Source organism: Neomonachus schauinslandi, chromosome 1, assembly GCF_002201575.2.
Source record: "Neomonachus schauinslandi chromosome 1, ASM220157v2, whole genome shotgun sequence".
Classification (NCBI taxonomy): Eukaryota; Metazoa; Chordata; class Mammalia; order Carnivora; family Phocidae; genus Neomonachus; species Neomonachus schauinslandi.
In genome coordinates, this window is record NC_058403.1 from 11,962,677 (window position 1) to 12,023,624 (window position 60,948).

The 60,948-nt window shown below is 39.4% G+C and overlaps 2 protein-coding genes across 3 annotated transcripts; both read left to right on the forward strand.

Moving 5' to 3' along the window:
• The first annotated feature begins 7,725 nt into the window (after positions 1–7,725).
• C1H21orf62 (chromosome 1 C21orf62 homolog) lies at positions 7,726–8,797 on the forward strand. Its single transcript, XM_021677999.2, has one exon. It carries the CDS (start codon positions 7,726–7,728, stop codon positions 8,383–8,385), a length of 660 nt encoding a protein of 219 aa, XP_021533674.1. The 3' UTR covers positions 8,386–8,797.
• Positions 8,798–26,718: 17,921 nt separating this feature from the next.
• On the forward strand, positions 26,719–59,559 carry PAXBP1 (PAX3 and PAX7 binding protein 1). Of its 2 annotated transcripts, none has more exons than XM_021678080.1 (18): positions 26,719–27,186; positions 28,667–28,795; positions 32,830–33,006; positions 34,159–34,380; positions 35,154–35,257; positions 36,267–36,484; positions 37,008–37,197; positions 40,841–40,964; positions 44,331–44,430; positions 44,518–44,633; positions 46,422–46,621; positions 47,625–47,769; positions 48,454–48,575; positions 49,759–49,835; positions 50,215–50,281; positions 54,420–54,566; positions 56,334–56,488; positions 58,379–59,559. In XM_021678080.1, exons 1-18 carry the CDS (start codon positions 26,841–26,843, stop codon positions 58,494–58,496), a joined length of 2,757 nt encoding a protein of 918 aa, XP_021533755.1. In that variant the 5' UTR covers positions 26,719–26,840; the 3' UTR covers positions 58,497–59,559. The 2 variants fall into 2 exon arrangements, with proteins under 2 accessions (XP_021533755.1, XP_021533757.1); XM_021678082.1 differs by having other exon boundaries at positions 54,525–54,566.
• The last annotated feature ends 1,389 nt before the right edge of the window (positions 59,560–60,948 follow it).

A 60,948-nucleotide genomic window follows, 5' to 3' on the forward strand; every position in this document is an offset into this window, starting at 1 on the left:
TGGGGGTGTGCTCTTGTGGAATGTGAAGAAGAAAGAAAAGACAACACTTATCACAGTTAAGAAAACATGGAGGAGAGACCCAAATCAGCGTAACTTTCAACATTGTAAGCTTTGAAATATTAAACAGCAAAGCTATCACTCCTCTTTTACATATCATCTTCCGTAGTGTTTTATCTGTAACCTGCCTCCCGTGGTGCGTTTGTGGGACAGAGCCAAAGAAAAGAAAAATGCCCAAGATCCTTTTTCTCAAAGAGCTTCTCAAGGTCCTGCACCTAACGGGTCCCCATGAGCATCTCATCCACATAATACAGGGTAGCCAGGACTTCCTCCTGGGCCTGCCTGGGAAGGGTGATTGCACAGCCACGGACCAGGGGGAACCGGCCCTGAGAACAGGAGATCTCTAGGTTCTGGTGTCCTCAAGAGGAGTCCCCATCCCACACTTTTCCCCTACTTCTTATTTAATCCTTGCCTTCCCTCTAACAAGGGGCACGTAGGGATAAGGCTTAAAATGCAAATACCCTTGGGCAAGAATGTGTTTATTTAAATCCATATGAAGGCTTACCGAAGTGCCATTAGAGCCCTCTGTGAGAGTGGGTTTTTAGCACCAGGCACCTGGATGAGCCCTGACCAAGGACTTAAGAGGAAGGCACAGCAAGGGGACCCTGGGGACAGGAAAGCTACCGTACCCACTTCATAATCTTGCCTATCACTTGTCTTGCCAGCAGCCGGTCTCACTGCCAGCCTAACGAAACCACCACGAGGCTCCTGACTCAGACAATGAATTCTGCCTTTCTCTGGGCAGTCAGGGACCAAGTGGGTGTCTTCAGGAGCGGAGTCCCAGGTAAGCCAGGATGGGATGCTAAGAACAAAACCGAATGCTTTTCCAGGGCAACCCACTCGGGATCCCCTGCTTGCTACACCACCTGTTCCTCCCGAGGAGTTCAGGCAGGTGTCCAGGAGCTTTGTCCTCATCCCTGCCTCTCGAATCCTCCTCTCTTGGTCCACACTCCACCCACCCCCAGATTCCAGATACTGAAACAGATTTATCTGGAAAGCCTGGAGTGAGAAGGAGTCAGCAAACGGAGAGAGGTAAACCTTCAAAGAAAATACAAAAGAAATGTGTTCTCTTACGGGTGCCTGGGTGGCTCAGTCGGTTAAGCGACTGCCTTCAGCTCAGGTCATGATCCTGGAGTTCCGGGATCAAGTCCCGCATCGGGCTCCCTGCTCAGTGGGGAGTCTGCTTCTCCCTCTGACCCTCCTCCCTCTTATGCTCTCTGTCTCTCATTCTCTCTCTCACAAATAAATAAATAAAATCTTTTTTTAAAAAAAAGTGTTCTCTTACTTAGAACTCATGTTGCTCTCTCTGTCTCTACTCCAATTTCATCTCTGCCCGGTGCCTAAATGACCTTCCTTACGCCCGGAACTAAACGGGTTTGTCCTGCTTACTAACCTTCAGTGCCTCCTTTTTGCCTCTTTCAGGGGCCTCCTAAGGGGGTGTTTGCATCCAAGGGAGTGCACAAGCCAGGCCAGTGGGGTAGAGCTGAAGGTCCTCCAATTTTCATTATTTTTCACCTCAAATTTTAAAAAAATCTACTGTGTATTGTTTACGATGTAAATGATATATAAATATGGTATTTATAGTGGGTTTTTTTTTTTTATAAATAAAAGGTTACATCTATTAGGGAGGGTTTTTTAGTTTTTCTTGATGGGGTGAGGATCAGAAGGGTTTGAAGAGGGGTGCCTGGGTGGCTCAGTCTGCCTTTGGCTCAGGTGCCTGAGCATCTGCCTTTGGCTCAGGTCATGATCCCAGGGTCCTGGGATCGAGCCCAGCATCGGGCTCCCTGCTGGGCGGGGAGTCTGCTTCTCCCTCTGCCCCTCACCCCGCTCTTATGCTCTCTCTCTCTCTCTCAAATAAATAAATAAAATGAAAAGAAAGCTCTCCTCATTCTAAAAGAAGAAGAAGGAGGAGGAGGAAGTGGAGGAGGAGGTTTGGACACTAAACGCCTGAGCTTGGCTGGCAAGGTCCTGTCTACCCCTGCCCTGCCTGCACTCCAGGTCATGGGCTCCCAAATGCGCCAAGCACTCTAGTCTCTGGGATTTTGCTCAAGTGACCCTTCTATCTGCAGCCCTTCCCCTTCCCTCTCCCCAGCCCCTTCTCTGCATGGCCCTAACAACACCCCCTTTGGGAGTTTTTCCCAGTCCTTCTGCCCAACACTTGCTCTGTGTCTTTAATAAGCACTCACCAATCACATTGCCCCATTGCCCTATAATTAGTTGCCTACTTGTTTGTTCCCAGAGTACTACTGAGTTCCTGGGGCAACCCATTAGACCCCTGGGGTGAGCGAGGCCATCCTCCTGCTCTCAGGGTTAGCAACACTGGGCACCTTTTTGATAAAATACCCCTCAAGAGTAAGGCATAGCTCTCTCTTTGTGGGATCCACCCCAAATTCCAAATTGTCTCCTTTTCTGGGATTTCTCTCACTGTCACCCCCTCAGAATCCTCAAGGAGTTTTGCAGAAACACACTTTGAGAACTGCATTTGTGAGAGACAGCCTAGCCCAGCTTCCCAAGTCCTGGCTTCAACGTGGGTTTCGTGGGGTGCCCAGACCCTGGCTGTCTTCTGCCTTTCTTCTCGTGACTACAATTCAGATTTCTCTTTCAGACCATCTGCTTCTTGCTGGAGCATCTTCTTTGTTTCTGGTCGTATTTCCCCAGCTTCTTCAACTGAATCTTTTCCCTAAGTGCCTTTCCACCTTTAACGTTTAAAAATCCCTTCTAGGGCGCCTGGGTGGCTCAGTTGGTTAAGCGACTGCCTTCGGCTCAGGTCATGATCCCAGGGTCCTGGGATCGAGTCCCACATCGGGCTCCCGGCTCAGTGGGGAGCCTGCTTCTCCCTCTGACCCTCTCCTCTCTCATGCTGTTTCTCTCTTGCTCGCTCTCCAATAAATAAATAAATAAAATCTTTAAAAAAAAATAAAAATCCCTTCTAATTTCAATTAAACTCACTTCTGAATTAAAAATTTGAAATCACTCTTAGTTTTTAATTGTTGTTAGAATTAGGGGAATACCACTATGTTGTTCCACAATCATATTTTTTTCTCTTTTGTGTTGAGACTACAGAGTTCAAAACATCATTATTCAAGACATTTCAAATCTGTTTTGGGCAAATGGTCCAAATGGCATCCTCCCACCGACCAACACACTGTCTCCTTACTAGTAGTATCTTCTTGTAAACAGAACTAGTGCATTTGAAACATTCCTTTTGGAGCCAAGTATAAACATTATCTAAACGTTGCATGTAATCCTAGATTGAGAAGGAATCTGTGTGGAATTTGTTTTGAAGTCACTGATGTCTATATCTGCTCAATTCAGAAATCTTTGCTTTCATGCAGCTAATTGCTAGTATTAATTGCTGTTGAGATTTCTTCGGAGGCAATACAAAACTAATATTGGAACTGATTCTGAATCATTGCTCTGGTTTATCAACATGTTCAGTGACTTAAAGGCTCAAAGATTTAATGATCATACAGGGTTTTCTGCATCTTGCCAGAGAAATTTGGGTGGATTGACACCACCTGACTGTTTATCATGGTTGCATAAAGCCATTTATTATGTCTTACCACCTAGGCATGTCAGAAATCTCTAGTACCCACCAATACCCAGGTCATCCGCTCCTCCCTTGGCATGGTGCTGGACTTCATTTCTAAGCTGCTTGCAGAGAGGGGGTGCCAAGTGCTTGAGTTCTGGCCGATGAATTGTGAATGGAAAATCCTGCAGAGGATCCAAAGGCCCAGGAAATGACAGAGCTAGGGAGGAAAGCTTGAGTCCCTGCATGACCACGTGGAGCAGAGCACACCCTCCCCACCCCACGGCTCCTTAATGGCATTACGCTGCAACATAAGGGAGGAATCAACCTTTGCCCTAGCTTCACTATGTAGTTTTTCATTTGTGGGCAGATTCCAGCACAACATCCACAGAACAGCACAGACCTGTCACATTGCTAGGCCCCTGCCCATCAGAGGGGTGGGGTGGGGGGCTCCTCTTAGGACATAGGAGGCAAATCCTAATGATAGAGCACACAAAATCTGGGATGCTGAGAAAATGATGTGTCAGGGCAAGTCAGAAGGTTCCACACTACAGGACCCCTCAGTTCCTCTCTCCTACTACCATCCCCATGGCCCATCAATCTCTCGTCCTACTTCTGGGTTTTTCCCAAATTCTGATCACCCTATGCTAATTACATAGATAACTTTTTCTCTTCTTTTTCTCACTCAAGAACTACTGCCTTCCTCAGATACTACCTTTTCCATGAAGCTTATCATGATATCTTCCATTTCCAGGGAAAGTTACATGTAGACATAACACCCTATACAAAATGTTATTATAGTGATTATCACAGCATACTGTGATTATTGATTCAAGTGTCTCTTTCCCTGGGGTATAACCCCTTGAGGGAGCTCTTATTGGCTTTATTCTGTTTCCAACACAGTGCCTAGCACATAGCAAGGACTCAACAGAGGTTTATTGAATGAATGAAAAAAAGATAGTTTACCAAATGTCAGTGTACTCTTTTCACTGCTTGTTATAGAAATCCAATTCAGACTGGTTTGAGTAGGAAAAATAAAAAAACTTCGTTCATGTATTTCAAAAATCAAGGAAGGATGTCAGGCATGGCTTGATCCCAGTGCTCAAAAAAAGGTTGTTAAGAATATCTCTCCATTTCGTGTCTGTTCTTCTCTGTGTTAGCTTCATTGTCTGGTGAGCTCACCCCTTCTGGAGACAAGATGGTCACCAGTAGATCGTGATTTCCCTTCTAACAAGATGAGCAACCCCCAGAGGAAAAACAGTTTCTTTCCTCACGATGGTCAGGGGCATAGCTAGGAGCAGGGACCGTGTGATGTATCTGTGCCCATTCTCCTTATGCCAGGCTGGAATCTGCCCACAAATGAATAAATACATAGTGAAACTCAGGTATTCACAATCCATGTTCAACAAATCTAAAGAAAGAAGTCTAGGGTAAAACCGAAGGAGAAGATGTCCAATTAGCTTCTTTTTTGAAAACCGCATAAGCTTGTTACCAGGAATATTTGTCCCACTCTGTACCTCATCATGAGGCGTCATGCATCTGGCCTCCTTGTTCCAGCCTTCAAGCTCCCTAATATCCAGAAGGCAGGGAGGGGCCACCCTGAGGTCCAGCCAGGGCCTTGACTGCAGGGGGTCGGGGATTTGCTCACAAATCCTTTTTATGATCTCCAGACCCACTTGTTTCAGGAAATCAATTTCTGTTTCCCTTTCTACCTCTTTTGCCTCTGAATGGTACCAGCATCTGGAAGAACGAAATGGACACTTTTCACACCAGGTTCCAGGCTGATGGATAGATCCTTTTCTGCCTCCCTTTTCCCCTCCAGGCTGGGATCAGAGCAAGCCAGTGGCATTGATGACAGTTTTCCTGGTTCTGGGATGAAAGGGTTACTGGGGCATGAAGACCTAGAAACCTCCAGTGGAATCTAGGACAACTGATCATCTAAAATTATCCTGTAATTAATAAGTTAGTCACTGCTCCTTACTAAGTGGGGTAGTCACCACCACATTTTAAACTTATTTAAAACTGTTAAATCTCATGTTCAGGAAGAATTCTGGCTCTATGCATTTCTCAAAGCCCTTTTTTTTTTATTACAAAATGAACCAACGAATACATCCTTTCAGAAAACCCTGTGCCAACTTCAAAATAAACACAAAACACTATAAAGCACCTTATTCAATCCCCCAAATGGACTTTAATCCATCTCTCTGCCATGTCCCTATAACTATACATTCAATAGGGCCTTTCTCAGTTCAGCCTTATTTGTCCTCCTCTTCTGCTTATAAGCCCTTGGAAGGCAGGGGTACACGTCTTGTTCATCTTTGTTTCTTCTGCTTGGCCTTGGCACATGGCCTGTGCTGAACCCTACCTGACTCCTGCCTTTTTTCCCTCCCCCTCTGCTGCAGGCCCTTGGTCCTCACATGTAGGCCTGGAAGCAGAATCAAGTCCCTTAGAACACAAGTTCCAGAAGCTCGTTGTCTTCGGGGCTACGTCCACAGGGCTAGCAAAGTGCCTGCCGCCTAGTGAACGCCCAGTAAACATTTGCTGAATGAATGAGGTTATGATGGCCATGAACCAATGTCTCACCTTCTGTTCAAGTTTACTTGGTTGAGCTTCAGGTTAGTTTCCCTGCACTCCAGTCACCTGCTGATGAACTTGTGCTCTCCACCTGTCCACCGGACCCCGGCATTTTTAGCTTTGCCTCCCTTGGTCTTCTCTTTGCCTTGCTTTGCCACCTCATAGCCTCACCTTGCACGCTAAGTGGTGCATGTCTGCCTCACTTCTTTCCTGCTGTCACTGTCCTCTTCGGACACAGATCCATCTATCCCTGCCCAGCACTTCCTGTGGGGGTCCTGTCACTAGCCCCAGACTCTCCAAGTCAGAGGTCTTATTCCGAGTATTTTGCCATACCCATGGTGCTTTGTACATCCGGATGGACTGAATTGTCTCTTTGGTCAATTCAGAAGAACTGAATGGTATCTTTGGTCCTGTATCTTTTGGTCAGTCATCGGCTTACTCAGGGGAAATGTAATTATTTTTGCAAGACTGAAACCTGGCACCCTACTTCATAACGTGTGTCTCATTCCAAGCTCACCATAAAAGGAGGCCATGCATCTATTATATGCCAGGTACTCGGGGCATTTTCCTTCAGATAAGATACTGGCGTTGCTCCTTAAACTATGCGTACACTCCTACCTTATTTAGATCATTGATCGCTGCTGATATATTGCTTAGTTTTGGAGCCCTCCACTAAGCTATTTGATAACATCTATTTATAACATTTGGTCTGGGGAAGGAGCAGATAAGCAAGTTCGTTGTGATTAATTGGTGTGTGATTAGCATTTTCAGTGTCTCTGAACCCAGTTAAAATCTACTCTAATACTTACATTTGTAGGAGAGCAGGAATGTATCAATGGACCTATAAACAGATTAATATGATGGGGGGCATGTTTGTCTAGTTAGAAATTAAAGTTTATCATTAACTAAATGTTTCACTAGTATTCATGCTATGTTGTTTAACAGGTAGCGCTTGGGGAGCTGAATCCAACACGGAACTGTTTGTCTCCCGAATTCCAGGAAGTCAGCTATTGAGGGGGAGGAGCGAATGTGCGTGGTTCAGGGGCTGCCAAGCACTCAGTACAAGGAAGACGATGTTTGGAGAATGTGCACATTCAAAGCCCCACAAATCCCTGCCCACAGACAGCAGGGTGCCCCGGGTCTCATCTCAGGCACCCCGTGCTGCTTGCCGTTGGTGTGTTAGTCTGTCAGCCGACATCACAGGGAATCTTATGCCTCAGAGGCTGCCTTTCCAGAGGCTCTTAGACCGTGCATTGCCTGCCTTTGATAGAACTACGAGAGAGCGGAGGGTACCAAACCCAACCGTGGGTTATTTCGGGGGCTCCTTTTCTATCAGCTGCGTATTTCTTAAGTAATCTCGACACCCGATGTGTGGCTCAAACTCAGGAGCCCGAGATCAAGAGTCACGGGCTCTCCCGACTGAGCCGGCCAGGCGCCCCATAAGCTGTATTATTTTTAACAGAGTGCCTGCGATCACCAAGCTGCACATTTTTCTTTCAGGTGAGTTCCAATGAACTGGCTCACAAAGGGGAAATGCAAACGTGGCGGCACACGCTGAGGGTAGAATGGCACCACCTTTGGGGCACAGCCTCCTTCTGGCCAGCACGCTGGGCATCTTTGTACTCCACGGCTTCTCGAGTGGGCAGAAGAACAGCACGCTGATTTTCATGAAGGAAAACACCATTCGGAACTGTAGCTGCTCTGCGGACGCCCAGGACTGTGACTACAGTTTGGCCAACCTGAGGTGCAGCTGCAACACCGTGCTACCTTTGGCCCTCGAGCAAGCCAGCCACATCGACCATCTGACCATCTGGTTCACTGATGCATCTGCCCTGGGCCTCCTGTTGAACTTCACGCTGGTCCAGGACCTGAAGCTTTCTCTGTGCAGTACCAGCACTCTCCCCGCTGAGCACCTGGCCATCTGTGGTCTGAAGAGGCTTCGCGTCAACACCGAGGCCAGGCGCCCATCACCAGAGCAGAGCCTACTCATCTACAAAGGCGGGGAAAGTGAACCCAGACAGAAGCCTGTGTGGTTTCAAAGAGGCTGGCAAACATGTATGTACATCTCATTCTTAGATATGGCACTTTTCAAGAGGAGATCATCCTTAAAAGCCTACAGTATTGAAGACGTTGCCCGCATTGCCAACCATTTTCCTTACTTGTCTTACTTCGAAACCTTCCCGATTTTAAGCAATAGGAGCTATGTCATCACGTTCATTTACTAACGTTGTAAAAGAGGCCAACCGCCAGGAACTTTGGCACACTATGGATAACTTGAACAAGGAATCTGGGAACGAGGCCATGGGTAGCCTTACCTACAACTTCACCTGTCTGCCCAGCCCCCATTCACCACAGAGCCACACGTACAACCAGCCCTCTCTGCTCTCCTCTCTGCCCAACCACGGGAGCTGTTTCGAGAAACAAAAGAAAAAGAAACACACAAATAAACAAAAAAAAACACCCCCCCAAAACCAACCAAACAAACAGAACGACTTGAGTCCAGAAGGTCTTGAGAGCAGCCAGAGGTTGGGTCTGTGGAGAAATATCAGATCAGAAATGGAGAAAGCGCACACCAAGGACTGCCTAGAGGAACTCAGCACAGGGGATGACCCCCAAGGAAGGTATCTTCCTTCAAAATACTGCCTTCATTTCTTTTCTGCTTCCTTTTGTTGCTTTGACTGGAATTCCCCTAAGAAGAGGATAGATTTCAGAGGCTTCAGGACTGTGAGTCCCACAAAATGATTAGGTTCTCTTAGACTGGTATTTCCCAAATATCTCTTAGACTGATACTCGCTAAGAATATACGCACTGAGGAAGGGGAGTTTCAAGAGTGGCACAGGTCAGGTTAGGGTGGGACCTTAGGACCAAGTGAGAGCATTAGGGTTCGAGGAGTGTGATACAGAAATGAAAACCAGAGCACACAAAAACCAATGGCATATATCTCAAATTTTGCTTAGAGCAAGGCCTAAACCCAGGGAGTTTCTCTCTTGTATCCCTTTTCTTTCATTCTTTCTTTCTTTGCCTTCTTCTATCTTTGTCCCCACTGTACCACTTCGCCTTTCTCCTCCCATTTTCCTCATCCCCCCTTCCTCCTTCTGCTCCAGAAATAAGAACTTAGATTAGTACCATTAGAACTGCATTTAACACCACCAGGGGCTAGCCTGGGAATCTAATAATCATGTATAACGTTATGGACAAAAATGCTCATATGACTAAAAGATAATTAACAAAAGAAATTTTAGGGCTCAGTCCACTCGGATGTTTAATTCTGGAAAGTTAAGACACTTTGTATGACATGGTTGACACAAAATGGTCTTAGGTGTGATGACAAAAGGAACCAAGGTAACATATTAAAAAAAAAAAAAAAAAAAAAAAAACCCCAGTGTACAAAAATTTTCCTCACAGACTCAATTTACCACTGAGATACAATGTAAAGAATCCATGGCAATTATGATACAAATGACCAAACTTAGAGTGCAAGGAACTAGAAACATAATTGCATTTATAATGTCATAATGGTAAGAAAGAGTCTTATTATAAAGTAACAGGATGTCTTGGGGCTGATGATTGCAGATCACATTCACCACATTTTCTCTTACCCTTAACATAGGGTAACTGAAATAACCTGAAATATCTTACATTCGCTTAATTGGTGGGGGATTTGGCCATTCAGGCTAATTAGCATGAGTCCATAATGTCAGTGTTTAAATTAGGCCAAAACTAAGACCAAAGTATGAATTTTAATAGAATAATGCAATGACCTCATTATTGACATTGTATTTGGGAGGTAAGTTTAAAGTGAGAGAAAAAGACAAGGAAAAAAAGGATTTGGAAAAGGGAAGGCAAGAAGAATATAAGTGAAAGGATGAATAAGAAATATATTTACTATCAGGAGTTACTGAAAATGTAAAAAACTGAATTTTAATGGATTTTTATTAATAAAGTACAAAATTAAATGATTTAGAAATTATGAGCATCTTAATATGCATTCTCTTCCATTTGGTGGCTTTGAATAGTTTCAAAGCCCTTCCACAGATGTTGTAAGTGATTCTTGTAAGAAATAATTGTAGATCAATGGGACTTAAAGCAATAGAAAATGAAAGTTAATTTAGTAATAAATCAAGCTTGCCTGATTTATTTCTGACCTGAAAATGTGGTTCAGGTTGCACTGATAGAGGATAAATAAGGAGCAGAGAAAATCCACAGCACATACGTGGGAGAAAATGGCACTTGGTGCTCAGTGGACAGTGAGGGTTGGGGGGGGGACAGCAGGGAGCCGTGGGGATAGTGGAAAACTGAGAGTATTTGCCCCACCTGAAGGGTCCACAGCAGCTCAGCTCTAGCTCTGAGTGTCACTGTGGGAGAATACAATGGGGCCAGATCTTATCCTTCAAGAAAATTAGGAATTCCAGGTTTTTGTGTGAAATCTCATAATTTGTAAATGTTGGCACACTATTTTGCTTTTTTGTTTGTTTGTTGCTTTCAGTAACACTGTGTGGTCAAACAAACCACGTCAGTGGTCCCCTTAAGCTTGGGTCTGGCCATTTGTCACCTCTGATCAGCGGTGTGCCGGTAAAAGTTTAACCCCCAGCCCTCCAAAAAAAAAAAAAAAAAGTACATAGATACATATGTACATAAGTTTATTATAAATTTTGCTGATATAAAGGATGTATATCACACAATTTACAAAATGATAATAAAATATACTATATTCTTTATTATAAACTCTATGTATATAATTAATTCCCAAAGAATGCTTTAGGTGGTTTTTGGCAAATTCTTATATCCAAAGCGAACCTAGGGTTGTGATTGATGCATGAGTATAGTTCTGGCATGAATGTTGGCTGATATTTTTACTTACATTAGGAATAAGAGAAAAATTAACAAAGATTTTTGTGGGAATGTCATTTGCTAGTCAATGATGTAAGCAAATTCTTTGTTGAATCAAATATTTTTCAAATACTGGAGGAATATTTCCTTAACTTGGAGGACTATTCAGAATGTTAAAGCTATTGAAATGATACACGTTTAAATTTAATCTGCATTGTTAACATTTTCTCCAGCACACTCAACAAAACAACAAATCAAACCCTGATATGTAGTGTTTTCCAATGTTAGTGGTGTAAATACTGACATCATAACCAATTTCAAGCTACCAAGAGAAGCCACTGAACACAGAGTTGGGCAAAGATGCACAGTAGGACATGATTAGATAGTATTTCTACCTACAGATGCAATAGGCACAAATAATGCCAAGAGCATAAATAATAGTAAAATGCAGTAGAATTAAGAAGTGGTGAGTTTTGAGGATTATCTTTGTTTTTTTATACAATTAATCGTAAGTTTCTTTTTTTTTAAGATTTTATTTATTTATTTGAGAGAGAGAGAATGAGAGAGCACATGAGAGGGGAGAGGGTCAGAGGGAGAAGCAGACCCCCCGCCGAGCAGGGAGCCCGATGCGGGACTCGATCCCGGGACTCCAGGATCATGACCTGAGCCGAAGGCAGTCGCTTAACCAACTGAGCCACCCAGGCGCCCTAATCGTAAGTTTCTATAATTTAATTTTTAATAATGACTAACAACCAGCTTGCAAAATTCCTGAAAAGTTAACAGTCAGCTCTGGTGAGCCAATGCAAGAGAGCCCCAGTGCCCCACTGACTGGTAGAAAGAGACGCAGAAGGAATGGAGTGAAGACAATGACCTCAGGGTTGTGGAAGATCACTTTCAGTGCTTTTTTTTTTTTAAGATTTATTTATTATTTTAGAGAGAGAGAATGTGTGTGTGTGTGTGCGCATGGGCACATGCGCTCATGGGGGTGGGGGTGGGCAGAGGGAGAGACAGAGAATCTCAAGCAGACTCCCTGCTGGGCATGGAGCCTGCCACTGTGCTCAATCTCAGGACCCTGAGGATCATGACCTGAGCTGAAATCAAGAGTCAGACGCCCAACTGACTGAGCCACCCAGGCACCCCCGCTTGCAATATTGATATGCCTCATTTCCTCATTTTTCAGAGCTACCAGTGGGAATTTTAGGAAATTTTCCCTCCCCTCCCATGCAGTAGCTCACTCTTCAACATCTAGAGTCAGGATCCTAAAAGCCCTTAGATGGGAGATTGGGGGTTAGGGGAGTAAGGAATCTAAGGCCTTATGAGAAAAAAAGAATTAGGGGTTAAAACTCTTGAGTTAAGCTATGAAGGGCTCCTGAAAAGAAGAACAAAAGAATCCAGAAAAGCTATTAACAGCATTTTTTAAATTTAAATTCAATTAGCCAACATATAGTACATCATTAGTTTTGATATAATGTTCAATAATTCATCAGTTGCGCATAACCCTTGCGCTCATCACATCACGTGCCCTCCTTAATGCCCATCACTCAGTTACCCATCCCCCCCACCTCCCTTTCCACAACCCTCAGTTTGTTTCCCGGATATTAACAGCATTTTACACACATTAAATTAAAAATGAGAGAAGGGCAATCAATTTCCATTTCCCAGAGTTGCTTACTAATAACTTCAGGATCTCTTTCTCCAGAATGTACAGGAATACGTTTGTAAATCTGATTTGTTACAGGAAAAATGATGTGAAAACAAAAAGTTGTTTTATGCTGAGCCCTTTTCCTGTTCAAATTTTTAATGCATTTCAAATTTAGCAGAGTCCGTAGTCACAACTCACAACTCAGAATGACACACAAGTGTCATCAGGCCACCTGATGTAGCCTCCAGAAAAGCACTGAGGGGGAGGGGCTGGCTCTGCACAGAGCCCAGTGCATCATAACGCTTCGCCAATTTAAATGATACAGGTACATCACCACACAGACGAATAAGTAAAGTGGTAATAACAGCTCAAAAACAGATACCCCATTTTATTTTATTTTAAAGATTTTATCTATTTATTTGACAGAGAGAGACAGCGAGCGACAGAACACAAGCAGGGGGAGTGGGAGAGGGAGAAGCAGGCCTCCCGCAGATCAGGGAGCCCGATGCGGGGTTCGATCCCAGGCCCCTGGGATCATGACCTGCGCTAAAGGCAGACACTCAACGACTGAGCCACCCAGGTGCCCCCAGATCCCCCATTTTAAAAAATCAGCACATGTTAAGAATAAAATCACAAATCCATGGGAAAGGAAATTTAATAAATGGTGTGCAGAGGGGGGAAAAAAGATCAGAAGGATACACACTAAAATATCAATGGTACTGTATCTGGGTGATACTATTAAAAGTGAGTTTCATTTTCTCCTTCCTGAGCATCTTGATTTCCTAAACTTTTTTGAATAAACATACAATCACTTTTGTAATAGGGAAAACCCAGTAAGAGTATTTTTATATAAACAAATGCTGGAACAAGTGCTTACTCCTTAAAGCTACAGCCTGACCTCCTACCTAACATCATAATGTTAAGTTGGATAATAGTAAAATGAAACTACAAACAACTCTAAAATATGGGGAAGAAAAAGATCAACAATCCATTTAAAAACAGGGAAGTAGGGACGCCTGGGTGGCTCAGTCGTTAAGCGTCTGCCTTTGGCTCAGGTCATGATAAAATAAAAAAATAAAAACAGGGAAGTAAATAAACAGGCAATTCACATGAGATGACACTCAAATAGCCAATAATCGAAGAAAAAAATTGCCTCTACTAAGGGAACTAAGAGCAATGCAATGGGACACTGCTATTTCATCTATTCAACTGGCAAAAAAAGGCTATTTAATGAAAAGTTTTGTCTTACTTGTAGGCAAATAGATATTCTCATACAATGTTGGTGGGATAATAAACTGGTACAGCCACTTTTAAGTACAATTTAGGAATGTATCTTAAAACACATAAAAGCTAGAAGCCAATTCTCCTTCTTTGTATCTACCATAAGCACCTTCCCCTACAAATACACATATGTCAACTTGTAGAAACTCATCTAGCCATTCTCCTAGAAGAAATGCACTTTTTAAAAATCACATTGTACTGCAATAAAAAGTTTTAAAAAGAAAAGAATTAATAATATAACTAAGACCCATGTAATTGTCATCCAGAATTGACAAATGTAAACATTTTGTCACGTTTATTTAAAACATTTTAAACACGTTTATTTTAAACATTTTGAAACAAAAGATATAAAACAATATTAGTTTTAAAAACTGCAAATAAATTATGAATTTTACTTAGGCTTGTTAGGAGTATAGGCACAATTCTGAAACTATTTTGTGTGTATTATAGGATTGTGCAAAAGAGTAAATACATGGAAGGTTTTGGGGGACCCAGAGTTCTAACAGGAAGAATATGAACTGAAGGAAGGAATGGCAGGTTCCTGGGTCTGGAACTAAAAGGTATCACAAACTCATGATTTTTAACACATACATTACTGAGCTTTATCCAGAGAGAGGCCCAAGAAGCATGACATCCCTAGGGCAAGAACACACCAATACCTAAATTTTGGTTTCTCAAAACCATTCCCCATTAAAACAAACAAACAACAGGAACAACAACAAAATAGGTCCTTGAAGAAATGGCTGATTCCAGGGTATCAGGGTAGCAAAAGTATAAGGTGAGCCTGGAATATCTTATTGTGAGAGAAAGAAAGAAAAGCTCAATAAATTGATGGGAATGTATCCAAAAAAATACAGGAGCCAGCCTAAAGGATTCCACTGGCCATAAGAGGGACCATCTGAGCATCAGTATGATCAATTACAGGAATGGTTTACAGCATATTGATTCGCAAAGATTTCATGAGTCTGTACTATCACAAGAAAGAATACAGGGAGCAGGCACAACATTACCTATGTAGTATTCTTGTTAAAACTGTTAAGCCTACATCTAATTCAAATCCAAATTAAGGCACAGTCTGCAAAAATAAAAATGGGGAAAAAAAACTCAAAAAGCTGGACTGGACTCTAAAAATACCAATGTCATGAAAACTAAAAAAAAAAAAAAAAAGCTAGAGAGTGATGGGGGACTTTTCTAGAATAAAGGAGACTAGCTATGCCAACTGAATGTAAAACACAATCTTTACTGGATTCTGGATTGGGGAAAAATTAGCAGCTATAAAAGGCAGGAGAAAATGGATGTCCCAGCTCAAGCAGAGAGAGTGCATCATCTTTTCCCCTTCTTTTTGTCCTATTCAGGCCCTCAACGGATTGGATGATGCCCACCCACATTGTCAAGGGTGATCTTATCTCTATGGGAGACACCCTCACAGACATACCCAGAAATAACGTTTTACCAGCAATCTGGGCATCCCTTAGCCTAGTCAAGCTGACACATAAAATCAACCATCATAGACAGGGGGAAAAAATTCACAGAATAAGCATCTCGTTTCTCCGGTGAGGACAAATTGCTTTCCCTTAATGATGGGAAGGGTCTAGTATAATGAAAATGGCTGGTCCTCCCAAGGAATGTTTCATATTGGGGGATCAACATTGGTCTCTGCTGTTGACAGGTTGGGCACTAAACAGATCAGTTTTGGTGAGAGGAAGTCCACATTGATGAATCCATGCAAAACCTTCATCCTTGACCCCGTGGCTATTTTGTTCAGAGGGCCACTCTGTAATAAGCACTGGAGTAGCTAGAGAAAGAGGTAGACTGGAATCCATAGAATGAGTCATCTGATCCACCTGATTATCGAGAGCATCCTTTTTGGTGGGGGGACTCTGCAGTATTTACATAGACACAAGTATCTCCCTACTTGTGCTTATTCTGAGTCTATTCATATCACTCATGCCCACATCACCTTGTCTAATTCCTTCCAAGTTCCTGAGCATTCACCCCAACCTTTCTTACTCTGGCCTCTGCAAGATAATTAAACTATATAGAAAAATGATTTCTTAATTCTCCTAAGATGGAACATACCTAGATGCATACAAGATAAGTTAATTCTAGATGTGTAAGAACAACAAAATAAAGGATAAGCTAATTTATTACATAAAATGGATGCCTTTAGGACATCAAGGCTAATCCTCTTGAGGAACCCCAGCTGAAAAGCCAAACCATTAGTGACTATATAATAAGTCAGAATAGATCTGTTCTTCTAGCCATGCTTTTCCCCAGCAAAGCAGGCACCCGGATGAACTGGGAGGATCCCCTTTCATGGCTTCCTTCATGTCCACTCCTGACTGGTGCTAATGCTACAAAGCCCACTGTAGGCAGCGTCAGCACATCATGTAGAACCATATGTAAATTAGAGTTGAATTTTTTCTTCCTTAATCAACTGGTCATTGGGAATACCTCAAGAGGCCATAGGTATGCTTCCAAGGATAGGTAGCAATACATCAAGAGTACAAGAGACAAAGCACAGGGAACAGTGTCTTCAAGACCTGCTAGCATCCAATCCCATGTGTACTACTTCCACTAAATTTTAGAGGGCTGTTTTGCATGCCCAACTTTATGTTTTAGTAGATCAGATAACTTTAGTTCATCAGGGCAGCTAGATCACATTGTCACTTGGTATCCCATGGTAAGGCATTCAAGCATCTATTTGGGCTTAGGGCAAGCCAGGGGTAATTTCTCAAAAGGAGACTACTTCTTTGCCACTTAGCTGAATTCAACTTCAATTTACTTCATTCAATTCAACTGCCTGGTCCATATTGGTCACAGGCCTAAAGTCATCCTTATCATGATAAAAATTAAAGCCATAGGGTTTAATTTAATCATCTAACAAGAGATTAGAAAAATGATCCAGGATCAAACAACAAAGCACTTGAATACTTAGTGATTACTTACAGGAGATCCCCTAAAGGGCTGGCAAGGTTAGTGAAAGGGGAGATAACATGAGCCTGGGTGTTTTTGAAGCAGTGGTATTCTGCTAAATGTTTAATAACCAGCTTTCCAGGAAAAAGAAATCTGATTTGAGGCATTTGCTGATTTCCATGGTGTAAATACTCCTGCCTTGGCCAATTTCAAGCTATAGTGTGACATCACTGAACATGAAGTTGAGAAGAGATTGTATAATCACCACTGAGAGGACAATGTTTCAAGTATGAGAGTGGGGTCAGTTGGTTTGAAGGTCAATAGGTCAAATAAGATGAACATAGAAGCATCCTCTGGATTGGCAAGAGGTAAGTCATTTGGTGGCCTTGAAAGAGGAGTGTTAGCAGAGTCGTGGAGACAGAAGTCAGACTGGAGAGGTTTGAGGAATGAATGGGAGATGAGCATGTGCTGGCTGTGAGTAGAGACAAATGTATGAAGTTCAGCCGTGAAGGAGACCAGAGAAAAGGACCTGGAGCCAGATGTCCAAGGAAGTTCTAGGACGGAACTTACTAAAGTAGGTGTGTGTGCTGACGGGAAGCAGAAGAGGGAGGGGATAGCCAATGGAGTGAAGTCCTTAAAGAAAGAGAACACAGTGCACATCTTGATAGATTAATCTTAGATAGGAAGAAGGATTCTTTTTTTATTTACATGAGCCTGAGTGAAGAGCTGAACTTTTCAGCAGAGTTATGTAGTTATTAGTTGGGAACACATGAAGGGCTTTGAGAAGAAGTGATGCACTAGTCTCATGGTATGGGAGAGGAAACTTACCAGGACACAGATTAAAAATACTGGATAAATGTATTGAAATCCCTCATGTGCAGAAGGCTCTTTCATCTCCTTCATCATGGTTTCACTGGGGTGATGGGAAAAAAGACTAATAACAACTTTGTGGTCATTCCCACATCTTTAATGCAAACTCTATCTCTTTAATATTTTTCCTGCTTCTTTTTGCTTATTGGTTTGTTAAGAGCCATTAGGCTCTTCTTAAGTCAGTTTTGTGAAACACGTATTTTGCTAGAAAGTACATTTTCTGTAGAATTCCATATAACATCTTCTCATAATTAATTTGGCTCTTCCTTATCTCTGGTTATATCTAAAGTTGTAGGTAGTGTGTGTATTTTGTATTGCTTTTTAAAATCAGGCTTGTGTTTTTCTTTATAATTTCTTTATAATTCCTACATTTTGGTTTTCATTTTTTTCTAATTTATTGATCACAGTTTTCTCTTTGAATATTCCTATTCCCCGCATTCTTTGAATTGTTTTGCTAGGGTTTTGTTTTGTTTTGTCATTTCTGAGGTTGGATAATTTATTCCTATCACAACTTTTGTAATCACAAATGGTTTGAAGTTATACACTATTCTCCAAGTACACCTTTACAACTGTGTTCCATATATTTTTATAGGCAACTATTAGCATTTTTATTAATTTTAGAGTTTTTAGATAACATATCATATTTTATTTCTTCTTCAATTTAGAGATTTAGGTCACTGCTCATTAACTCCCAAGTAGTCAAGGCTTTTTAAAGAATTTAAATTAGGAAGGGTTGATCGCCTTTTGAATTTGGTTTGTCATGTAACTTTTTCTCTGGTTGAAGAATGTGCCCTATGAAGAATTTGTTCAGGTTGTCTTTTTTTTTTTTTTTTTAATTGTAGCCAGGTTAATGATTGCTATTTATAAATGTTTCACAGATGAAATAGATGATTAAATAGTCTCTGGAGAGTACATAATTCTATTAGTTTATCTATACATTTGAGCTCATTAATTATATTATTAAAATTTCATATACCTTTACATATGACTTGGCTACTTCACTTACCTGACTCAGACAGAAAGGCATATTACAACAATGTATTATAAAGGAAAATGTTTTTAGCAACCATCTGAAGTCTGCAGTCCATTTAAAACAGAACCAGGAATGTTAGGTAGTCAGGAACAGATACAGAAAAGTCTGCCTCAACTATGGCTAGAGTTTTGCTGGGTGAGTATAACAAAGGAAGAGGGGGGAAGAGGGTTGAAGTTGTGGCAAGGGGCTGACTATAATCTTGCCCCAGGAAATCCAACCTAGCAAAGGAGGGAAACAAAGGCAGGGGGAAGAGAATGGGCAGTGAACAGTGATGGGTTCATTGGACTGGAGGTAGAGTAAGCAGACTGGAACGACGGAAATGATACAATTCCTGGAAGACACCCAGTAACTCCCCAGTGACTTGGAGAAGGTCCAAAGTGCAATCACGGTAGCAAGCCAAAGCCATGGATATGATTATTAAAGGTGAGAGGGGCGGAGAACTAACTCCAAGTAGATTATGTACTGGAATGATGAAGCCATGAAGAATGAATGAATGTTCATAAAACAATTCTGGAAGGAAATGCATCAAAAATTAAGTGTTAAGACTGTAAGTGATTCTTTCTTTTGTTCTGCATTTCCTGAATTTCTAAATAGTTAGGTAGCACTTTTATAATTAGAGAAAGGTTATTTTTAGAAGCCCACTTAATTGAGGTGCCTGGGGGGCACAATTGGTTAGGTATCTGACTCCTGGTTTCAGTTCGGGTCATGATCTCAGGGTCTTGAGATCCAGCCCAACATTGGGCTCTGTGCTCAGCGTGGAGTCTGCTTGGGACTTCCTCTCCCTCTCCATCTGCCCCTCCCCACCACTCTCTCTGTCTAAATCAATCAATCAATCTTTAAAATAAAATAAAAGTCCACTTAATTTTTAAGGAATTGGAAGCTTGATTTGGTTCTTCTCTAAGGTAATTGTACTCTAAGGTTAGTATGTTTCTTATACACTTTGCTGCCCTCTAGTAACACTCAATAACACAGAAGAAACATTGTCTTTTATACCTAGAAGAGATACTTATAACTCTGTTGTTTTTAATAATGTATCTTCTTTTCATTTCTTCCGCAAGTAGGACAGACAGTAATGTATGAATGGTATTGAGCTAACACAAATGAGTTCTTTCAGAGAGGCTGAATTGCTATTTTTGCTTTTGTATTGGTAATATAGTTCTTAGATGCATTCATAAAGTGTCCACTATATCATATCTGTACTATGACTGCAAATTACACTCTTTCACAGAGTAATAGTAGAAATGTAAATAAAATATGCGGGTGCCTGGTTGGCTCAGAGGAGCATGGGACTCTTGATCTTGGGGTGGTGAGTTCGAGCCCCATATTGGGTACAGAGATTACTTTAAAAAAAATAAATGTAAAATACTGACCTGGATAAAGTGATTTCAATTACTCCTCATTTTACATGAAATATTTTAAGAAGAGTTTACTCAAGGAGTCATCCTGGAGCTAGTAATTGTAATCATCTTGAAGGAAAATGTTCTGCCTCAATCCTAGAAATTCTTACATATTTACTGATGATAAAGATACTTAAATGGTCATTGGCACATGGGAAGAAATGAATCAAATTAAAATTTTTTTATTTTATATTTGTGCTTCTTAAATTGTAGTACCCTATTGATTTCTTCATAATATAAACTGCAAGTAGTAATTAATTTTTATTTAATTTATTTAATTATGTCTCCAGCACCTGACTATAGGTCTGGAAGGAGAAAGAACACATCTGTCTTGTTCATTATTGTTTCTTATTGCCTCACACAATGCCTAGAACATAGTAGATGCTCAAAAAGATTCATTGAATAAATGGATAATAATAGAATTACCTGGTCTAAATAGCAGATGTATTTTAAAAATACTGAATAAGCCCAATATTTCCATGCAAGGAAATAAAACATTGTTTACTTTTACTATGACACTCTAAATTTGGATGAAAAGAAATTTCACTTTCTTTTGTTGAAGAAACTGTCATTTCAGAAAATGAAGGAATAGCCATTAGAGTTGAATTGCTAAAACATTCTTAAAAGTTGAGTATCTCTCTACTGACAATTCTAATGTGGCAAAAAAACCCATTAACTTTTAAAAGCCTGAATCTTTTAAATCTGGATTCCATTAATAATGGTTTGATAGAAAAGATAATCTTATGAAAGTAGATCCAATGACTATATTTCAATAGAGTTTGAGACAAATAATTTAGAAATTTTCTAACATTTTTAATTGGATCGTTCATATGCTCTGGATGGAGCTACTTGTTTCTCTGTACTTGTAATAACTACAGACTTGCAAGATAAAGAGCTTTCCTCACTTTTGCTTGTGACTTAAATGCCAATGAACATATCTGTATGGATATCTTAACAACAGAGAAAAAAGAAAACTCCTCTCTAAAAAATTACAGTAAAGCTAAAGAGTTATTAAGCAGCTAAACTTAAAACACACACACACGCAATCCCTACCAAAATACCACCAGCATTTTTCACAGAGCTAGAACAAACAATTCTAAAATCTGTATGGGACCAGAAGAGACCCTCAAAGGCAAAGTAATGTTGAAAAAGAAAAGCAAAGCTGGAGGCATCACAATTCTGGACTTCAAGCTCTATTACAAAGCTGTAATCATCAAGACAGCATGGTACTAACACAAAAACAGACACATAGATCAATGGAACAGAATGGAGAACCCAGAAATGAACCCTCAACTCTATGGTCAACTAGTCTTTGACAAAGCAAGAAAGAATATCCAATGTAATAAAGAAGACAGTCTCTTCAACAAATGGTGTTGGAAAAATTGGACAGCTACATGCAGAAGAATGAAACTGGACCACTTCCTTACACCATACACAAAAATAAATTCAAAATGGATGAAAGACCTAAATGTGAATCCATCAAAATCCTAGAGAAGAACACAGGCAGCAACCTCTTTGACCTCAGCCATAGCAAATTCTTACTGGACATGTCTCCGGAGGCAAGGGAAATAAAAGCAAAAATGAACAATTGGGACTTCATCAAGATAAAAACTTCTGCACAGCAAAGGAAACAATCAACAAAACTAAAAGGGAACCTACAGAATGTGAAAAGTTATTTGCAAATGACATAATGGATAAAGGGCTAGTATCTAAAATATATAAAGAACTTATCAAACTCAACAAAAACAAAAAAGCCAATCAAGAAATAGGCAGAAGACATGAACAGACATTTCCCCAAAGAAGACATACAAATGGTTGACAGACACATGAAAAAGTGCTCAACATCACTCATCATCAGGGAAATACAAATGAAAACCACAATGAGATACCACCTCACACCAGACAGAATGACTAAAATTAACAACTCAGGAAACAACAGATGTTGGCGAGGATGTGGAGAAAGGGGAACCCTCTTACACTATTGGTGGGAATGCAAGCTGGTGCAGCAACTCTGGAAAACAGTATGGAGGTTCCTCAAAAAGTTAAAAATAGAGCTACCCTACAACCCAGCAATTGCACTACTGGGTATTCACCCCAAATATACAAACATAGTGATTCAAAGGGGGCACATGTACCCCAATGTTTACAGCAGCAATGTCCACAATAACCGAACTATGGAAAGAGCCCAGATGTCCATCAACTGATGAATGGATAGAGAAGGTATGGTATATGTGTACAATGGAATATTACTCAGCCATCAAAAAGAATGAAATGTTGCCATTTGCAACAATGTGAATGGAACTAGAGGGTATTATGCTAAGCGAAATAAGTCAGTCAAAGACAAATACCATTTGATTTCACTCATACATGGAATTTAAGAAACAAAACCGATGAATATAGGGGAAGGGAAGGAAAAATAAAATAAGATGAAATCAGAGAGGAAGGCAAACCTCTAAGAGACTCTTAACTATAGGAAACAAACTGAGGGTTGCTGGAGGGGAGGTGGGTGGGGGGATGGGGTAACTGGGTGATGGGCATTAAGGAGGGCACTTGATGGAATGAGCACTGGGTGTTATATGCAACTGATGAATCACTAAATTCTACCCCTGAAACTAATACTACACTATATGTGAACCAAGTTGAATTTAAATAAAATCTTGAAAGAAAAAAAATACCCACAATTGTATAAATTGCACAGATAAAATTAACATTACTACAAAATTAAAATAACTCTTGTTTATTTTGTTAGAATTCTTTGGTCCTAGGGTTCTTTGATTCTAGTGGAAATAAATGTGAAGTACTTTAAGCAAACCCACACAAACAATAAAACAACCTCAACAGCAACAAAACCAAAAGAAATCTACTCTAAAGATTCTGGATCTCAGGGGCCCACAGACAGGAGTGCAGTCCTGCTTCAAGAAGCATTGAGAACAAGAACCAGGAAAGGCACAAGAATGCTATTTTATCTTCTGCTATTTTGTCTTACCTTTCTTGGGAAAAAAATGTCATGCTATTTTGCCTTCTGCTTTTTAGCACATCTGCTTCATTCTTCTCTTCTGCTACACAGAATAGTTTTCTCAGCTTTTGAATTGACATGGTAATTTATGGCTTCCCTTGGGCTCTTGAGTTCATTGCAATTCTAGCCACAAGCAGGGACTCATTGTCTTAGTTTCAGGTGCAAAATCTTGGGAGAATCTGATTGGCTCACCTTGGATCAGGAATTTATACCTACCCAGGAATTTATAACAAATGTATTGCAATCTTGTTTTGAGAATAATCAGATGTAAGCTGTAGAAAATGTAATTTATATCAACATAGGATGAAATATTTATCACTAAATAAAAAGAATGTACAGTACTATTCAGTCAACAAATATTTATTATCTATTGTGTATGAGGTACTATTATAGGTGTTGTGAAGATGGCAGTGAACAAAACATAAAATATCTTCTCCCGTGAAGCTTACATTTTACTTTAAGTTAATGTAGAACTGCCTTCAGCACGGCAAGCTCTAAAGATATTTAAATAATTAAATGATTTTTCCAGAATAGAATTATTGAGTTATAGCTTTAGAAAGAAAAGAAAAATTACTAGATCAGGGATTCCTAGATTATGAGATTTCACCTGCCAAATACAATTTTTAGGGCAACCCCTTCAGGTCCCCTCCCTCCTTGGGAGCTTTGTACTAACACTTTGCTATCCCCCAATAAACCTTGCTTCAAAAAAATAAAAAATAAAAAATAAAATTTTTAGATAAAACAAAAAATTTAGGAGGATTCATGGCTTTTACTTTTTAGTTTGCCAAATAAGAATGCAAAAACAAACATACACACTATCATATAACATCATCATTGTTTCATAGAAGGAAAGAGATTTTAGTATAACATGGAAAGAGAAAGACAATCTCAAAATAAAGGAACATTTTTTCCCCAAGAAAGGACATCTGGCTATTCTTCACAGACAGACCGTTTTTACTCTTCTCATTTGGCAGCTGACTAGGGAAAACTTTTCACAGGTTCATAGACTTGCATTTCGTAACCATTGTTCTAGACTACGGAGTCGAATACTGAGTCAGCAAAAAAAAACCGAAACTGGTTTGCCTATTTTATCTGAATTTATGGGTCAATTAACCCATGCAAAGTCACAATTCGGTGGGGGAAAAAAACCAATCAGAATTATTGCCTGGAAAGACGACTTTTTAAAAAGAATTGAACTAACTTATTGATTCAAACAAAATGACTGATGGAACAGTTCTATGTAAGCTGTTTCTGTTTTCCCAGAATACTAAAGACCTTCCAAAATTAAAAGGTGATGACAGACTATATGCAACAAACAAATTAGTCTGTTTAATACTCAAAGCACAGAAGCATTTTATAAAATCATCAGTTTGGATAATATACTGGCTGACAGGCAACCAAAGCAGCTATTCAGTTTCAGGAATTTAATTTCCACAAGATCTAAAACCTCTATAAAAGGACCTTTGGCTTGCTTGTGCAGCAAAATAACTTTCAAGTGTTTAACTCTGCCCTTTAATTATCTGAATAGGTAGACTGTCAAAGTTATAAATACGTTTGTTGTCTATTACTATCTTGGCTCATGTTTAAATGACAAGTGTCCTCCCTTCTATCCATATTCAGCCACCATTTTTACAGTGGAAGATCTTTTTGAAATTTTAAGCCAAGATATTAACATATTCTGCTCTGGACCGTATGTTTGTTACCTCTAACCCTAATCATATTACTGCAAATCTGTCTCTTGGCTCAGGTGTCTGGAGGCTGATCAGGCACAATTTGAATCTTCGGTGATGGGAATTGGAGTTCAATTTCACCAATGAAACACTGTTGGAATCAGAATTTAAATCAATGCTGAGCAGCCAGAATATAAGAACTTAGAGTAATGAGAACAGAATGGGAGTGAGATGTTACTAACTTTTCCTATTAACTGGAAGAAAATGTTACAGAGGATGCTCTTGGCCTAGATCATCTTTCCAGTTTCCAAAAGTGGGTCCTGGATGGGCAGATCTCAAATCCAAACAAAGAAAACCAGAGAAAATAAGGCAGATGTGTATGACATAGAAATTTTTGGTGGGCTTGGGATCTTCTGCTTCAACTTGGAGCTTAATTCTTAAGTGCAATTTTGACAGGATGGTGTGGACAAAAAGGGACTCTCACATTTGCTGGTAAGAGTACAAATTAGCACAGATTCTATAAAGAGCAATTTAGAATTAGCTAAATTACAAATGCACACATTTGGATCTAGCACTTCCAATTCTGTTTCATTCTCCAGATGTGACCAATTTCCAGAGCTTTTCATTGTGGCATTGAATATTATAGTAAGATGAGAAATAACCTTAATATCAATTTTTATGGGGCTGGTTTAATAAATTATGGTACATTCCAACAATGGATCGGTATGCAGCTGGGTAGAAGGAAAGCCAACACTTTATGTACGGACACGAACCAAACTCCAATTTATGTTAAACTAAAAACATAATTTACACATGTGTAAAAAAGGTAATTCATAAAGATACACTTATTTGCTTTTATGTTCACAGAATATCTCAGGGGGATCATGAGAATTTTAACTGCTGCTGAACTGCAAAGCTTCTGGTGATGGGTGGGCTCTTTTCACTATACGAATGCCCTTTGTAACCTTTTGAATTTTGAGACATGAAAACGAATTCACATATACTTGCACACGTGAAGGAAAAGGCCTCAAGTCCGTTGATACGACCGGCAAGCCTGTAAGTTCAACCTCACAGTCTGGTACCCTGATTGGGCCTTGCCAGTTAAGACTGTTACCTCTGTGACGCAAGGCTGAAATGTGTCACAACCACCCCCACTCGTGCAAGCCGATTTTCCTTCCGTTTCTGAAATTAGCTATGTTTCAGAACTGCTCGCAAACTTGGCACTCTTTCCAAAACGCTAAAACACTTTTGCTTTCGGCATAACAGAGAAAGGGGCTAAAATACCAGGCCAGGTAACAATTTATCATAAATGAAATTCAATGCTTTTGAAAGTGCTTTGTAGCTACAAAGCAAAAGCTGTAGAAATACGAAGTGTGACTCAATAGAGTTAGTAGTAATCACCATATCACAACTCAACCTACAGTTTGGGAAAAACTATCCATCCTGGGACCCTACTTTGCCTCATCAAACCTGGTTTCTCCTTTTGGCTCCTCCCGCCTTCCCTTCCCTCTCCTCCCCCCCTTCCCTCTCCTCCCCCCCTTCCCTCTCCTCCCCCCACTTCCCTCTCTTCCCCTCCTTCCCTCTCCTCCCCCTCCTTCCTCTCCTCCTCTCTTTGCCCGTCCCAGAGCTTGGCCGGAGGTTTCCTCGCTTGACTGACTACTCTGCGTAAGTGCGGAAGACGCACTGCAGTACCGTCGGCCGTAGCACGACCGAGCTTACTCTGTTCTCTCGTCTCTATGATCCTCTTTGTGACCCGTGGGATAGCGCCAGAGTCCTAGAGCTCCGTGCCAACAGTCCTCCACGCCGACAGAGGACAGCGCAAAAAGCTGACGTTCTCGCGAGAGGCGCGGAGATCTCTCCACGTATTGAGGGTGCGAGCGCATGCGCGCTCGGTGGTGCGCGGTAGAAGGAGGGAAGACGGGATCCGGCTGAAGCCCCGGAGTGCGCGCGTGCGCCGTCGCGAGCTTGCCGCTGCCGGGGCCGCCGTGTGAGAGCGGGTGTGAGACCGCCGTGCGAGCCGCGGGAATGTTCCGAAAGGCCCGGCGAGTGAACGTGCGCAAGCGGAATGACTCGGAGGAGGAGGAGCGAGAGCGCGATGAGGAGCAGGAGCCGCCACCGTTGCTGCCGCCGCCGGGCACCGGCGAAGAACCGGGCTCTGGCGGCTGCGGCGACAGGGCCCCCGGGGGGGAGTCGCTGCAGGGCCCGGGGCCGCCGCCGCCTTCCGCGCTGACCCCGGGCTCCGGGGCTGAGGCCGGGGGCTGCTTCCCCGGCGGCGCGGAGCCGGGCAATGGGCTGAAGCCGCGCAAGAGGCCGCGAGAGAACAAAGAGGTGCCCCGGGCCAGCCTGCTCAGCTTCCAGGACGAGGAGGAAGGTAACCGCCCCGCTTCGGACCCCAGACCCCAGCATTCCTACCCTGGGCCCCCACTTTAAGTCCTCGCGTTCCCTGGACGCCCAGCCCCCGCAGCCCAGAAAGGAGCCCCTTCGCGCCCGACCTGCTGCACATCTTTCCCCGCCTCCGGCCTTCTGCTCCCGGCGGAGGACGCGTTCCCGCGCAGCCACCAGCCTTTTCTTAACTACCGCCTCCTCCTTACCCTCCTCCTGTGCGTTTCCTGCTCTGTGGGGCAGAAGCTCACATCCGTCATTCTGAGTTTATCAAGTGGGAATTCAGTGTCCCCTGTCCTGCTTTTTTTCCTGGCGGGTGTGTTTCAGGGTGAACTTGAGTTGGGTCCCCTGTCTGCTCTTGGCACGGTCTCTGAGTCCTCTGCAGGTCAGTGTGCCCACGCCTCTTGGGGGATCTGTCCAGACATCCTTGACCAGGAAGGCTGGGTTTGTAAAGAGGAATCCTAAATCTGGGAACAGAATCCCCGGAGTTGAAGCTCTGGTTATGAGTGACCTTGGACCAGTCCCTTGCAAACGTGGAGCCTCGGTTTCTCCATGAAAATAAATAGGGGTACAGATGCACGGCTTTCCTCGCGTTGATTTTTGGACAATGAGGAGAGACGGTGTAATAGTAATTGAAGGCATTTTATCCAAACGGTTGTGAGAGGCTAAGCTGCAGTGGATTTAGATTTCTGATCATATATGAGCCTTAAATCTAACTTCCCGACCAGTTGCATGTGTGTTTATGTAACCCAATTAAGTGCATGTTATTAAAAAAAGAAAGACTTTTGGATATCTCACTTGTATCTTGATGCAAGATGCTCTCATCCTTCCAGGAAGGTGGGCATTTTCTCTTTGGCCTTTCTGTTATTTCTTATTTTGTTTGAGAGGACCACAGCCAGATTTTTTTTCTTTTTCTTTCTTTGTTTTTTTTTTGATGATGATGCAGAAACTATTTGGTAAAGTGTTTGTATCTGACTTTAAAATTTTCAAATCAGACAGTGGATACATACCAAAACTTATTTTTGAAAAGTGCTTTGCTCTCAGCTTAGTCTTGAAATAATATATGTCAGTTTGTGATGGTTATAGATTTATTCAGACCTGACAGCTCTCTTACCAAACGTCTTTTGACTTTGGATTTTTTTTTTTCTGATAATAAAGTAATTAAGTGCTTTTTCAGTGATTTTGTTTTCTTCCTGAGGAGAACAATAGGACATAAGAAAACTTTGTGTAGTCGCAAGTGTTATGCCTTTTAAAAAGTCTCAAATTTGCATTATGTGAGGTTAATTTATGAAGTTGACAGCTTTTGAGAGTCTATGACAGATTTGGAATAACTTCAAATTATGTAATGCTTTGGGGTGTATGAGTATCCATTTGGATGAATGCGAAAAGCACATAAGACCATGTGAAAGTTAGAAGGGAAAATACTGTCTGAAATGGTTGCTACAGCTTCATTTAATTTCTTTTCTAAGAAAATGAAGAAGTTTTCAAAGTGAAGAAATCAAGTTACAGCAAAAAAATAGTAAAATTACTTAAGAAAGAATATAAAGAAGATCTTGAAAAATCGAAGATTAAAACAGAACTCAATTCATCAGCAGACAGTAAGTACCAAACTTCAGGATTCTTTTGAAACAACAAAATGAAAGCTCTTTCTCACAAGGATTGATTGAATGGATTTGCTGTATATATCATGAACTTGTTCAGTTGATTCTGTTGTTGTCAAAGGTCCACATTGAATATTGATACAGTTCTGTTATTTAATTCTAACACAGTTGCACAGTAAATGCATTTTTTTTTTTAATTTGTCGGAGAGAGAGAGAGGGTGAGCACAAACAGGGGGAACAGCAGCAGAGGGAGAAGCAGGCTCCCCACTGAGTGGGGAATCAGATGCGGGACTTGATCCCAGGACCCTGGGATCATGATCTGATCCGAAGGCAGACGCTTAACCGACTGAGCCACCCAGGCATCCCAGTAAATGCATTTTAAAAAAAGACAGAATCCTTGCCACTGGAATGTTTCTGCTGTAGCACCTGAATCCTCCCCCAATTTTCTTGCTAGTGTTCAGACTGCTGTTAACCAGAGAAAGGAAGTTTCCCACTTAAGCCTGAGGCACGGATTTATTCCTGTTTGAGATAGTACTGTGTAAATTACTGTACTTGTATTTTATAGAGACAGGTGTTCCATTTCTTTGGTGGTATTTCCCCAGTTGGTTTAATTCTTGCAGAACTTTAGGAACCTTGTTTTAATGTTTGTTGATAATACTTTCTCATTCAGCAGCCCTATGGATGAAGACTCCTCAGTGTGAGGCCCCTGCCTACATTGTACAGACATTTCTCAACACCCTTTCACAACTGAAGCTTAACAATTTTAAGAAGTTATTTGTCTTGGAGGAAAGTGGATCCATTATAATATGCTGTGGTCTGAATTATTCTCATGCAAATGCTGAATCTTTCTATTCTATGGAATTAAGGATAGAATTATTATTTCATGGGTTCTCAGCCAAAGGCTTAAGGTGAAAAAGTATGTCATTATATCTCAAATTTACAGTCTCATTTTGGAGACAGCATCATTAATGTATAATTGGACCCAATGTTTGGCCAAATGTCCAATAAATGGTTTAAAGGGGAACTGCATTTTTTTAGAGGCAGGAGAAGGAATGCTTCAAAGATAAAGTAGAATATGAAACTGGATTTTTGATCATTTAAATTCCAGAAGATGGGAGAGGGAAGATACGGGTGTATAATCAAAAATTAAAGTGACTAAGGTAAGAGCAAATACATTTGTCAGGTCAAAGTGGATGATTTATAGAGGAAGTAGAGGTTTAGGGTGAAAGGTACATTGTTGACAGATTGTGAAGGATGTTTAGTATCCAATAAGGGTTTTAGAGTTGCTGTGTTGGATGGCTTGCCAAGATGGTGACATGATAAATGCCCTTTGAAACCTTAACCTGGTATTAACATGCAGAATGGATTGGCACAAGGAGAGATTGGAGGCTTAAAACAGTTTAAAATCAAGGGCCAGCTTTGATCATTAATAGTGAGTTTAAAAAAGGTCTTACTTGAGTGAGACTGAGGCTTTTCCTGACTCAGTGGGAAATAGTGGATGAGTTAAAAATGTTTGCTGTGGGTGTGGGAGAAGAAATGGAAAGAAAGGATTATTTGAAAAACATTCCAAGGGAAAAATTGGTAGGCTTGATATATGCTTTAACTATTGGATTTAAAAAAACAGTCAAATTTTGAACTTTTGTGACACGGTAACTGAGAGAACAATGCTGTAATATATACAGAAATAGGGAAGGCAGGTGGGAGGAGGAGTATTTTTAGGGGAACCAATTATTTTGGAGTCTAGGAAACTGCTTTTTTCCCAAATCTTTTGAGAACCAACTGTGTGCAGTATAATAGTGCAAGAAAGATCAGAAGTGAGAAAGGACCATTTAGAAATGGAAGCAAGTCTGGGATTTATGAGGTCTTCTGTGACCTGTGATCTTTGTGACAAAGACTTCTACCTTTAATAAGTGTACACATAGAGAAGAGGATTTACTAAATAAAATCATAAAGGCCAAAGAAGAGATAGGAAAAGTTTCAAGATGACGATGCTCATTTGAATGAGAAAGTACCAGAAAAGTGAGGAAAAGAAAGGACCAAGGAGAGGCCATTGGCAGGGTTGCTGTTGTTTTCTTTCTGGAGGAGGGTGTCTGGCAGAAGAGACAGGTCCACTAGCCAAGCTGTATCTGTTTGGATGAAGGAACATCTTTTGCTAAATTGCTCAACGATACTGTATGAATTTGTTGTAGCTGCAGCCATTGGGTTAGCTGGTATGGGAGCTTGGACTGAGAGAAATCAAAGGCCATTTGCCTAGGTTGAGGCACAAGTTGGTGATGAAGTAGAAGTCAGCAGGTCCACTGCTTTCCAGAAGTTTGTCAGAGAGAGAAGTAGAGGACAGTAACTAGACGGACCATTGGGATCAAGGAGAAGTTTTTCAATAAGGAGAAAACTGTGTTTGTAGACAGAAGAAAGGCGAGGGAGAGCCTGATCAAGTTCAAGGTAAAGAGAATGTTCATGAGAACAAGTTTCCTGATGTGGTAGTAGAAGAAATTGAGGGTCCTAGAGGAGCCTAGAGAAAGGTTATTTAGTATCTCTTTTTACAAAGACATCTGGAAGGATAATACATATCCACTGACAAAAATTCAACTGTAACCATGTTGTGCACTTGTATGTGTTCAATCATAAAATATATTTGCTTAGTCTTTTAAAATCTGCAGAAATCATTATCTGAACGTATCTGGTCTGGTAGACCTTTCACAGTTCTATTGAAAGCCATCGATTTAGTGTGGGTTTAGAGTAGAAGGAAATGGGTAGTTTTTGACTCCGATTCTTGGGTAGTTTTTAACTCCCGTGTAACTGTATCTGATAAGGTGAATTTTTAAATCTCATAGCATCAGAATGCACTTCAGAAGAAAGGCTGTGGCTAATGAAATAGGATGGTAGATGAGAAGACTAAGGAGCCTAAGACATAATGACTTGAATCTTAGTAAACTTAAAAGTGTGTATATGGGGGAGTGGTATTATCCCTGGGATTCTTATTGAGGGGAATGGAATATGGTTTGAGATGAATAGAGAATCTTTGAAACGCTTTTTGGGAGGGGAACATGCTAGGGAAACAAGAGAAGAATATCATATTTAGAATAAACTTTTACTATTTCATTATATTCATTGTGCCTGTTGCGTGCCAGGTTCAGTGCTCAAGGTGAAAAACACTTTGATTTTCTTGATTTTTGCCTGGGACTGAGGGTGCAGTGGGGCTAGTTAGTTATAAGGAACGTAAAGCTCTGTGAAGATACAGTGGTGCCTCCTGGAATGCAGTGGCAGGAAAGCAGTGTTGCAACTGGTCTTATGAATGGCCTCAGAATTAGGGAGCTCTCTCTGTCCATATGGCAGAATATGGCACTCTACAGCTCCCTTCCAGGTTTACATGTGGTTGTTTTTAGTGCCACCTGGTCTCTGACTTGTCTCGCTGTCTCAGTTCCAGGTTCCCGGAAAGAGAATCAGGTTGTGTCTGCTTTGGTCACAAATCCACTCTTGAACATTGAGTCATGGCAGTGGGGTCAGAGTTGCATTGTATAAATGTGATTTTTGGGTCTTAACCCCTTCAGGTGATGGATGACAAATGGTTATGAACTAAAAAGATAATCCTGAAGTATTCATTGCAGAGAGGTTTATGTGGTCCATAAACATTGTTCTTGATAGAAAGCTGCCTCAGAGGGGCTTAGAGTTTAATGAAATGCTGATATAAAATGAAATAATGATTCAAAGAGGTATGAACAGTTAACCAGTGCAAGTTTAGAGGAAGAAACAGTTAATTTTGACGAATTTAGTAGAATTTTGATAAAGTGAACTCAAGGTGGAATTGAGCGGAGCCTCCAATGCAGCCCTGTGACCCCTATATTACTTTTACTTCCCAATTAATGCCTATTGTTGGATATTTCATTTTCATACATCAGTGGTTTGAGTTTTTTATAAATAATTAAAATAGTTCAAACTTGAACGAATTAAGCCTATAAATGAATAAAAGGGTGCCTACCTGATTTATGCATTCTATTTTAAATATATTTTAATAACTTTTTTCACAAATGTAGACGAACCACCTTTGGACAAAACAGGACATGTTAAGGACACCAGTCAAGAAGATGGGGTTATCATCAGTGAACACGGTGAAGATGAAATGGATATGGAAAGTGAGAAGGAGGAAGAAAAGCCAAAAGCTGGTGGAGCCTTTTCAAACGCTTTATCTTCTTTGAACGTTCTCCGTCCAGGTGTGTACTTGCAAATACTCCTCAGAAATGAAGGACTCCCTCAAGGAGGGGCCGTGTGGAAAGATGGTGAAGGAAGGAGTTAGCTAAGTGGTTTTTCTTATGACATCCGTTTGAAGCCAAGGGTTTTCTTTTGCAAATAAAGTTAGAAAACTAGAAACTTTCCAATTTTCCAAGTTCATTCTCAGACAGGCAACTTTTGTTATCAGAGCAAATGTGGGGGCCTCAAGTAAATGGATAAATGGTACTAAAGTTTCTCTTTTTTTAATGTATTTCAGATTAAGACTTCAACATTTTTAGAAATGCTACTAAAAGCAAAAGTATGATGCTATTAGTTTTATGCCCACACTCTCTTCCTTTTTACTTTTCTTTAGGAAATAGTTTGCAAATCTGTTCACTGGGTAGTCAGTTTTCCAGTAAATAAATGCCTAGAAAAAGTGTCTAGCAGGAGAGGGAACAGCTCAGTAAATTAAGGTACATTTACATGATGGGATATTCTAAAGCTATTAAAATAACATTAGATAAGTAGCAAGGCCTTAATTTTTACTGTAGGTGAAAAGTCAGTTCGAGCATGTAGTAGGTTATGCTTTATCTGTTCAGTGAATATGGTTAAGCCATTAAAAATTGTGTTTATGCCAAACAGCAACATGGAAAAAACTTACAATGCTTTAGTATGAGGCAAGATTACTACAGAATATATTCAGTATGCTTACAGGTGAACTGAACACTATTTGCAACAGAAACACGCTCTAATGGTTTTTTAAGGTGTGTTTGTGGGCACCTTTTTGTTTTTTGTTTGCTTTCTAGTTCAGTAACATGATTTGATTACTTTTGTTTATTAAAAATGAAAAAAAATTACAGTTAAAATAAAGTTGCTATGGTGGATTTTCCCGTCCCCTCTTTCTCATACGTATTGTCATTATATATATATTTTTAGTGTCCTTAGTGATTTTTAGTTTCCATTTAAGCTAAATTAAGAATAAATCAGTTGGACTACAGGCACAGTTTGGGAAGGGGGCACCAGCAACTAACATTAGACCATCACTACGACAAGGCTGTCTTGGTGAGATTATTTTACCCTTCATATTTTCAAGAAACTAGAAATTTTATACCCTAAAACCTCCATCTTTTATAATCCTTACCGTATGTTTCCAGGAGAAATTCCAGATGCAGCTTTTATACATGCTGCAAGGAAAAAGCGTCAAATGGCCCGAGAACTAGGAGATTTCACTCCTCATGATAGTGAGCCTGGTAAAGGCCGCCTTGTTAGAGAAGATGAGAATGATGCCAGTGATGATGAAGATGATGATGAGAAACGCCGCATAGTTTTTTCTGTGAAAGAAAAGTCACAAAGACAGAAAATTGCAGAGGAAATAGGTAACTTGATTTAATAGGATAGTAAGCCTGGTGCATTGCTATTAAATATGATTTGCTATTAAATATAGCCAAACAAAAAGTACCCACATTTACTTAACTGTGTTTTGTTTTGTTTTTTTAAATTTTATTTATTTATTTGAGAGAGAGACAGAGATAGCCAGAGAGAGCAGGGGCTGGGAGGAGAGGGAGAAGTAGACTCCCCACTGAGCAGGGAGCCCGACGTGGGGCTTGATCCCAGGACACTGGGATCATAACCTGAGCCAAAGGCAGACGCCCAACTGACTGAGCCACCCAGGTGCCCCTTACTTAACTATGTTTAATGTTTGAGGACTGTTTTTGCTTGGGTACAAGTGTCTTACTAGAATTTTTTTTAAAACTATAGCACGATTGTGATAGCTAATGTTTATTGAGCTCTTCCTGAGTAGGTAGTATTGTGTTAAGCACTTTACATGCATAAATTTATATAATCAGCTTAACATTCTTCAGAGGCCTGTAGGTTTTGTTCTTCCCTTTGTTGATTTGATGTCAAGCTCACAGATTAGGAAACCCTCCTAAGGATTTAAGGGTTACATAATACTGCCTTTTGCTTCAAGGGATACCGCGGCTAAGACAAACAAGGTCAGGAGTAGCAAAGGAGAGGAGATCATGATAGACATTTTAGTAAGACTGAATTAATACCAATAGTTTTGCTTAATTTTTGTGAAGTGCCAGGTTAGCATCTCTTCCCTCCCTGCTTTTCTGGTATTTAATTTTCTTTGCTGCTATGACTGTAGGCATCGAGGGGAGTGATGATGATGCTTTAGTAGCTGGAGAACAAGATGAAGAACTCAGCCGATGGGAACAGGAGCAGATAAGAAAAGGAATTAATATCCCTCAGGTAAGAACTGAAGGATTTCACTTCAAAAATTAAAAAGTAAATGAAAAACCTTTTTTGCCTCTTTTCTTGAGTTAAAAACATATTGCATGTTGAATTGAATCTTTGTCATTCATTCAACTAACGTAATTAAGAAAATTACATAAAGTTCTATATCCAATAAGCTTTTAAAAGAAATTGTATTATCTTTTGCTTTTTACAGTCAGAATGATGGAAAATTTTCTGGTTTCTTAGATCAGTGTTTCTCAGGGTGGTCCTTCAACCAGCAGCAGCAGCTGGGAGTTTGTTAGAAATGCAAACTCTCACCCTGTTGAGATCCAGTGAATGAGAAGCTGGGTTGGAGGGGGCCCAGCCACCCATCCCGGGTCATCGTGATGCACACTGAACTTGAGAAACACTGTTGGGATAAAATCTTTCTTTCCTGTAGAGCTTATTGTTTCTGACTTCAGAAATTATTCTGTGGAAAATGGATTTCTCTGTGATATGAAAACTTACTCTAGATGGAAAGTCTATTCCTCAATAGTTACAACAGTTTGCTTTATTGAATTAACTAGAACAGTGGAAGTGTTGTGTAAATGTAAACTATTTTGGTTACTGGTGTTTGACACAGAATTTTGCACACGTTTGGGTTATGTTAAGAAAATAGGGTACTTAGATGGCAGTCTCTAGTCGCCGCTTATCTATTTATTCTCTACTTAGAACAAGTCATTTGTTCTCTTCCATTGATAACATGGTGGCCTTGGATTATTTCCTATGTCCCTTCCAACTCTAAACTTCTCTGATATTATGTTTTCCTGAAAATTATTAGAAATGAATCCAGTAATCCCACAAGAGTTAGAATGTTCATCCAGCCCTACCTTTACTTGATTCTGAAGAACTCTGCAGTTATTTATTTTAATTAATGTAGTATTTGGAAAATGGTATAATTTTTGCTTTTTTTTTTTTTTAACCCTAAAGGCATGATATTACAGTTTTAACTGTTAGTTTTCATATATATCCCATTTCTTTTCAGGTTCAAGCAAGTCAGCCCACTGAAGTGAATATGTACTACCAGAACACTTACCAGACGATGCCTTATGGTTCATCCTATGGCATTCCTTATAGTTATACTGCCTATGGATCATCTGATGCCAAATCTCAAAAAACAGATAATACAGTCCCTTTCAAAACTCCCAGTAATGAGATGACTCCCGTTACTATTGATTTGGTAAAGAAACAGCTTAAAGACAGGTAGGGCAGATCAACTTCTTAAAGACCTGTCCTCTAGCTTTCTGTTCCCTCAGGCAACATGTAGTCTGGGGTAGCAGATGCAGAATATCGGCAAAGAAGATTCACTGGCCCATCTTCAAAAGCTAAACAGAAGATGACTTCATACTTTGTTCTGCTACCTTCTTGGATTACTTCTGTGGAAGCCTCGAAAAGTTATAAAAAATGCCACTCCATGATCTTGTTGAAGACAGTTCTGAGTTTGTACCTCTTGGACTCTGAAAGAGTGTAGTCAAGATATGGGGGGAAAAGCGAAACAGATTTTGGTTAGCCCACCAAATAACTTTATATGAAGTCTGTAAACTGCCTTTTTTTTTTCTTTTTTCTTTTTTTTTTTTGAGAAAACAGTACAGATGAAAAGATGCCACTCCAAGTATTTTTATATTTTAATAGTGGAACTAAATGCATTATTATAATATTGCAAGAGTCCTGACAGCATAGACTTTTGGATGTAAATGTGTTATATTTATCCTTTTGTGTTCTTAAGGTTGGACTCCATGAAAGAACTGCACAAAACAAATCGACAGCAGCATGAGAAACATCTGCAAAGCCGAGTGGACTCTACCAGGGCTATTGAAAGATTAGAAGGGTCTTCTGGGGGTATTGGTGAACGGTATAAATTTTTGCAAGAAATGCGAGGGTATGTCCAAGACTTGCTTGAGTGTTTCAGTGAAAAGGTAAGAATGCAAAAATATTAATCTCTTTGACTAAGGCAAAATTAGGGAGGTCTAGACGGCCTTGTGTAGATCATTTCTGTATTGCTCAGAAAATATCCACTGCATTCAGCTCTAGAAGTGATGAAAAGCCATGCTCCATTTTCTTCACTTCACTAGCGGCATTCTATCTTGGGGGCGGCATAGTGCCTTTGTTGAAAACAAAAAAGATAGAGCATATTTAAATAAGACTTTGGCAAGTTGTGCTTAATATAGTGGTAGATTATTGGCCTGCCCTGAAATATTAGAATATAAGGTACTCCTCTGGTGGAATTTTCTTTTTCACGGTTTAGGTCTAAACTTACCTTTAAACTGTTTCTACATATAATTCCAAATAGGCATAAACTTGCAAAATTTTATTAGTTTTTTTTTTTCTTTTAACTCTAGATAAAGTTGGTCACCATCGCTGCTGATAGTTTTCATCTAAATAAGCCTATGCTTCATCCATTTCAGGAACCGTAACATTGGTCATAATTTCTTTGAAGGCCTCATTTCTTCCAAGTTCGTTTTTTGTTTTTTTGTATACTAGTCACTTGGAATAGTTTTTTACATTCTACTGTGCCGTTTATTTGCATTTTTTAAATTAGCTGCACATAGGATCCCCTTCTCAAATGACCTCTTAATTGATTTTTCTTTTTCAAGATAAATGTAATTGGTACATTGGTTTATAAGCATTTGTGGACTTTGTGGCCTTATATTTTAAAAAAAGAAAAAGAAAATCTTGAATATCCTGTCTCTAAACTTCCAAGTGATACAGAATTAGAAGGCACATTTTTCCCTTTTTCTTGGCTGTGTGGATTAACATAGAATCTGTAAGCTTAGTATGTTTGAAGGAGTATTTTTATCATCTCTTCTGATTACTTCAATACCCTAAAGCCAAAGACTCACAAAAGAACACTGCTAGACTGTCTTCCTCATGGGTCTTAATGGTTCTAGCCAGTCTGTGGTCAGATGCAGGCTGAGACAGCATTCACCAGGTCTTATCTGTAGGGTTTATCACGTTCTTGTCTTACCACCAGATTCCTGGAGAAGCAACTCTAGTCTGAGCTATGATAGCCCTTGTGGCAGATCACTGGCTTAGGGCGACAAGTACAAGGATGGGAAAGAAACCTAGGTTTGACTTTGCAGGGGGCTAGAGTCCAGGTGGAAAGTAGACATAGGTGTCAGAGCTGGTGATTGTGTCCTTCCTATTAATAAAGCCCTTTTGAGCCCAGTGGACATGGTGGGAGCTGATCTAATAACCTTTTGTGACTGGAGAAAGGATCTTTGTCTTAAACCATACTTTGTAAGTGAGGTTTGTCCCTGTCGAGTTTTTTCCTTGAAGTATCTGAGCCTTTGCTTTAGAATTTAGTAAACTTACATACTTGTAACTCTAAGCTTAACTCTTAAAAATTGACAGTGACATGATCAACTAGATTATATCATTCTTGAATTAAAGAGACTACTAGGACGTCTAGTTCATATAGTTTTCAATTGCTGTTTTTAAAAACAAGTAGTAGTATACTTTATTGATCTCAATTACCATGTTTCTCGAGAAATCACTTCAAATGTGCTAATGTGGTTTCACAGAGTCACTTACAGAGGTAGATAATCCTTTTAAGGATGAGTATTTTATTTCATGTTGACATTTTCATATGCATTGAGTTTTATTAAGAGACTGCTTCTAAGTTAATACTGTCATTATTGTCGCCTTGGAAATATTTAGGAATAATTGGATACATTTGAATATTCATTTTATACTATAAAAATTTGTTTTAGGGTAAGGCCATAGAAAGATGAACATTTCTTTGTTTTTTTCTTTTGTTATAAAAGTTTAAGTAGTTTTGAATTTAGATTTTTTAATTATTTAAAGATCATTTTAACTTTCCATTGTTTTGTTTCCCTATAGTCATCTTCCTTCTTGTGTTCTTCGCCTTAAATTTGGTCTTGAAATAAAAATAGTCAAGAACAGTTTTGAGTTTGGAGAGGGTAAAGAAATTGTCGTGGTGCATACTCTTGAGACAAATCAATACTGTTAAGAAACATGAAAGAGAGCTGAAGAATGTGTTTGAAGGTTTTTATTCAGAATTTTCTAAGCTTTGTTGAAAGGCATTCCAATTACCTAAACAGAAAAATTACATTATCAGAATTTTAACTATAAATTGAATAATTAAATTCTGGCTGATGCAACCTTAGGCGGGTAGCTCTTACAGGAGAGGAATGTTAACAGTCTCCGGGACTGAAAGAATGCACCTTAGGTACATAGGTACATTTGTCTTTCGTCCTGTGTGGTGTGAAAAAAATAAGGGGGTGGGGAAGTGTAAGTCACAGTAATACAGCACTAAATGCTTTAAAAAAAAAAAAAATCACTCATTGTAAATTTTAAAGATAGAGCCTGTGGGCTCAGCTGTCTAAGAATGCAGATTTGGGGACATTGTTGCCCATGGTGTGGCATATTAGAGATTAAAATAACTCCATCAGTTTGATCTTTCTGTGAACATTTGCTACTTTTTCAACAGAATCATGCAAGTGTATAAAATTGCTTTTATTACAGACATCTTTGAATTCCACCTGCCTTTTTTTATTTTCCATTTGCAGTCTGTTCAGTTCAGGAAGCTGCTATAACACTTGGTGCCAGTGTTCCCAAACTCTAAATAATGTGTTTTCCATTTGCACTAACCATCAGGAAACTAGAATTTCTGGTTTCCTCAGGTATGTGTAGTGGTTGTTAGTGTTTTGTGAAAGTTTCATAGCATTTGGTTATAATATAAGATATTGACAAAAAGAAAGTTATCTGTTTTTTTAAGTTAGGTTTCATTCTATAAGCTTTTGTACTCTATATGAACTGAGTGAATGCTTAGCTGTGGATATTAACCTGGAAAAATTCATTGACTTTGTAAACTGATAATTCATGTGATGAATTTTATTATTTTATTATAAAATATGGAAAAACTTAAACATTTACTAGCTTTCTGAGTTTGAGATCTTGACATTAGGTTAGTGAAAGCTAGAAATTTTATTTGCCTTACTGATGTAAGTGAAGGCAGTTCACATTTAAGAATGTGTAATAAAGCTGTAATATAGTGTGACATTACTACGTTACTGTAAGAGACTTGGTACGTACAAGTGGCAAAGCAGTTTTAAGTGTCCAGAATTGGGCAGCTCGCTGACTCCCGTTCTTACCTGCTCGTGGAGCCCTTGCTTTTTTTTGGTACTGCACGGCAATAATGGTTTATTTTAAGCTACAAAAATTCTGAGGGAGATCATGCTGCTGGAAAACTAAAAATGGACTTTAAAAGACTTGCAAGTACTTTATTCTGAAAGAAAAGCACTACAGTTTTCGACATTTCTTTACTTGCTCTCTTTACTAATACTGAAGTGTTAAGTTTCCTAACCAAACTTTTACTCCAATAACTAGTCACTGGACATTATAGCTCTATATATGGATTAAAAGAAGAGATGTTTCCTTAACATCATAAAACTGAATTGTAATTTGTGTCCCTTTGGGAGTTCATGATTATTCTGTCCATAGAGGGTACTTTTTCAGAAATCCGGAAATAGTACGGAACCCTCAACTAAGGAAGCAACTGAGGAGTTTGGTGTTACGGAGTGTGTTGTATTTTTACAGGTGCCACTGATTAATGAACTTGAATCAGCAATACATCAGCTGTACAAACAGCGAGCTTCCCGCCTTGTCCAAAGACGACAAGATGATATTAAAGATGAATCTTCGGAGTTTTCAAGCCATTCAAGTCAGTCCATCTTGAAGGTTTTTATTATTCATTAAACAACCTTGTTTACTTAGTGCAGCCTAATTGAAAATTAGAGAGCTTAGCTTTTTTTTTTTTTTTTAAAGAAACATTTCCTTGCTCTTGTGTCAGGTAGTTCTAAAACTTGAACAGCATGTCCTTGGATTGTGTTTAAGAAAATACAGCTTCGCAAAGGAGCTCAAAAATGTGCACTGATATTCTATCAATCTTATTCTTCTTTGGACATATTTTTTCATTCCTTAGAGTATAGAGAAGAATATTTTCAGTGTTTTAAAACCACTATCATTTGGCCCCAGTTGATCTCCACCCCCCACCCCCCCCCCCATTTTCATCCTGTTCATAACACCAGTACAGATGCTGTTGTTGATCACAGTGAAAGATTCTGAGTTTGGGGACTAGGAAAATACCGAAAGGGGGTTTTAATGACATAACAAAGGATACAACTCCAAGATTAGGGGATTTTTGAGCTTCATGTCTTGGAGAAAAGCAAAATTTTTTTATTCTCTAGTTTGCCTTTTATACTGGATTTTTTTAATAAGTCAGTTGCCTCCAATTCTTGAAATTTTAATGTAAAAGTTCAGAAATTCAGTTTATATTCCTTTCATTATGAGATGTGTTATGGAAAACCGAAATTAATTGGAAACCGTATTAAATAGTTTAGCTGAGATTCTTTAACCAGAAGTTTTAAACCTTTTAATTCCGTTTTTCCATTATGCTCCATATTCTTGGGTGCTCTGCTAGGAATTTTCCCAGCATGGATTTCTCGTGGCTTCTTTTGTCATCTCTTTGTTCCCTGTGTCAGCAGTTCTAAATGAAGTATGCATGACAATTACCTGTAATACTAATTTAAAATGCAGGTTTCCTGGTCCTATCCCCAGAGATTTTTGCTAGGTCTTGGATAGTGACCAGTATCTTCTTGTTAAACAGTCACCTCAGGTGATCCAAGTGCAAAGGCCCCTCGTGTTATTCTTTCTGAAGACAGTGCTTTGTCCTACAGGGTGTCCCCTAAATTAGATGTTGGATCCTTGAGAAGGCATCCTGTGTGCAGGATGGATTTTGGACCATTGTAAAGAGGTGGTAATATGGCCCTCAGAGCTGAGTGAGACTCACATGTGAGCCATATGAATGGCTTTGACCTCCTCTTTTTGCCACACAAACTTAAATTGGTTTATTGCCATATTGGGCACCTAGATGACTAATGCAGGCCTTCCAGATCACTTTTGATCCAGGCAGAACCAGATTTCTGGGGCAGATTACAGGTAACCTATGAAGGGAAGTAATTCCTTTTTAAGTTAAATGGTTTGTATGAGCTGTGCATCTCATCAGATACCTTTTCCTGCCTATTATCTGTTCCTTATAATTTGAAGCTATTTACTTACATGATAGTAGAAATAAAGGTTGAATGATGTATGTTAATTAGATGGAGAGTTGGAAAAAAATTGAAAAGTAATGAGAAAGTGAAAAATACTGCCTTGGAGAGGAGTATTCATTGTCAGAGGTTTGAGGAAAATTACATGGGACACTGAAGTATCACTTCCATTTCTGATCTTTTTTTAAAGAAACAAAAAACCCTGAGATTCATCTGTTGAGATTTGTGAACACTTACCACAATTACTGCATGTAGTTTTAGAGAAGTGAAGGAGGCTATCCCTCGAGTCATCTACTCTCTCATATCTCCCTTATACTATAGAATCTAATAAACATAGCAACATTTTAAGTATTTATTATAGCAATGAGTATTCTTTAAAATACTTCTTTAATGATGGATACCTCTTAAAGAGACAGGAATCATTTCTATGGTTTGGGACTTTAGCTAATTCACCTGTGGTGTGTGAACTCACAGTTGAGGTACAATAGGGGCATTTTTCTTGTTTACCATACTCATCTTTCTTTATAATTGCTGAACTCTGGAACATCCTTCCTGATGTCAGAGCGATTTGGAAGTATGAATGAACAATTCAGAAAGTCAGCTTTTAAAAATAGTTGGGTCGACGATAGTTAGGATACACTGAAGTAGAGGGCTAATTTTTGGGTTTGTTTTTTTCTGTTGCTGCTGTTGGCGGCACATCTCTGATATCAGGGGAAGAAATATGCAAAAGCCTTGAATCGATGTCTTTTTTTTATGTATGATTTTCCCCGCATCCTGTCCCTTGGGTTGTTTGCTTCTGTTAACAATCCCCGTCTTACAGAATATCTTCTGTATTCTAAATGTAGAAATGAGGGAAGTATTGCATACAGATGGTACCCTCACTCTTCCTCCTGCCCTAGACAAGAGATTAGAGGACTATTCTCTGGAGAGAGAGAATGGGCCCAGAGAAAAGACCCCGAGACGCCCCCAACAGAAGACTTTGTCCCGGGGATTGGATGGAGAGGCCTCTGGTAGATTCCCCCCACCTTTGTCCGTAGAACTAGCAGTCTCGTTCTTTTATATGAGGTGGTTACTGATCATAGAGCAGCACACGCAGTAGAACCAAAGGGACTGAGGAAACAAAGACAATGCAGGCAGTAGAAGAAAATATAAAATAGACTTGATACCCTTCGGGAGGTAATAGGAGGTGCCGTACGTGTGACAGAAGTAGAGGATGCTATAGAAAGGGAGTATTCTCAGAGTAAGAGCCATCTCTTAGAAATTAAAAATATGGTAACTGAAATATAAATTTAAATAGGAAGGTTGGAAGCTAAGGCTAGAAAATTGCCCTAGAACGTTAAAAAAAGAGACAGGAAATAGGAAGCAAAAAAAGAAGTAAGGGAATTGTGCTTTGAAAGAGTGTTTGAGAAAGCATAGGGTGGTCCTCTTAGATCTGGTTTTCAGTCTATATGTTGATTCTGCCCTTGTTCTAGAACTAGTAATGAGAAAAAATTTCTACACAGCAAAGTTAGAATAAATAGGATAAATTATTAAATTCCTGAAACAAAGCTGTTTTCTCATCCTTCCTACCCATGTTTCTTTTCTGTCATATCATTCAACATGTGATGCTTAACTTCTTCCTTAAAAAGTAATCTATTATTTTTCCCTTTGCACAGGTAATTTTGATTTTTAATTTATTTGGTCATCCTGATAGCATCAATTAGTTAGTTCTGTTACAAGTAGATATAAAAAGTGATTAAGCCCAGTTGTTTTTGTTTAGGGTTATTGAACTCTCCATTTATTTTTCTACTCCTTTTCATGGGAACACGGCATAATACTGAGATTTGCTCTAAACTAGAAAACTATCTGGTTTACCAGTTACCGCAGAATCCTGTCGTTGAGATTAGCAAACAGTCTATCATTATGGCTTATTCTGTGCAAACTCTTTCCTCAAGATTGTTGAAGGAAGGCTTTTAATTTTAACCATCGTTGTTTTATAGATAAAGCTCTGATGGCACCAAATCTCGATTCCTTTGGGCGAGATCGGGCACTGTATCAAGAGCATGCAAAACGTAGGATTGCAGAACGGGAGGCCAGGAGGTAATTCTAAAAATGCTTGCTGTTGCTTTGTTTGCAAAGGGAGGACTGTCTTTTATCTGGTTTGGGAACATGATGTTTGTTATTTAGGACTCGTCGGAGACAAGCCAGAGAGCAAACCGGTAAGATGGCAGATCACCTTGAAGGCCTTTCCAGTGATGATGAAGAAACTTCTACAGATATTACAAATTTCAATCTGGAGAAAGGTTAGACATTTATTTGGAAATGAGATTCATTGCCACTTTGGTTTCTACTTGGGTGTGGTTTTTACCATGAGATGGTGTGAAGTTTTGTGGCCTCTGAATTAGAATCAGCCACTTTTTTCTTAATTGTAAAAACTTGTACCCATTTTTATTAACTGCATATAATGATGAATTCTCAGAATAGTGGTGACACCTCGTCACGGGCTTTATTTAGTACTTGCGTAATGAATGATACTACTCTTCAGAATCATAGAATTTTAAGTGACCAAAAAAAAAAAAATGTGCCAGATCCCAAGGATAGCCCTAATGCATCCTGTCCTAGGATGGTAGAGCTCGGCCATGGGACACTCAGCCCTGAAGTAAACTCCTGATTTGGGGAGTCCTGAATAATTTCAACCAAGAGGAATAGTTAATACTATTATGTGCAGGCATTTCTAGAAAGGTCTTCAGAAATCTTTATTTGCCACCGTTGGTTGTGGTTATTTGGAATTATATCGGCTGCAAGCCATTTGGAACTTAGTTGGAGAAGCCTATTTTTCTCCCACCTTTTCATAGTGAATATTTTTAAACAGAAATTAGAAAGAATAGCACAGTGATCACCCATGTACTTGTCACTCAAATTCAACAGTTCTTACCATCATTTAACCAAGTTTGCCTTAATTTTTTGAGGGATGTGTGAGTGTGTGTGTGTGTTGTTGAACCATTTGAAAGTAACCTGTAGACACCATGACACTTTAAACACTTGAGCATGTTTAACTAAAAGTTCTTAATATTGTGTCTGTTTAATAGCAGTTCCCCCAGAATAAAACTCTTGGGACTGTTTTTGTGGATTATTCTGTATTTTCCAAACTAGGATCCACATGAGATTTCCTGCCCCGCTTTTGGTTGTTACGTTTTTTCCCCCTAGAATTAATGAATGTCCATGAGTACGTTACACATATACACATTCCCATTGTTTGTTTAAGACATTAAGTTTTTGAAGAGACCAGGCCACTTACCTTGCAGAACTTCCTACATTCTAAATTTGTCTGTCTCCTCATAGTATTAATTTGTCTTTCCATTCACTGTTATTTCTGGGTAAGCTGGCATTTAGGTCTGAAGACTTGATTAGATTGAGGTTAAGCTTTTGTTTTGGCAAGAATACTTCATATAAGATGCTGCTGCTTATTGCATTAATGTCAGATGGCAAATGTTAGATTGTCCCACTATTAGTGGTGTTAAGATTGATCTTGACAAGTAAGTTGTCGTAACTAGGTTTCTCCGTTATAAAGATTCCCAAGTCATCAGCGGCATCAAAGAACCTTCCACTTAAAGATCCTAGCCTCCATTGCCATACTTGTCTATGTCCGTTCTTGCTGTCACCGACAGACTTTGAAAAAAGTGGTATGATTGTTCACTGATCATGATGCACATTTGATATTTATAGTGATTTGTGGACTGAAGAGCAATTGCTTCATGCAGTTACTCATGGTTAATATCCATAGTAACTGAAATTTGAACTGACTTGTTGGGGGACAGGTGGGATTTAACTAAACTCTGGGCACCAGAAATGGTACATGTTGCAGCCGTGCAAATGAACACTGCCTGCACTCTGGTTTGCATAATAGACATTTGAAACCTCAACTTACTCTGTTTATGCTTTCTATTAAGTAGTAATTAATAATGATTTCTCTGTAATGAGCCTGTCTGATACTGAAGCTACGCCGAAAATACTGAATTGGTTTTTTTTTCTACTACATACTAAATTATGGTTCTCTGTGGGATTTTTGTTGTTTTTATTGTTGTGTTTAGATCGCATTTCAAAGGAGTCCAGCAAGGTTTTTGAAGATGTCCTTGAAAGTTTCTATTCAATCGACTGTATTAAATCCCAGTTTGAGGCATGGCGTTCAAAATACTATCTGTCCTACAAGGATGCTTACATCGGCCTTTGTTTGCCAAAGCTGTTCAACCCCCTTATACGGCTGCAGCTTCTCACTTGGACGCCCCTTGAGGTGAGTGGCGTGTGTCACTAATACAAAGCAATATAACGTGGGACCTGGGTAATTTTCATGTCAAAGCTCGGGGGGAGGTAAGGCACAGGGCTCCAGTACAAATTGTATGATGTCATGATCTTTTACCCTCCCTTCCTTCTCAAGAGAATCGTTGGTTACTTTCAGGTTACAGGCAATGCTTTTCTCAGTCAACTAAAATTACGTGTAGTGACGCTGGGATATGAACATGAATGAATAATCAGACCTTGGTCCTTTGATCCTAGAAAAACTTAGAACCTCCTGGGAAAGCTCAGTGAGGTGGATGTGAAATGAGGACCTGAACTGAGTCGGGGGTAATGGAAATTGGGAGAATAAGACAAGTTGATAAATACAAGAGGTGCAGTCAAGGACCTGATGGCCTGGTATATAAGGGTCCTATATACGTTCAGTGGTCATGTTTAAGAGAGGGTTTGGGGGGTTACCTGTGTGTGGACGGAGCCATGGGCACGAGTGAGATGGGCTGGGTTGGATGTGTAAACCGTAAGGAGAGGGCTGAGGTCAGAGCCCTTGAAACGACTGAACAAAACTGAACCTTTTGGCCCCCAGCTCTCAGTTGGTCTTTGCCAGACCTTGTGGAGTTTCACCCTGTGCATGTGTGTCTTAGTACACAGCAGAGCTCAGCGGGACTTGTGTGCGTTTTGGAGTTCTTTTTCTGGGTCACTCCCTCCTCCGCCCCACGGCTTCCAGCTTTCTCAGCCTCCCTGAGCTCCAGTGCTTGTCTCCACACCTGAGCGAGACTGCTCTGCCTGCCATCTCCCACCAGGGGCTCGCCTCCGTTGATTCTCTCCCTTTCGGGGGCCATAGTCCTCTCCTGCCTGTGTCCAGTCTCTGAAAATGGATGTTTCATATATTTTGTCTAGTCTTTAGTTTACGGCTGAAGGTTAAATCCTGTTACTCTTACCATGGCTAGAGGCAGAAATAGCAAGCATTTGAAATGTTTCGCTTGTAATATTCTTTTTTCTAGGCAAAATGTCGTGACTTTGAGAATATGCTGTGGTTTGAATCTTTGCTCTTTTATGGTTGTGAAGAGCGAGAGCAAGAGAAAGATGATGTAGATGTTGCACTATTGCCTACCATTGTGGAAAAGGTGATTCTTCCTAAACTAACAGGTAGAGATTTCTGAATTTGAACATTTAAACACATGGGTTTTCCAGATCTATTTTTACGAATTTTTAACCAGAGCGTATTTCCTCATAGAAGTTATATTACAAATGATAAAGTAACCACCGGGTCCAGAGATGGCTAAAGGGTGGACATCTCTTAACCTAGGACTTGAAGACCACCCTGGGGTGGGCCTGGAGTTGGGGGCAGTAATTGATCCATAGATGAATTTTAGAGACTCTTAAACACGACCTGAAGCAAAACTGAACACATAGTTTTGGCAGGGGGATATGCATTTTCCCGGGGAGCAATTTCATTACTTCTGTTAATTTCTCAAAAAAGATTAGGAATCATTGGTATGGGAACCTATTTAAAATATTAAAAATAAGTTTCAAGTTTAGTTAGGAAATCTTGATGCTGGGACATCTCCTAGGATACAGAAGTTCTCCCTTCCTTGCCAATCTTTATTATCACCCAGCAGCAGAAAATAGAATGAATCTGTGCTCTCCCCACATTTACCTAATCCTCAACATTCCCACAGTTAAGAGGACAAAGAAGAGTGGAGCTTATACTCTAGAAAGAGAAAAAGTAAGTCAGGATCGGCATTTGTAAGTTGAGGACTGCTTGACAGCAGATTTAAGTCAGCTGCAATTTACTTCTATATCTCAACACATTCTACTTTTCTCTTATAGTAATAGCTGAAAATATGTGGGACCCTTTTTCTACAACACAGACTTCAAGAATGGTTGGAATTACACTAAAATTGATAAATGGATATCCTTCAGTAGTGAATGCAGAAAACAAAAATACACAGGTAATTTAATTATTTATTATATGTGAACGTTTTTTTTCCTCCCCTCTCCTTTCAAAAATGAGCAAGAGTTGGGGCACCTGGGTGGCTCATTCGGTTAAGCGGCCCAACTCAAGTCATGATCTCAGGGTCCTGGGATTGAGCCCTGCGTCCACCTCCCTGCTTGGTGGGGAGTCTGCTTCTCCCTCTCCCCTTGCCCCTCTCCACTGCTCATGCACGCGTGCACACTCTCTCTCTCTCAAATAAACAAAATCTTAAAAAAAAATTAAAAAATGAGCAAGAGTTGAGGGAATGAGTGGTTATGTTCTAAGGCTTGCCAGAAAATCCCATTCCCTCAGGCCATCTGGTCCTTTATAGGCTGAAATATACAAGAGTTGAGATAATCGTTTTTAATTTTCAACTCTCTCTGGCAAGGTGATGTCATTACTCCAGGTAGCCTCTCATTCTTCTCACCTCCCCACTTCCCACTAATTAAACATTCCTTTAAGAACTGTTTTTTGGTTTTTGTTTTTTGGGTTTTTTTGGAAAAAGAAAAATGTAAAACTACTAGAATGGGTAACCATTGGTGATTTAAATGCTCAGACATTTGAACAGCATGTAAAACAACTAGTTTTCAAACTTCAGATTGTTGCCATCCCTCTGGGCCTTCTTAGGTAAGCAATTTAGACAGAGAAAAGGTGCTCTTTTTTTTTTTTTAAGATTTTATTTATTTGAGAGAAAGAGACAGAGAGGGCATAGTGGGGGATGTAGAGAGAGACAGAGAAGCAGGCTCTCTGCTGAGCAGGGAGCCCGATGCTGGACTCGATCCCAGGACCCTGAGATCATGACCTGAGCCGAAGGCATAAGCTTCACCATCTGAGCCACTCAGGTCCCCCAGCAAAGGTGCTCTCCACAATCATTTTCACTGATCTCATTTTGAGAAGAACCAGATTATGTGTCGGATTTTAAATCTTAGTGGTATATAGCCTGAAGGGTTTACAGATCCTAAGTGGCTTCATTGCCTGGTAGTTGAGGGCTGAACTAGAGTATTAAAGACCTTAATGCCTTCAGTGAGGAAGGTAAAAAATAGAAGGCTGTTGACTTGAAATTGAATACTCAGTGATTTAGAATATGGCTTTTTATTTCTTAAAATTTAATTTTTATCGTAACTCTTATTAAAATGTGTCCTCTGTTTTTAATTCTTTAGGTGTACCTAAAAGCACTCTTATTAAGAATGAGGAGAACTTTAGATGATGATGTTTTCATGCCCTTATATCCCAAAAAGTAAGTAACTCTTCAGAATGTTAAAGATGATAATATTCTCCACTATCTTCCAGAGAAGGCTTCTTAAGTTCTAGAAAAACTAAAGGTAGCCTGAAATACAAACTTTACCTTTTTAAACATGTAACCCAAAGAGACTAGCTCAGTGGGGAAATTGTTCCCTTAAGCAAAATAAAGCAGATAATGCTTTTTGTTCTCCCTTTGTATCTCACAGTAAATTTCCATTTTCTTTTAAAACCTAACTTCTGGAATATAATTATTTGAAAATTTGAAAAATTACTTAATTCTTTTGTTAAGCTATTTGACTTGTAGAACTCTTTTCCAGAAATCAGATGGCACTTAACATATAAAATATTTGCTCATTTTTCTCTTTTTTTCTTAGTGTCTTGGAAAATAAAAATTCTGGGCCTTATTTGTTTTTTCAACGACAGTTTTGGTCTTCAGTTAAGGTATGTGTCTCTAGGCTATCTAAAAGACTTCAGATTTTCTTTGACACATATATTTCGGAAGGTATTTTGCAATTTGATTAAGTAAATCTATAGGCTTAGATTGATATCTGTATACAAACTCCATTTTACAAACTAATTTTATTCCAAAAGTTTATTCATGTGTGATGTTTCCACACGAGAAAATGTATTGAGTTCCAAAGCAAGGTCTAAGCTAGCCAGCGAAATGCCTTGCTAAGCCACAGTTCTTTATTCAGCGAGTAGAGTACCAATTACTTTTCTAAATTGGGGAATACAGCACTGAATATGATAGAAGTGGAGCCTTCGTGGAGTTGATAATCCAGCATAGTTGACAGCAAACCAGTGTTATTATCTCAGGTGTGATGAATCCTGAAAGGAGAAATTCAAGGTACTATGGGCGCATATGACAAGGGCACAGAGCCCTTGACTGGTGAGTCACAGAAGATCCCCGACTGCCCCGGGGAAGTGCTATTTAGATCATTAGACCAGAAGAGTAGGAGCTGGCACTGAGCTGAGGATGAGCAGCATATTCTAGAAAAACTGAGAAAAGTCCAAAATGGCTGGAGTTAGGAGATGAGCTAGCTTCCCAGAGGACATAGGAGCTGTAATTTACGTATAGACCTGTGTTCACTACCCACATCAAGATGCATAACACTTCTACCATCTCCCCAATTTCCCCATATCCCTTTGTAGTCAAGCCCACCCCTGCACCATGGCCACCCCTTTTCCTTGTCCTGTGGTTTTCTTTGTAAGGGTGCCTAATGAATGGAATTATTTACAGTCTGGCTTCATTTACTTAACATAGTGCATTTGAGATTTATCAGTGTTGTCATGTGTTACTGGTAGTTAATTTCTTTTATTGCTAAGTAGTATTCCTTTTGTAAGGTGGATGATACCACAAGTTGCTATTTTTTTTTTTTAATCCATTCTCCAATTGAGGAATATTGGATTTTTTCCAGTTTGGAGTGATTATGAATTAAAGCTGCTCTAAGCATTTGCATACAGGCCTTTTCTGGGTATGTAAGTTTACATTTCAATTGGGTAAATACCTACGAAAAGCTGGTTTTCAGATCAACAACATATTAATGTTATCCAGTTATCCCTCATTTTCACCACATACCATACTCGGTATTGTCAGTTTTGGAGTGGTTTTTTTTGTTTTTTTTTTTTTTAAGTCATTCTACTAGCTGTGTAGAGGTGTCCTATTACAGCCTTAATTTGTATTTCTGTAATGACTGATGATGTTGAGCATGTTTTCCTGTGTTTATTTGCTATTTGTATATGTTCTCTGGTGAAGTACCTGTTCAAATCTTTTGCATTTTTTAAAGATTTTATTTATTTGAGAGATAGAGCAGGGGGAGGGGCAGAGGGAGAGGAAGAAACAGACTCCCTGCTGAGCAGGGAGCCTGATGCAGGGACTCGAAGCTGGATCCTAGGACCCTATTATCATGACCTTAGCTGAAGGCAGATGCTTAATCAACTGAGCCACCCAGGCACCCAAATCTTTTGCATTTTTAAAAATTGTCTTACTGAGCTTTGAGTTCTGTATTCTGGATACAAATTCTTTATCAGGCATATGATTTGTAGAGAGTTTTACTTTTCTACTGTGTGGTTTGTCTTCATTCCCTTAACAGTCTTTCAAAGTGCAGAAGTTCTTCATTTTGATGATGTCCAGCTTATCACATTTTCCTGTCATGGGTTGTGCTTTGGGTGTCATATCTAAGAAATCTTTACGTGACACAAGACCACAAAGTTTTTCTTCTATCCTTTCATCTAGAGTTCATAGTTTCAGGTTTTACATATAAGTCCATGATCCATTTTGAGTTAATTTTTATATAAGGTGTGGGGCCTGGATTGAACTTCATTTGTTCCAGAACTGTTTATTGAAAAGGATATCTTTTTTTTTTAATTTTTAAAATTTTTATTTTAATTCCAGTATAGTTGACGTACATTATATTAGTTTCAGGTGTACGGTATAGTAGTTCAACCATTCTTTGCATTACCCTGTGCTCATCATGATATATGTACTCCTTAATCCCCATCACCTGTTTCACTCATCACTTCCCCCCCCCCCCAGCCTCCCCTCTGGGGACCATCAGTTCTCTATAGTTGAGTCTGTTTCTTCTTTTGTCTTTTTTTTCTTTGCTTATTTGTTTTCTTGAATTCCACATATAGGTGAAATCATACGGTATTTGTCTTTCTCTAACTGACTTAATTTCACTTAGCATTATACTCTCTAGCTCCATCCATGTTGCAAATGGCAAGATTTCATCCTTAATGATGGCTGAATAATATTCTGGGGTGGGTGGGTGTGTGTGTGTGTGTGTGTGTGTGTGTGTGTGTGTGTGTGTGTGTACATAACCACATCTTCTTTATCTACTCATCGGTCGATGGACAGTTGGGCTGCTTCCATAATTTGGCTATTATAAATAATGCTAAGGCTGTCTTTATTGAATTGCTTGTATACCTTTGTTGAAAATTAATATTGGTCATGGAAGGGACATGCACAAATTGCCATTTTTAAGATTACTCTGGCTGTTGTGTGGATAATGGATCAAAGCACGTAAGGATAGTAATAATGAAAATTTATTATGGATGTACTGTGTGCTAAGCACTGTGCCACACTGTTGTTTATCTTGTTGAATTGTCACAGTAGCCTATAACTAGACACTGTTCTCATTCTACTCCTGGGACAGTTAGGCACAGAATAACCAGCCCAGAGTCATTCCTTTTCTCAGTGTAGAAATGGGAGTCTAATTGAAGCCAGTTCTGACTGATGAGCAGCTCTTCTCAGCTGGGGTCCGTGAAATAATCAATACCTAATGCCCTAGGTCCTCCATTGAGCATAATGAATTCTCTTTTCCCTGTGTCTAGAATGGTACTTGCTCTGTACCATCTTTGGGAAAATTAAGGAGTCACTCAAATCATTTTCTGTAGGTTTTATTTCTCTCATAGAACCCTGCTTGAGAAAGACTACTCCAGAGCTAGTGCTCATAATCACTTGAGGAACTGTGAGGTCCAGAAAGAGATGATGGCAGCTTGGATTAGGGGAGGTGGCAACAGGAACTGAGAGAAATGGACACAATGGATGGAGGTGGGGTCAAACAACTGGAGGGAGAGGTGAAGAACGACATCGAAGTTTCCAGCCTAATCAGTTGGTTGGATAATGTTAACATTTACTGAGCTGAGAAATACTGAGAAACTTGGGAATTTTTATGCTGGGATGGGCTGGGAACTCCCATTTTATAATAATGTGACTGCATAATAATGGCCTCTATTTTGTGTGTACTGAGCTTTAGTAGCTTGAGCTATTGAAGTGACATAGCTCAGTTCAGGTTCATGAGATCTGGTAAACATGCAGTGTTGTAGTCAAAAGGAGAATTTCCATCTTTTTGTGGATGGTTGTAGGACTCACTTAAGCATGATTTTGAATGAAGGACATTTATCGAAGGATCAGCACTTGCCTGGTAGTACTTTCTATTATGATGGAAGATGTTCTGTTTTTGTACTGGCCTATAAAGTAGCCACTAGCCCCGTGTGGCTATTTATGTCTTAATTAGTTAATTTTAATTAATTAAAGCTTAAAATTCAAATTCTCAGTCATTTGAGGCAACATTTGGACCCTGTTAATTAGTACTTTGGCAAAACATGGTCCACTGTATTTCATAAGGTGTTTTACTCTGTAATTATTTTCTTTGACTTAATTTAGTTGTTTAACAATGCCTTGGAATAGTCTTTCTTTTTATAAAAAAGCCAGACTTCTAGAAACAGAGATCTGATGCGTGGTTGCCAGAAGTGGGGAGTCCAGGGTGGGGGGACTAGGTGAAAGGGGTCAAAAGTACACACTTCCAGTTACAAGATAAAATAATTCTGTGTGTGTAAAGTACAACATGGTGACTGTAGGTAATAATAACGTGTTGTATATTTAAAGTTGCTAAGAGAGTAGATCTTAAAAGTTCTCATCACAAGGGAAAAAATTTAGTTAGGTGAGGGATACTAACTGTGGTGATCGTTTCACAATATATACTTAGATCAAATCATTATGTTGTACACCTTATACAATGTTATGTGTTAATTGTATCTCAATCTGAGGGAAAATAATTTTCTTTTCTCTTTCTAGCTATTAGGGAATTTTCTTCAGTGGTATGGCATTTTCTCAAATAAAACTCTTCAGGAGTTGTCAATAGATGGTTTATTAAATAGATACATTCTCATGGCTTTTCAGAATTCAGAATATGGAGATGACAGCATCAAAAAAGCCCAAAATGTGAGTTAAATGACACATATTACAGTTTTTAAAGATGTAAATTAAAATGGATTAAGTTTTCTTTATTTGAAGAGAGATTTTAGAATTTTATGAAAACCCCTTTGATTATTGACCTTGGTGTAATGTTGACAATCAGTTTGCCTCCCAGGTAGTTCTGAACCCCCTCAGCATTTTTTACATAAACATGTATCCTGTAACATTTTATATCTATCCTTCTATCCATCTGTTATATCATTATTTGGTAGGTATTAATGAAAGTTTTAATATCAGAATAATACATTTTTAACAGTTGGATGAAATGCTATTTTGAGTGTTATTACAACAGTAGTCTCTCATTTAAGAAATAATTTTTATTTTGTTTTCTACTTTATGGGAGTTACAGAGATTCACCTTTTTATATTATTTTTTTCAAAGATTTTATTCTTAAGTAATCTCTATATCCAACGTGGGGCTCGAGCTTCCCACCCTTAAATCAAGAGTCATATGCTCAACCAAGTGAGCCAGCCAGGGACTCCCAATTTTTCTTTTTTAAAAATATTTTTTGAAATAATTATAAAATTAAAGAAAATTTGCAAGTACAATACAAAGTTTTTTCCCTCAACCATGTCAGAGTAAGTCTCTAACATGATACTCCCCTGCCCCAAATACTTTCATGTCTGTTTCCTATAAACATGGATGTTCTTATACATAATTACAGTGTAACCATCAACATATCTTATTACTGTCACCTAAGCTTTGAGACCCTTCAGGTTTTGTCATTTATGTCAATAATATCACGTCCTTGGTGAAAGAAGTTCCCAGATCATTCTTGGCATTTAATTATCATGTCTTCCTTAGTCTCCTTTAATCTGGAAGAGTTCTTGTCTTTCCCTGACCGTTATGAAACCTTGACACTTTTGGAGATGATGGGCTAGATATTTTGCAGAATGTCCCTCAATTTGGGTTTGTTGGATATTTTCATGGTTGGATTCAGATTCTGTATCTTTGGCAGGAACTGTCCCAGATTTTATTTGAGTCCCTTCAAGTTGACCTCTGTGACCTTGTAACATGTCATCTCATTTTGGAGGAGCACTTTCTTGCTTTCTGGCACATGATGTTCCGGGCTTATCTTCTGCTTGCTTGGAATCAGCCATTTTTCTAAGCATCCCTGGGTTCTTTCATGGGGAGCCTTCTCTGCCCGCTTGACTGAATCCTGCTAGTACACTGCCCTCTTCCGTATGGAATCAGCCTCACCTTGCTTGGATTTTGTACTGACACCATGCCCTGTTCACCTTGCCTAGGCTCTTGCCCTAAGCTGCACCCCTGGTGCAGTGTTCTCTTGACCCCACTCTGGGCCAGCATGGATACTTGCTCACTGAATTGTTCAGGATAGGGAGAGGCCACAGTGTGGTATTTATGCTGCACATGCTTTTATATGAAAAGCTGCTGATAAAAGGAAATACAGTTCATTTAGGGCTTCCTGGAAGACAGGAAAATGAAGCATTTGGTTATCAATTTTATGTCCCTAATTTACTTAAATATTGAAGGTTATTTATCTTTTGTTTTGAGTACCTATCTGTTGAAGTTAAAAATACAGATATATTCAGGTATATTTGTATAGTTAATGTGGAAAGTCAGGTTTAAAAGAATATCCCTTCAAAGCGATTGGCTATATATAGTTCAATAGCAGGTCTTCTAGTTACATACATTATCCCCCTTGTCTAGGCTCAACTTTTAAATACTTTATTTTGTTTTAACTATTTTATGTTACATCTTTCTTCTTCATAGGTAATCAATTGTTTCCCAAAGCAGTGGTTCATGAACCTGAAAGGAGAAAGAACTATTTCTCAGTTAGAAAACTTCTGTCGATACCTTGTACACTTAGCAGATACAATCTATAGAAACAGTATCGGATGTTCCGATGTGGAAAAAAGAAATGCGAGGTAATTTTTTGTAATTGTTCAATGAAATGGTGATCTAGAGTCTTTAGTTTTTGTCACATTTAGTATTATTAAAATGTCTTAGAGTCATGTTTATATTTTACTTGAAATTGTGCATTGATTTGGTATTGGTAAACCCACCAAAAAGATACATTATTTTTTATTTTGGCAGTATTACCTAATCTTTTTTTCAATGTGTTATTTATGAAGTATTAAGAAGGACTTCTGGTGAGCACCAGCTCTAAGGTGAATGAATGAATCATGGTTTTCTCCGTCTCCTCCCTTGAAGAATTGGGGGAGATTTCAGGCTCTTAGAATGTCATGGATCTTAATCTCTGGAGGATCATAATATAAATGTAATCCCTCAAAAAGCTGGTCCCTCAAAAATCCCTCAAAAACTTAAGTATATTAAAGGTTATATGCCAGTTTCGGGACATTTGTGCTCTGTGTGGAGTTTTCCTGTATCCATATGATAGACTAAAGATAAAAAAATCACTCATGATTTTTGGGGAGCAGCTTGTACATAATTTTTACCAGGGGTTGCAAGGAAGGAAGGAATAAGTGAACCATTATCCCCTTTTTTTTTAAAGTTTCATTTTATATATTGTTGCTAATGTCAGAGTTTCCGTTTTCAGAATATACACCATCAGTCATACCCCACTAACAAAACGATTTTCTTTTTCCTCATTTCCCTTCCATGAAAAAACCTTATTTTCTTGAGAAAATTTGCTGTCTCTTACAATAAAGTTAAAAACCAAGTAGATATAAAGATTTTAGTGGTAAAATTCTTTGGCAGGTGATTTTGATTTATATTTTAATTTCGTCTTTAGTGTGGGTCACTTTGTTGTTGGTTGTTATTTCTTGGCACTGATATTTCTTCTCGGTGTTTCTTACTAGATAAGTCCTATTCACTTTTTAAACTTTGATTTATATATACTTGACTGTTTTTGTTGGGCAGTTAAATATCAACAAATGGTATTTACTTTTCTACAGAAAAGAACTTAAGCGCCTAATATAAGCATTTGCTGTGTGCAGAGCCCATAAAATAGGAAATAGGTTCCATGTGGGTTACAAAGTTTTACAAATAAAGTCCTTCCCTAAAAGGTGCTTGCTACAATTTTGCAGAGAAGAGACAGCTAATTATGTCACACTGTGTGCTGTTTCTCACACATGGTTCAAACTAACTGTTAAAACAGTCATTCTTAAAATGGTGCCTGGATCAGCAGCATCAGCATCACCTGGGAACTTTGTTAGATATGCAGATTCTCAGGCCCCATCCCAGACCTACTGAATTTGAATTCTGGGGGTGGGACCTGGTGATCTGTGTTTCAGCAGCCCTCTAGGTAATTTTGATGTATGCTGAAATTTGAGGACTACTCAGAATGACAGCTAGCTGGGGTGATAGAGGAAGCCAGCTTATGCTTTCTTAGTGAATTTAGGAAAAGTGGAGATTATGCTGGATTCGTGGATGGATTGGGGATGTATACAGACCAATACAGTTGTGTTCCAGGTATGTTCTGAAAGACCTGGGACTCTGGTTTGGGAGGGAATGGGAGGCAGAGCTCTGAAGTAGTTTGGCAATAGATATCCTTTCTTTCCTTTCTAGATATCAGTGAAAATCATTGATCTGAATGAACTTTTGCTGTGTTTTTGTTTTTGAAAGTGGATACTTGGTCTCCGGGCTAGTCATTTAAACATATACAAGTTTTGTTTTACATGGACAAATTTATTTTATTTTTTTACTTGCTATAGCTTGCTTATTTCTGTCTTCTTTAAAAATGTATGCTTGAAAAAATTGATTGCAAACCTCAAAGTGGTCATAAAGTCAATAACACATTTTCCTTTGAAAGCTTTTGTATTAATAAGATATTGCTACATTTTTTTCTTTTTTAGGGAAAACATAAAACAGATAGTAAAACTCCTTGCAAGTGTTCGTGCTCTGGATCATGCTATGTCAGTTGCAAGTGACCACAATGTGAAAGAATTTAAGTCTTTGATTGAAGGAAAATAGATCTGTGAGACTAAAAAGCCTGTTTGCTTTAATACCATTCCCAGTGTATAAATTTTGTATATATGTAAAGTTTCTTAAACTGTAAAATATTGATTCTTGTTTTAATACAAAGAACATTATTAATATTCAATACTGTGTCCTTAAATGCAGTTTCTTCGGAATGAAAGGAATTCACATTATTTCTAGGAAGCCTATTAATGTTTTCCTTACTGCCTGTCATACTTTGTTTACAGAACTATTTTATATGGTCATTCAAATTAACCCTCTCAGTTAATTGTCCTCTGTAAACGATGTGTGCAGTGTAAATTGTGTAATTATGCATATATATATTTATACCACCATGGAGTTACTTTCACACTGGAAATTTGTGGTGTTTTTCTACAGAGTAAGCCTTCTAACAGCAGAAAATTACTCAGTAGCAAATTGTCTTAGGGAAATTACTACACAGTTGCAACAAAAGGGCTGGCAAGTGACTAAGTGTCCATCACCTTTTGGTTAGCAGTTGCTATCACCGTAGCTTTGCTGCCTTAAAATTGAGAGTTGAGTGTGGACTTAGTCATTGGGTGAATGGAAACTTTCTTCCTTGAATCAGCTTTACAGTCAAATGTGGGTTTAATATGAACTCTAAATAATATATGCAACATAGATTTTTTGAGAAGAACAAAGAAGTTTTAACTTTGGGAAAAAATGGCCCCACAAACCTCAATGCATGGTTTTGGGCTGACTGTCCTGTCTCATTCATGATTTTACCCCCTGACCAGCTTACAAAAATACATGCATTTGAATTTTAGTAGTCTCATTTTATTTAAAATCCCACATATGTGAGTTATATATGCAATAAAGAATACGCCTTGCTGATTAGCTACACCCAGGCAATTTAATATCCTTGGTCTTCTATAATGTTTATACCATGTTGTAAATATTCAGAGAACTTGTTTTAAAGTTTATGCTTTCTGATTCTGTGATTTTCAAAAGAGGAACTTTTTGGAAATTAAGGACTATTGTTTGATAATTATATATGTAATTAAGCTTTAGCCAAGCATTAAATTAATTTTTAAATAGATCCTTTGTTGTATTTTGCTGGTGACTGATTTTAGAGCATTTCATATGACTCTAACATAGTGTGAGACTATCAGTGTGCATACCCTTGGTCAGGTCAAATAATATCTATAACAGTGTCATGCACTCTAAGTGCATTGTAGTTTTATCTTTATTGTAGGAACATTACTTATCCCTACATATTCATTCTGTTACACAATAGTAGCCTACTAAATAGAATTAAAATGAGAACTTCAACAGAATAAAACATTTAAACATGTATACATAGGACATGCACATCATGTGTGCCTTAAATTTGTGTTTCCAAACCCATTAGACTGGTGATTTTTCCCCTGTCCACTTTTAAGGACTCTTGCAGTAAGCGGGAGACTTTATCCTATGCAATCTCTCAGGCTGTTTTTGTTTCAGGAATGGGTTTGAATACCACACAGGGACCTTGATATAAGGTGAATTCAGCATAGATGTGTGCGTAAAACAAGTAGTTCTCCTATCTCAACTGGAAAAAGTTTTGTTCCTGAAATAGCTAAAGTACATCCTTTCTTATGAAGGGAATTGGCAAAAGATAAATAGAGGGTGACATTTTAATGAAGCTAAAGGTTTGCTTCTTCAGTTTTTCCTTTTGGATCAGTCTCCTGAAATAACTCCAAAATAGGTGAGAAGGGTTTTTGAAAAGGAAAGCTATTTTATTGAGGCAATAGAAACCACAGTCATAAAGACTGATGGCTATGTTATAGCACCCATATGCCTGTGGATGTGCTGGTGTCCTGCAGGCACCTGTGGCTCTGCCGGAGGGCTTTCTCTTGGCCTGTGCAACAGGCTGGAGCGTCCACCAGATAATGTCCCAGAGAACAGCCCTCAGCCAACGAAGGGAGCAGGAAGAGAAATATCCAGTAGTTCCAGTCGTCTGGGGAGGAGTCGCTGAGATAGCAGCAGATTATTGAGGGAGAAAGGAGAAGGAGCTGGAGGAAGCCGGGAGAGCCTGAGAACTGCGAGATCGTCATGAGGCGGGCATGACCTCTGAAGCAGAGATGGCAGGAATTAAAGTGTCAGATGCAAGACTAAGAAGGTCTCAGCAAGGCTGACAGGGACTCCTCAACCCAGAGTTGCAGTTCTGAGTTTAGGTCTCCAGGAGCTGGCTTTTGTCTTCTCACCGCACTCAGTCAGTGGTGCCCAGGGTCTCCTTGTGGGAGATTGGGGAGGCACGATTTCAAGTCTACCATACCAACTTTTAATCTCTCCAGTATGTTCCTCTTCATCTCCAAGAGGGCTTCAGTTAACTTGAGCCATAGTTGCCTGTGGTGATGCTAATCTCATCACCCAGAATTGGCCCCAGATTGCACCACCTCACAGTGAGCACCTTCCTCATGATGAGAGTACCCTAAAATGTAAAGTT

What these genes read in the sequence shown, in the direction of transcription:
- C1H21orf62 (XM_021677999.2), top strand. Translation starts at nt 7,726, where the DNA reads ATGGCACCACCTTTGGGGCACAGCCTCCTTCTGGCCAGCACGCTGGGC.
- PAXBP1 (XM_021678080.1), top strand. Translation starts at nt 26,841, where the DNA reads ATGTTCCGAAAGGCCCGGCGAGTGAACGTGCGCAAGCGGAATGACTCG. An exon ending in TTGAGTGTTTCAGTGAAAAG is followed by an intron (nt 37,198 to 40,840) that starts GTAAGAATGCAA and finishes GTATTTTTACAG; the next exon opens with GTGCCACTGATTAATGAACT. An exon ending in TCACTTGGACGCCCCTTGAG is followed by an intron (nt 46,622 to 47,624) that starts GTGAGTGGCGTG and finishes TCTTTTTTCTAG; the next exon opens with GCAAAATGTCGTGACTTTGA.